The 72,089-nt window shown below is 36.3% G+C and overlaps 2 protein-coding genes across 4 annotated transcripts; one reads left to right on the forward strand and one right to left on the reverse strand.

Annotated features, from left to right (window-relative positions):
- Positions 1 to 22,849: 22,849 nt before the first annotated feature.
- Positions 22,850 to 26,721, reverse strand: LOC125649759 (uncharacterized). 2 transcript variants are annotated; one of them, XM_056166336.1, is made up of 3 exons: positions 26,369 to 26,721; positions 25,443 to 25,595; positions 22,850 to 25,277 (listed from the first exon to the last, which is right to left on the reverse strand). In XM_056166336.1, the coding sequence occupies exon 3, from the start codon at positions 24,445 to 24,447 to the stop codon at positions 23,242 to 23,244; it is 1,206 nt and encodes a 401-aa protein (XP_056022311.1). In that variant the 5' UTR covers positions 24,448 to 25,277; positions 25,443 to 25,595; positions 26,369 to 26,721; the 3' UTR covers positions 22,850 to 23,241. The 2 variants fall into 2 exon arrangements, 1 of the variants encoding a protein (XP_056022311.1); XR_008803293.1 differs by having other exon boundaries at positions 25,171 to 25,277; positions 25,438 to 25,595.
- Positions 26,722 to 28,950: 2,229 nt separating this feature from the next.
- On the forward strand, positions 28,951 to 56,647 carry LOC125649884 (mesenchyme-specific cell surface glycoprotein-like). Of its 2 annotated transcripts, XM_056166337.1 has the most exons (13): positions 28,953 to 29,041; positions 36,102 to 36,189; positions 36,319 to 36,440; positions 39,557 to 39,760; positions 41,434 to 41,676; positions 42,022 to 42,214; positions 45,958 to 46,102; positions 46,184 to 46,298; positions 46,507 to 46,686; positions 47,458 to 47,526; positions 50,139 to 50,377; positions 50,881 to 51,089; positions 56,507 to 56,647. In XM_056166337.1, exons 4-13 carry the CDS (start codon positions 39,565 to 39,567, stop codon positions 56,607 to 56,609), a joined length of 1,692 nt encoding a protein of 563 aa, XP_056022312.1. In that variant the 5' UTR covers positions 28,953 to 29,041; positions 36,102 to 36,189; positions 36,319 to 36,440; positions 39,557 to 39,564; the 3' UTR covers positions 56,610 to 56,647. The 2 variants fall into 2 exon arrangements, with proteins under 2 accessions (XP_048733678.2, XP_056022312.1); XM_048877721.2 differs by lacking the exon at positions 36,102 to 36,189 and having other exon boundaries at positions 28,951 to 29,041.
- The last annotated feature ends 15,442 nt before the right edge of the window (positions 56,648 to 72,089 follow it).

A 72,089-nucleotide genomic window follows, 5' to 3' on the forward strand; every position in this document is an offset into this window, starting at 1 on the left:
TCATTATCCATTTATGGATGTAAACATTTACATTATTTCTTTTCACTATATAAGCAGTACCTAGCATGCCTGATTGTAATTCAAACAGTGAACGGGTCAAGATCACTTCATTCCTTTTTATTTATACGAGACATCTCCTTTCTTCATTTTGCGCCTTGAATACTGTGATACACCTTGAATACTGCTACTCCTCGAATACTGTGCTACACCTTGAATACTGCTACTCCTTGAATACTGTGCTACACCTTGAATACTGCTACTCCTTGAATACTGTGCTACACCTTGAATACTGCTACTCCTTGAATACTGTGCTACACCTTGAATACTGCTACTCCTTGAATACTGTGCTACTCCTTGAATACTGTGCTACACCTTGAATACTGTGCTACATACCATACCAGATGGTGACTGCTAAAAAATTGAGATATTCATGTATATTTAGTTGATTTGTTGGCTTGAGAATTTTTCACTCCTATGAAGACATCGTCATTGCCGGTGAAGGGCTGCAAACTTAAGGTCTATGCTCGGCACTTACGGCCTTTGAGCAGGGAAAGATCTTTATCGTGCCACAACTGTCGTGACACGGGGCTTCGGTTTTTGGCGGTCTCATCCGAAGGACCGTTCAATTTATTGGCCTCTTACGACAGCAAGGGGTACTGAGGACCTATTCTAACCCACATCTCCACGGGACTATATATTTAGAGCAGCATAAATTTCCTATTGGTCAGGCGAATATTTGTTGCCGCAACCATGTTGGGAAGTAGACAACAACAATTCTACAGTACGGTGGATATCAACCTCTCTGTATGTGACCCCACCTCCGGTGTTTCCAAGGGTATATTTAGCTCTTCTGAGCCGAAGACTCAAAGAGCTAATCACATGGCCATATGTCTGGCGTGCGGTGTGCGTCAACTTTTTGGGAAAAGGGCTATATCTCAAGAACCCCTTGACCAATTTTTGTTAAATTTGTCACAGGGTATCCTTGGCCCAAGGGCTTTCATTTCATTCATAATTAGGAAAATGCAAACAAAAGTAGTGGTTGTTAAAAAATCTTCTCAAGAACCACTGGGCAAATTATCACCAAACTTATGCATAAGGATGAGGATAGGTTGTAGATTAAAAAATGTTCAAGGCATCATCCTTGGGCAAAGGGTGTGGTCTCGAGGTCACTTCAAAGTTGACCTTCAATTTTGTTTTGTTAAAACTTTGATATTTTGCTTAGTATAAGGACTAGGATCATCAAATTTTGTTAGTTGATGCATCTTAGGACCCAATATCATGTTGTCTCAAAAGTAGCTCATGGTGACGTACTTTTTGAATTTCGCAGGTAATTATTATTAAATGGATTTTGATGCATATTTTGAACACTTTTGAGCCTATGATCATCAAAAGTTGTCAGTTGATGGATCATGGAACCTTGAACTGCATCTTGTGAAAAGTATGTCACCATGACCTACTTTCTAAATTTTATGGCTAATCATTTATGAATATATTTTAGGTAGTTACTTCAGATACCGAGAGGTTTAGAATCATCAAACCTTGTAAGTTGATGCGTCTAGAGGCCTCAAAATATATTTATAAAAAAGTAGGTCACAGTGACCTACTTTTTGAATTTTGCAGACCATTCAAATTTCACATTTTCAAATTTAGATGCATATTTTGGACACTATGAAAGCTAGGATCATCAAACTTTGTCAGTTGATGCATTTTGAGTCTTCATAGTTTTTTAACTAAAAAGTAGGTCACCGTGACCTACTTTTGGAATTTGACGGCTATATTTTAATATTTCAGATACTATTTGACTTACAATTATCAAACTTTGTCAGATGATGCATGTTGAGTCTTCAGAGTGTGTTGACTAAAAAGTAGGTCACCGTGACCTATTTTTGGATTTTGACGGCTATATTTGAATATTTCAGATACTATTTGACTTGCAATCATCAAACTTTGTCAGTTGATGGGTCTTCAGTCTTCAGAGTGCAAGGTGAAGATAACGAACAGTGATCAATCTCGTAACTCCTACAAGCAATACAAAATAGATAGTTGGGCAAACACGGACCCCTGGACACACCAGAGGTGGGATCAGGTGCCTAGGAGGAGTAAGCATCCCCTGTTGACCGGTCACACCCGCCGTGAGCCCTATATCCTGATCAGGTAAACGGAGTTATCCGCAGTCAAATCAGTGTGCAAAGAACGGCTTAACAATCGGTATGAAACACGTCAGACAGCATTTGACCCAATGCGAGGTTGTATTGACGAACTAGATCGTTATAACGACCATAGAATTTGCTAAATGCTGACTTCAATCGAGACTGTTGAAATCCCTGTACCATCAACTTGTTTGTCAGTAGCTTACCTCGATTTAAAAACTGACTATACCCAGAACAAGCTCTTACATATCGAATCAGTTGAGATATATAAACACCATATGCAGTGTGTCGACCAAAAAGTAGGTCACTGTGACCTACTTTTGGAATTTGACGTTTATATCTGAATATTTCAGATACTATTTGACTTCAATTATCAAACTTTGTCAGTTGATGCATCTTGAGTCTTTGGAGTGTGTCGACCAAAAAGTAGGTCACTGTGCCCTTCTTTTGGAATTTGACGGCTATATTTGAATACTATTTGACTTGTCAATTGATTCATCTTGAGTCTTCAGTGTGGCGACCAAAAGTAGGTCACCATGACCTACTTTTGGACAGTTACATTTAAATTTTCAGGTACTATTTGACTTAACATCATCAAACTTTGTTAATTGATGAATCTTGGTTAGTGATAATTTTTTGCCTGTTCTACAATGTATCCAAAGAGCGATTCTAGGCCCATGGGCCTCTTGTTTCTCTACATAGCATCTTTTATTGGATTTACGAGATTGATCATGATCACTGTTTATAACCTTCATATTTTACTACATGTATATTTAAAATCCACCAATGACGTCATTCTTTGGTTCGAACACTCCATTATTTTTCAGGAATGGAGTGTTCGGAAAGTAGGTCAACCTTTATACAAGTAGATATAAATGCATGCAACAAAAGAATGAAAAACGTAAAACATGATTAAAATGCACAAAGTTTAGTTTTTATTAATGTTTACAATGGATTTTAAGTGGGTCAATGTACTCGTATCACTTCATTCCTTAAAAGCAATGGACCTCGGCCCCTTCGGGGCTTCGGTCCATTACTTTTAAGGAATGGAGCGATACTCGTACATTAACCCTTACGTATTTATCTATCTATGCGGTAGCTCAGTAGTAGAGCGTTCGCTTCATAACTGGGAGGTCGTGAGTCTGAGCGCCTCTCGTGCCATGACCGCGTCAAACCTAAGACGGAAACATAGACAATGACCTCTCAATGTCAAGCGTTTGGTGAAAAGAGCAATATCACTAACTATATTTACGTCCTAGGTTTGGCGCGACCAAGGCACGAGCTGGCCTACAACTCACAACCTCCCAGTTACGATACCAACACTCGAGCACTAAGTTACTGCTCTCTCTCTCTCTCTCTCTCTCTCTCTCTCTCTCTCTCTCTCTCAAAAATTGAAAAGGGTGAAACAAGCAATAACCAATCTCAAATATTGTAAAGAAATTAAGAATTCAAGAATTAAGGTTCTTTTGTACTTCCACTTAATAAAAACAAACATCAACTAGTAAAACAATATTTTATTTTTTGCTTTTGTGTTCATTGTACAGCAGAAAGTCACTCCAATACATGTACAAGCTTCAAAATCAAACACACCGTTTTGAAAACTTCTGAAGTTTCCAATCTGAGAAGCAGCTTGTCATACTGGCTCACCAGCCTACCATTACCTGACTCGATAAGCAGCTTATCAAGTACTGAATTAACACGACTTACAACTTGACTGTAAAATAAACTTTCCCGTGCAAAGTTTGAACGCCAGAATGAATACCATTCGAACCTCGCTTCCCTTCAAAACCTTCAAGCCCCGCCCCTAAATATCATTGGCGTTTCCACAAAAGAAATTAATTTTATTCTAATTCACCTAGTTCAACCGAAATAAATTATATTTCTTTTGTTCTTCCACTTAATAAAAACAAACACCAAATAGCAAAACAATATTTTATTTTTTGCTTTTTCGTTCATTGTATATAGCAGAATGAAAGAAAGGAATTTAATGAAAAATTAGGCACTTATAAACCTAATTTTAGTGAAACTAGTAATCTAGTGTCAAGCATATATCTTTGATGTAACCATCCTTAACGGACTCCGACCTCCGTGTCCCATGTCTCTTAAATAATCTGTCTGAAACACCAGAATTAGCACAAACTGTGGCGCCCCTGCTCTTAAACTGTGTAATCCAAATTTTGATATATCTGGAACTAATGATTGGAAAGCTTCAATAAACAATTCCCTCATTCTTGAATACGTCAAAGGTTTATTTACTTTTCTTAGCCGATAACCCGACTTTGTTTTGCTCAAGTTTCGAAACTATCATTGGAAAATCCACACCATGCAAAGTACATTTCCAAATTTCTGACAGGACATAAGTCACTATTAGTCCTAGCTATAACAACATACTGACCATCCCTATAAATATCAGTCTTACTTTTCTCAATGAATATAGCCATATAAGTTTGTTCAAAACAAACATCTGAACATCTGATGTTCAGTAACTCACTACTACGTAAAAAACCTGCATATGCAATCAAGCATGCACTAATCGTTCTTTGATTATATATATTTTCACTTTTGAAAAACTTGAAAAACATTTTTCTCAACAAAACTGTATTTATAGGTTCTTTCTTAGTGACAGGGACTGATAAACGTCTTTTCCCTGCCTCAAAAACATTTTTTACTAGCTCCGAATCTGTCGGAGAAGAAATTCCAATTACAGAATGTGCCCATCGAATTCCATATAAAGCTGAGCATAACACACTAACAGACACTCGTTCCTGAATTAAACTTGCGAAATAAACTCAAATCATCAAGGGTTTCGCAGCAGATTTTTTTATCATGAATGCCATTCTTCTCTAACCAAGTCGCCCACTTCATATAGCTACGGTGGTAATAGCCTTTAATTGTCGAACTTGCGCGACACTGCTCATAATTCTGGAATGCTTTCTATGTTTTATTTTATAGTTTCCGGAAGAATGGCTATATCATTTTCACATGCCTGCAAAAATATATGTAAAATAGAACACTTTATAAGCATACATGTATGCATTTAACTGAAATCAATTTTCAAACACAACATAGGAAAATCTAGATCAACATTACCAAACAGACTCATAACTTTGCCGCAAACATAAAAGTCTTTAAGTGTTGGTAGATAAACAACACCTTTGACAAAACAATTAGAATTAGATCCATCTGAACACAACATTGGCCAAAAACTTGCAGATTTCCACATAGGAACTACCAAAGCGCCTTTAATCTCATCTTCTGACATTTTGGCCAAAACTCTACAGACTAGATAAATAGGCGGAGAAAGCCAGCCACACACATTTTGCCAACTCTCCGTAAAGGCGTCAATTCCTGAGCATTTCATATTCCAATACCTTGAATAAAACTTATATAATTTATGATTGCTATCACTGGCAAACCAGTCAACTTTATATGGGCCCCATAATTCACTTATAGAATTGAAAATGCTAACAGACACATCCCAGTCGTCAGTATCTCTAAGGTTACTGATAAAATCTGCTTTTTCATTAAGAGACCTTGGAATCCAATCCATCTCCAAATGAATGCCATTAACTAAACAATGCCTGTAAATATTCAAGGCAACCTTTTGCAAATCTTCTTTCATGCTACCTTTACAGATAATGCTAACTACGTTTTTGTTATCAGTGAACCATTTGACTCTATTCCCTCCAACTTCGTGATTTAAAGAAATCAAAACTCTCTGAACCGTAACCAACTCTCGCCAAGTTGAACTTTTTGTCATCTCAGCCAAACTCCACATTCCATGAGAAATTCCATGCTTAGAATCAACAACATATCCCCCAAAAGCATGACCACTAGCATCAGAGTATACCAGCTTAACACAAGAAGGCTGAAAGGTTAACTTTCTAACGTTGATAGCTTCGATGTTATTTAACCAAAACTGAATTTGTCTACAACTTTCGTCTGACAAAACTATAAAATCATTCCATGAAGTTGAACTTATGATATCAATGCTCAAACTCCTGGTCATCAGCTGACTAACAGATCCCACTACAGTAGACATAGAAATTATCTGTCCTACAAAACTGGCTACTTTTCTGACAAACACTTTCCTAAGTTTAACAATATCGGATATGATTTCTATACCCGTGTCCCGAACTTTCTTAATCTATTTTCAGGAACTTTTAAAATAGATCTCACAGTATCAATATAAAATCCTAACCACACTAAATTCTGCACAGGTAACCAAACAGATTTACGTTCATTGATGACAAACCCACTCAACCGTAAATCTTCCCGAACACTCTCCGAGATTGACCTAGTTGACTGAAAATCATTCCCAATGCCGATACCGTCATCCAAATACATAGTAACACACGTGCCCTCTCCCCTCCACTTCTTAATTAATGGTTTCATAACCTTGGTAAAAACATAAGGAGCCGATTTTAAACCAAAAGGAAGCTCCAAAAAATGAAAAGAAAAAAATTGTCGTTCACCGTTTATAATCCACTAAAATCCCAAAAAATCTGTGTGGCGATAAAACATTTCAATATGGTGATAAGCGGAATGCAAATCAAATTTGAACATGAAAGAATTTGATTTTAGATATACTAATGCCGTTCTGATATCCTCATACTTCACACTTTGTCTAAGTACATGGAGATTAACACATCTCAAATCTAAAATCAGTCTCTTTTTGCTATCTGACTGCACAGAGACTGTAAGCGGATTTACAATATATGGAGCCTTAGAACATTGTTCAATAAGACCTTGATTCAACAATTCTGAGATTGCACTGTCAACAAATTCCTTGTGTAATAATGAAGAATGATTATTTTTATGAAAATTCCTGCTAGGCATACTATAAAAAGGAATTTTATACCCAGTTTTAATGATATCTAGAACAATATCATAAGCGCCAATTTTCCCCTAGAATTGTACATTTGATTTAAATATACCTTTAATTCTATTAGCACTAAAACTTTGACTATCAATTTCGAAATTGTCAAGGATATTACAGTCATCTTTAACAAATCTAAAAGCATCAGGCTGTACTCTGCTTTCTCTCTGACTGTCCTCCAGTTGAACCAGGAGCTGATCTTGTCCTGGTATTGAGCGGGCATTCTCGTTGTACGTGAGTAAAATCCCCGCAGACATAGCACCCACCGAATCGAAAGGGATAAGTTCCTGGCTGTTGTTTTGATTGTGCAGCGACACGTGGAACGTAAGGAACAACAGGAGCGGGTGCAGCATAGCCCGAAAACGGATTTGATGACGTGACAGCTGGTCTGGATTTTGAATCCTTCCCTGTCCCCGGACGACTGTCTGTCTTGTGCTTCTTAAGAGCCCGGTTTTCAGCTTTGTAAATCTTGCTTTCGTCATCTGAATCGCTCGCTACCGGATTTGTCACGTACTGGTTAACTGTCTCCCACCCTCCAGATGAAGAATCAGCTATTCTAATGTGTTTGTTACGCTCCTTAATTTTTTGACCTGCTTCCTTGATAACTTCTTTAGCATACTCTAATTTCCCGTTATCATTGGCCCAGTTTATTGAGTCCAAAGACTCCTGAATATCCGAGTTGAAATTGTACTGAATTTTATGTCCTTTTGATTTTCAGCTAATTTCGCTCTGTCCTTTGAATTTTTTCAACTCTGAAGTCGCAGAAGTACTTGCACCTTGAATTTCGTCTTTTAAACTAGAAACTTTTGAATTTACAAATTCCTTAATTTCTTCTTTTTGCAACTTTAACTCAACAAGTAAATCAGAAATCGAGGGTTCCTCCATGCCTAAGTCAGCACAATTGATTGGAGCAACTTTCCCGTGCAAAGTTTGAACGCCAGAATGAATACCATTCGAACCTTGCTTCCATTCAAAACCTTCAAGCCCCGCCCCTAAATATCATTGCGTTTCCACAAAAGAAATTAATTTTATTCTAATTCACCTAGTTCAACCGAAATAAATTATATTTAATCAAACACGGATCCCACGTCTGGATTTCTCGAAGAAAAAATTATGTGAAAACTTGGATTTACTCAAAGTTTGACTGCTCAAATAAAAGAAAACTTAAACTTAAATCCAAGCCTGGTGATTCACCAAAAATTGGGACAGATACCGAGTAGGAGTAAGCACCTTTCTTTTTTTTTTTTTTTTTTTTTTACAAATGTAACATTTCCATGCAATTTCAAACTAAATCAATATCTGTTTCCATCGTTTTTCTCCGTTGTCTTGTTTAGTCATAGAAATGGATGTATACCTTACATGCTAGTAATCCTATCACATAGAAATGGATGTATACCTTACATGCTAGTAATCCTATCACATGAGATTGATCTCTGTTCGTTATCTTCACCTTTCATGGCTTCATCAATATGTTATTAATCCTTCCAGATTTAGTATGGATAGTCCAGATCTAGTATAGATAAAGTCAAGAGGTCTGAGATTACACAAGACTATCTATCAGGGGGTATGAAAATGGTAGATATAAACAACTTTATTACATCTCTGAAATGTTCATGGATTAAGAGACTTACAAAATCTTGTAAACCGTGGATGAATATCTTTTTTGCCGTCCATGGAAAAGATATCTTAAAGAAATTATACGACTTTGGTGATAGTTTTAATTTAGAATGCTTACTTAAAGAAAACAATACATTTTGGAAGGATGTTTTGAATTCTTGGCTTTCATATGTGAAAATTAGACAGAATCCTCCAAATATAAAAAGCAATTTCCAAAATATTCCAGTGTGGTACAATTCTAATATAAAAATAGCTGGCAAACCAGTTTTTATCAAAGACTGGTATGAGAAAGGAGTTAAAGTTATTCAAGATTTTTTTGACGGTGATTGTAATTTCTTAACCTTAGCTAAATTTCAAACCACTTACAATCTCAAAAAAGTATGTGTAATGAAATATAACTAGAACTGTCCTACCCCCCCCCCCCCCCGCGGGGCATATAAAATGATGGGAAATATTTAATGCAAGCACATTGAATATTTTCACATTATCTACAGGGCAATCAATGTGAATGCAGAAGTGTATATTCTACAGTACAGCAGTACATGAAATATTAAAAATATGCTTAATATAAACAATGAATACTATTTGGCACATTTTAGGCTGTATGATTGCAAATCCCTGGTCAACTCTTCTCGTCTTTAGTTTATATTCACTTTGTTAAAGATCATTATGTTATGCCAACTTTACTTTGTCAAGTACAACCAAACCAGAAAATGTCCGTAACTTCCATAACTGTTAAAATATTTCAATGAAAATAGAAGATGCACAACTACATTAAATATATAAGATGAGAATAAAGTTTGAATCAAATCTGTTCAACGGTATTAGAATTAAACTCTGGACAAAGTGCGCAACCCCCAAAATGAAAAGAAAATGTGCGTAACTTCTATAACTGTTAAAATATTTCAATGAAAATAGGAGATGCACAACTACATAATATATAGAAGATGTGCATAAAGTTTGAATGAAATATGTCCAGCGGTATTAGAAATAAACTTCGGACAAATTGCGTCTACGGACAAACGGAGGGACAGACGGACAAAGTGATTCCAGTATACCCCCCAAACTTCGTTTGCGGGGGGTATAATAACAATATGACAGTAATTTCAAAAATAATTTTAAAAAACTTTGTCTATTGATAGACATTCAACCAAAAGAACTCTTAATCCATGTATGCCAATACTTTTTTAATGTTTTGTTGCATGAAAAATGCTCCAAAATCATTTACAATCTTTTGAATGAAATAGAGGATATCCCAACTTCTATAGGCAACTGGAAGGCTGAATTAACTCCACATGGAGTAAATGAGTTTTCTGTGCAAAGTGTGTTTAAGATTTGTTTCAAAACAAAAGCTGATTCTTCAGCTCAATGGCTACAGTTTAGAATTTTACATAGAATCCTTCCTGTTGGGCATTATTTTTTTTAAAAAATTAATGTTAAAACAAATGACTGCTGTAGATTTTGTACAAAAAGTGTAGAAACAATGATACATATTTTTACTTCATGTGATATAATCCAAACATTGTGCAGTGAGTTGAGTCTTCATATATACAGAAAGAGTTGGTTTTAATGTGTTCAATACCATATTAGGTGAATTTCCATTGTCTTTTAATAGCAAAGTTATTAATTTTATAATCCTACATGTCAAACAATACATATTTACTTGTTTAATGCAGAATAAAGAACCAAACCTGGTTGGGTTATTATGTCATTCAAGGTTAAAGTACCATGTGGAAAATATGCTGCAATCCAAAAGTTTAAAATGTACAGCTTTGATGAAATGTGGACGAGATGGAAGTTAATTTTTGATTGATTTGTTTTTAGTAGCTACTTTTCACTTGTGTTTGTTGGTGTTTTTTTAAAATTGTTTTCTTTCTCTCTCTTCCAGACTTTGAGATCATACCTCACAGAGTGAATCACCTGAATTATCTAGCGAGGTGTCTGTAAAGTAGTTTGTTCAGTTTCGTTACTCAAACTGATAATACAGGGATTCCAAATATCACACAATGGATAATTCTTAGCATTTCAAATTGTCTTTCCTGTTCTAATTGGGTGATGACCTTATGGTGTTCCTTTGTTATATAAATCCCGCTTAGAGCACTGACCTCTCAATGTGGCACACAGTATTCCCTAATATAAAAATTAGGGCACTATGTAAAGGATTTTTTGTATCAAAAAGACTAGATCTGTTTGATTTACTTTAATTATCATGCTCTATCTTTTTTTTCATGCATACCTATGTAGTACAATCATATATATGAATTATTTTAGTCATTTTACTGTCAGTTCGTCATTTTACTCTTTCTACCATTATAAATGTTGTTCATACACAGGAGACACGGGAGTGATTGCTTTTCACGCCAAAATGTCCGTTTCTCAGAGGAACCTCAACAAACTCGCCCCGGTTGTTTTTGGGAAAACATATCTAAACTCGGAATTTGCCTAGGACGCTAGCATGGGCATATTCACAGCACCTAAAGATGGTGTCTATTACTTCACATGGACAATTGTAACGGGTTTAAAGAAAATGTTCAGCACAGTGATCGTTCGCAATGATGAGATGTTTGGTTTCAATCGTGTTGATGGGAAATCAGGGAATTTGAACAATACGTCTGGATACTATGCGTTTGGATCTTCATCGTCCGTTATTGGAATGAAGAAGAACGACAGGGTTTGGATAATAGCAATTCCAGGGCAAGCAGATGTTGCACAACCCTCCTGGTCTTCATTCTCAGGGTTTAAGTTGTAATTTAAACTAAGATCTTGAAATGAAAGAAATAAAATAATTTGGAAACAATACATCTGGTTTTGATGAATAAAGAAATTCAAATCGTTGTCATTCAATTTTCAATGCATTCACTGGATTACGATTGTATGAAATATATAAGTTTATTTCGTTCTGCCATTGAAGTGAATGACCTATCCTCATCGATCTTCTCAGGATATATTTAGTAAACATGCAGACTATAATTAACTTGTACAGGTGAATGAAAACTGTATGCTGTGAATGTTCTGAGGGTTTTCTCAGTAAGGTTTCCTTCTCTTCAGTAAAACTTATCTTAGTTGCCACTCCATTTAACAGGATGTACTATATAAAAGGCGGAATCTTATGTGGATAGTGTGTTTATATATTTCATTTCCCCTGTAAACGGGAGTAATCTTTTCTGTCTGTCCATATACATAATTTGTCCCAAGTATTTGAACAGATTTTATTAAAACTTTGTGAATATCTTAAATGAATAATGAAGATTTTCATTGAGAAGTTCTGCCATTCAAGGACGTTGATTTTTTTTTCATTTTAAAACGGGGAGGTTATGTCGTTATTCTCCAGAGGTATCTTAAAAACCATGTATTCTTCAATGAGCACGTTCACTACTTCCCACCATCAACGTGACTGGCGGGAGGTATTTGTCCCCTTAGGATACTTCGAGGCTAAACTTAAAATTATCAGAAACTTTCATTTACGGTCCCTGAAGAGGTTTCGTACTGATAACAAGATAATTCGCTAAATCCAATTTCAAACAGACCCACTCCATCGACACAGCATTTAGCATAAAAATGTTTCGCCACTTATTAACAACAGAAGACAACGAATGTTGATCAATCTCATAAATAATGCAAATTAAGGAAGGGTGAACACGGACCCCTTGACATACCATAGGTTGGATCAAGAGGCTAGAAAGAGTAAATATCCCCTGTTCGTCGGTCACAGAAGACACGAGCTCTATATCTCAATCAGGTAAACGGAACAATCCGGAGTCAACATCAGAAAATACAAAGAACGACCTAACAATTGGCATAAAGCACGTCAAACAACATTCGCTCTAAAGGCAACTTGTGTTTGAAAATCTCTTGATAGAGGGGACAAATGCCACAAACCAAACCAGTCCTTCAACCGGATGTAGGTCAAATGACCAACGTTACCTCAACAACGCCGATATTGCAATGTTTACAACCTTGTTCCGATGCTGCGTTACCATTGCATGCATTGTTTTTACATGTGGGCAACAAAACATCATCGATAAGCTATGTCATATTGTATTTTAAAGCATCGTGTTTTCAAAGTTTCTCGATATAGTTATATCTACTGACATCATTTGCTATCGTACTAACATCGTGAATACTGCATAAATAAATGTCAGACAAGTTTGAATAGATGTCCCTACACAATGTCCTCGGAGAGATCCCGTTCCTGCTGAACTGAAGACTGAATTCAGGCGGAGAATAGGCAGCATATGTAAATAAGCATACATGTAGGAGTTCCCGGTGTTTTATTCTCATTTTCTTTACTAAATTTCAGCTCATTTATTACTCATATTACTAGAAAAAATAGATAAATGGCACATAAAATATATTATATACATGTATGTGAAAATTCTTACGAATTTTTACAAAACTCAACTTCCCCTTTTTATCGACTCTAATATATAGCGTGACCATGCTGAACTATAAAATACACGTGGGGATTCCAAAATGTTTTCCAAAGAGTTGATGCATCTTCAAATATCAGAATATGCCATGACGACACCATTTTAGAGTTTGCAAGCAGTAATACCATCGATTTCAAAACGAGAACGATGACACACCAATAGTCGTTCCAATTTTAAGCCTAGTTTCCTTGCGTAAAACGTCTATGAAACACTATCTAGGTATACAGAGAAATGAATTTCTTTATCAATTCTTCCCAACCATTCGTTATTTTCAGAGAACCGATCGAGGCCAATACGATGGGGCTGTTTCAAACGTTAATGGACATGGTTATTCACACAGCCTTTTCGTTGTATGAAAGGTGACAATAACGAGCAGTGAAAAATCTCATAACTCCTATAAGCAATACAAAATAGAAAGTTGGGCAAACACGGGCCCCTGGATATACCAGAGGTGGGGTGAGGTGCCTAGGAGGAGTAAGCATCCCCTGTCGACCGGTGACACCCACCATGAACCCTAAATCTTGATCAGGTAAACGGAGGTATCCGTTGTCAAATTCAGTGTGTTATACTCATCGACAATATCTTCGTGGTCTTTGGTGATCAGGTCTTCCAACAGTCTGTTGGAATTCCCATGGGCACGAATTGTGCTCCTTTGTTAGCTGACCTGTTTCTATATTCATATGAAGCAGAATTTATTCAAAAACTTCTACGAGAGAAGAAAAAATCTCTCGCTGTGGCCTTCAATTCGACATTTAGATATATCGACGACGTTTTGTCTATTAACAATAATAGCTTTCATTCATATGTCGATTTGATATATCCCTGTGAGCTCGAAATAAAGGACACCACAGAGTCGTCCACTTCAGCTTCATACTTAGATATTTTATTGAAAGTAGACATTAACGACAAACTAACAACCCAACTGTATGACAAACGGGATGATTTCAGCTTCTTCATCGTCAATATTCCATTATCACCTGCATATGGTGTTTATATATCTCAACTGATTCGATATGCAAGAGTTTGTTCTGCATATAGTTAGTTTTTAAATCGAGGTAAGCTACTGACAAACAAGTTGATGGTACAGGGGTTTCAACAGTCTCGATTGAAGTCAGCATTTCGCAAATTCTATGGTCGTTATAACGATGTAGTTCGTCAATACAACCTCGCATTTGGGTCAAATGCTGTCTGACGTGTTTCATATCGATTGTTAAGCCGTTCTTGGCACACTGATTTTGACTGCGGATAACTCCGTTTACCTGATCAAGATATAGGGCTCATGGCGGGTGTGACCGGTCAACAGGGAATGCTTACTCCTCCTAGGCACCTGCTCCCACCTCTGGTGTGTCCAGGGGTCCGTGTTTGCCCAACTACCTATTCTGTATTGCTTATAGGAGTTATGAGATTGATCACTGTTTGTTATCTTCACCTTGCACTCATGAAAGACCATATATTGAGCAATAAGTATCGTTGGGGACAGACCGTCCACCAGCAGAGATACAAGCCCGATGGTTAAATATGTATATATTGGTCTTCACTTCTACATAGCTACATGTATGTTACCACGGAGTGACTTATTTCTTGATATTTTCCCTTCCTGATCATCTATTTCTCACAAAAAGAAGACATTTGCCCATACACTACATGCATCTAGTTTTCTAAGTTATACAACCAGAAAATCATTCGTGATGCAATAATGAAGTTAAATAGAAATTTAATTTGGGAGATGGTCTTCTGTGAGCTTCATATTGCCATAATTTTTCGGGCGTAAGTATTTTACAGTCAATTAATTTAGTCATTCTACTAAGACAGTTTTATTTTCTCATTACATTTGAACCGTTTTCACAATAAATTTCAAATTCCCTTGACCGACGTTCTCATTTCTTCCCGTTTTGATGTTGTTGAATTCGCACCACAACATCCTCTGACAAATTACGATTCTAATAGTGAATTTGCTCTTTTATTGTGTTTACAACTGTACAAGATAAATAAATGAAGTAGTCTCACTCGACATCATCCAAGCTTTTTATGACAGCAATCAGTTCCATTTTGACGATGTATATTTTTCGTCTTTTATGATCTTTATCTCAGTTAAGTTATAAAACGCAATATAGCTTTTAATATGGCATCCAAGTCGATTGCCATTTGAAGACCAAGAGCAAACTATCCATGAAGCTTTGAGACAGCAAATCATATTTCACCCTTGAACTGAAAGCGGAGTAGTGACCTTCATTGTTGGTATGACCACTGTTGTGTACTACTTACACTCAGTTGACACCTGTGACCTAGATTGTTCTAGAACATGTATTCTTTCTTTAGTTGAAAGATGGTGTAATGGTTGTCTTTCAAGATTGTACTTGAAAATTCTTTCTGTACCAAAACATTTGATAATTTGACTTGTAAATCTTCTAACATTGTCTACGCTATTGAGTGTAACCTACAATGTATGTGGCTTAATTTATGTGGGAGAAACTAAGGGTTCATTTAATAAAAGAATATCGGGACACAGATTTCAAATAAATTATGGTGGCAACCAACTTCTTTACAAGCATTTCAATTTACCGGACCTCTCCATCTTGTCCACGAAGGAAAGGATTTTGGAGGTAAAAAAATACAATCTAACATTAAGTACAACTTTTCGTAGACAACGAGAAGATTGCTGGATCAGGACCCTAAGTACTGCATTTCCATATGGATGCAATGATAATGTACATGTATATGATGTGGGGAATTTGACTAGTCCACAAGGAAATAACGTGGATGTGATGAGACTCTTTGCCAATGCTCAAAAACGGAAAAACAGTCATGAACATCGTTCATATAAAAGAGCAAGTATAAATGAAGTCACGTTTGATTCACTTCTACCTTACGTCAACAGACAATTTGGTCCATATCTTGGATTTTTCAACACCTGAATATAGACTGAACTCTATGATTGTGGATGCTGCCAATCACAGGCTCTTTAAACCACCACGGGTCATGGATGATATTCCTTCCATATGAAAGGTGAAGATAACGAACAGTGATCAATCTCATGACTCCTATAAGCAATACAAAATATATAGTTAGGCAAACACGGACCCCTGGACACACCAGAGCTGGAATCAGGTGCCTAGGAGGAGTATGCATCCCCTGTCGACCGGTGACACCCGCCGTGAGCCCTATATCCTGATCAGGTAAACGGAGTTATCCGTAGTCAAAATCAATGTGCCAAGAACGGCTTAGCTATCGGTATGAAACAAGTCAAACAGCATTTGACCCAATGATAGGTTGTAAATTTTATTAGAATCGGATCTAAAATAGGATTTTTTTTAAATGTATATAAAAGTCATTTATCATGAATTACATAGTATTCAGGAGGCCAAAGTCAGAAGTGTGCAAGTCGTTGCCATCTGCGTGTTAGAATGGTCCAACAAGTGAAAATTGGTAGCCCAGATATACAGAAATACGAATCCACTTGTTGGACATTCTGGATATGGATAGTGTGGCCGCCATGACAGTTTTCAAAATGGCCGCCGGGTTTTATACTTCTTATCATGTCTCAGCTTCTAATTGGGATAAAATTAAAAGTTTAGCATCAATTCGTATGTATTTGATGATGCTTAAGTCGATTTTAGCATTATTATAAACCATAGTTTACAAATGCCCCCCCCCCTCATTTTTTTGGATGGGTGGGGGGGGGGGTAGTCGAATTTCTTGTTGTGCTCATGTTACAAATGTCCAATTGTATTTTAGTTCACCTGAGCTGAAAGCTCAAGTGAGCTTTTCTGATTGCCTGTTGTCCGTTGTCTGTCTGCGCGTCCATCCGTCTGTCCGTCTGTAAACTTTTACATTTTCGACTTCCTCTCCAAAACCACTGTGCCAATTTCAACCAAACTTAACAAAAGCATCCTTGGGTAAAGAATTTTCAAGTACGTTCAAATGAAGGGACTTGCCCCTTTCAAAGGGGAGATAATTGCAAAAATAGGGTTGGGTCAATTTGCAAATATTCTCAAGAAACACTAGCCAGAAGAACTGAAATTTACATAAAGCTTTCTGACATAGTGCATATTCAAGTTTGTTGCAATCATGCCCCCCCCCCCCCCCCCTGGACCACAATAGGGGATCAAAGTTTTACGTACAAATATATAGAAAAAATCTTCTTCTCAAGAACCATTAGGTCAGAGAAGTTTAAATTTACATGAAAGCATTCTGACATAGTGCAGATTGAAGATTGCAAAAAATCATGGCCTACGGGAGTAGGTTGGGGCTACAATAGGTATCAAAGTTTTACATGCAAATATACAGGGGAAATCTGTAAATATGGGCAAGGTGACTCATGTGAGCAATGTGGCGTATGGACCTCTTTTTATAATGTGTCTAGGCATAAGTAAATCTTATTCAAGTGGTGTGTGCGTGCGTACGTACGTGTGTGTGTGTGTTGTATGCAGAATTTCAGCTGTGTGTAGGTTTTTTTTTTTTTTTTTTTTTTTTTGTTTTTGTTTTTTTTTTTACAAATTATTCAACAGCAAGGATGACAGAGGAATCAGTTCATCTATTGAAAACCTTCTGTCAGAAACTGAAGAGGTACAAGTCCTGTTTGATGAGTTCGTAGCTTTCTCGGAGAATGCCATTTTCTCCTACTGGAGGACCTACATGAAGTTGATCTCCATACTCTTGAGATTCACGCTCGCTTTTCGTCAGGGAACTGGGGCCTGTTAACATCATTCGCTGAAAAGCTGTCTTGATTTGCAGTATTTGATCATTTACACTACTTACGCTAGGGAACTGTCTTCCTCGCTGATATGCGCATGTTGCCCCTGACTGTTCCAGAAGTGTACAGAGGCTTTCTTGCAGAACACTTTGTCACAAAAGAAACAAAACAGAAGTTCAATAAGGTACCTGATGACCAGGCTGTTGATCATGTCAACAAGGCCGGTAAAATAGCTGGAGGAGGACTTGTAGGGATTACAAAAACAGACACAGCACGTGACAGATGGGGCCTAACTTTCAACGAGAGCTCAGCTATCCAGAAACACCAAGAACATGTACAAGGTAGCCGACAATGCAGACGACGATGATGATGAACATGAATGTGCACACATAGATTTCGGTCACAAGAGATTGATGGATGACCAAGAGTATGTGCGAAAGCTTATCAATCTGTTCAACCCATTTGATCTTACTTTCTCAGAACTAGTTTCGATTACCACAAGGGATATTGCCAGTGAAGTAATAACGAATGACCTATTGCATGCTGAAGCCATTGGGATGCAGATTGTGTTGGGTTTGTGGAGACGAGGCTGATCAAGAAGACTACAGGTATTTATCACAGAATCAAGTCAAAGAACCTGCAAACGTTCGACAGTATGTACATTGTTAAAGTCAAAGTTGGAAAGGAAAAAAACTGTTGCAATAAAGGCAGACAGAAAGCTTCTTGCACGTGTGGTCACAGCTATGAAAGCAGACAGATGTTGACCTGATCAAAATGTTGGAGCAAGAGATTTGTGCAGTTCCACTTATATTGGCAATGCCTGATGATACACTGCGTCTACCCCATACCAAAGCTGACTTCGGTAAGATTCTCCAGCAAGGTTTAACACAATGATTTGCCGAGATCAATGCCAACATGCACTGTCATTGATGGAATGGCCATGATCCAGACATTAGGGAACAGGGTGAACGCTAAAACTCTCGGCGAATAGGTTGATGCTGTTGCTGACCATGTCAGTCATATGTTCTCAAACCATTGTTCCTGGGTTGATATTGCCTTTGACCAGTACCCGAAGAAAACAATCAAATTAACAGCTCGCAGTCAGAGGGTTTGGTTGGGGGAAAAGGCAGTCAGACGAGACATGCATACAAGAAACGAGTCCATGGGGGCAGTGGGAGAGATTCATCTTCTCAGATGAAAACAAAGCTAGCTTGGCAACCTTTCTATGCACAAAGTTAGCGCACAAGTTCAAGAATCAACAATGACGAGGGTTGGTGCTGAATGAAGGATTCACATACCCTGCAAAAGTGTGGACCTCGTCAGGAAGAGATGTCTCAAAGCTGTCATCCCTTGAGCATGAAGAGGCTGATATGAGAATTATTCTTCATGCGAAGGATGCAAGTGAGCAGGGATACCCGCAAACAGTGGTCGTGAGTCGAGACACCGATGTCCTCATTTTTCTTCTTGCTTATCAGCCGCAGCTCAGCCTCTTGGTGTGGATAAAAGCTGGAACGCCTAAGAAGCAACACTTTGTTCCTCTTCACTCCTTCAACGTTACAAATTAGCAAAAGGCAACACCTCTCGCATTTAATGCTGCAAAAGTACAAGCCAGTTTGTTGGATTTGGGAAGCATTCTGCATGGTCTGTCTTCCAGAAGTACTCTCAGCTTCTGCAGAATTTAGGCAGGGAAGATTTTCCAGATGGCAATGTGCTTGCTGATGCAGAGTCCTTTGTCTGCAAGCTTTATGCTCCCAACAGCCAATCCTATTCCATTCAAGACGTAAGGAGTGATCTATTCTTTGGCTTGACCAAAACAATTGAGAATCTGCCTCCAACTCTTGATGCTCTGATCCTTCACATCAGACCCTTATGTGGAGAAGAGCCTTGGAAAATGAACCACATCGGCCGCCTGCACCTGAGGATAGTGGGTAGGAACTGGGGGAAATGAAGGTATTGAGGTGCTTCAGCCACGACTGGTGACTGGCAGGCTAATCGCTGCAATGTGTTTGGAACTTACAACATGCAAATGCGGTGTGTCTTGTGCAGCTGAACGTTGCAAATATACACAGAATGAACTTGAATGCACACAAGCATGTGGATGATTTCAGAACTCCTTTTACTGTTGAAAATCAGTAGACAAATATGAGGTGTGTTTGCGGTTTCTATGTAAGATTTGTGTAAGGCCGTCTTCTATGTTATGAAGAATCTGACACAAATTACACACTGACATAAAATGAATTCATTACCTTTATGAACATTATCATGACAATTAGAATTATTGTATCAGTAATAATCCTGACAATAGAATTAAACTGAGAAATGTATCTGTTTTGCCAAATTTGTTCTATAAATGTCGCGTCGATGTGTGCATGTACACATCTGACAAACAAATAATACCAATTGTTTGTGAAGATAAATACAGATAGTACACATTGTTTTAATTCTTTCATAGCACAAGTTGTGATGATACGTTTTAAAGTTAAACCAAATGAAGATTGCTGCTGTAAAGTACTCTTTGTCTTCAGTTTTGCCTGTTTTTCCTTATCTTTGAAAAATAAAATCGGCGATAACATAACTTTTTGTGATCCAATGCAAACATAAAACGCATAAATGACCTCCTGGTATTGGATTATGATATAATTGATGTAAACATCAATCAATTCTAGTCATGACAACCTATGATAGGGTTAAAACAAATTCCGGTGGCGGCCATCTTGAAAACTGTCATGGCGGCCATACCATCCAGATTCAGAATGTCCAACAAGTGGATCCAGACTCCTGGATGCCTGGACATTTTAAAAAAAAACCAGTTGGACTATTCTAACATGAAATTGGCATCGGACCCCTTTTTTATGATAGCTACAGATTTTGGAATCCTGACTATAGGTTAATATCTATATGTGAGCATGACGTCACGAACACGTAACTGTATATGGTTTCATTGATTTTAATCCTTTCACTTTAAAATGGTAATATTTCCAAATGAATTATTTAAACAACAAATCCCATTTCTCTCTCTCTCTCTCTCTCTCTTTATTGCATGTATATGTACGCATTGAAGGTGCCGAAAGAGTCCGAATATCGAGGTCAAACCGTTCGTTTCCATTTTGACCTACATGTAAGCCGTTCGTCTCCATCTTTAATCGTTCCATTCTCAATGATAATTGTTCCGTCATCCCCGAGAACTCTCCCTTTGAAATCGTTCAGCATTTGTTTCAAAATCAAAACCATTCGTTCCTAAATCGTTCAGCTTTCGTTTCAAAATAAAAAAAAACAAAACAATCGTTCTTAAATCGTTCAGCATTTGTTTCCAAATCAAAACCATCCGTACCTAAATCGTTCAGCGTTCGTTTCCAAATCAAAACAATTCGTTGCTAAATCGTTCAACGTTCGTTTTCAAATTAAATTAAACTATTCGTTCCTAAATCGTTCAGCGTTCGTTTCCAAATCAAAAACATTCGTTCCTAAATCTTTCAGCAATTGTACACCATTGTACTCAATCGGAACAACTCGCCATTTACTCCGTTACTTCATAAAAGGTTTATGTAGTAAAGGGCGAGAGGTTCCGATTGCATTTCACTGTGTAGTAGTACGCATCCGAGTGAACGTTATAACAAAAGGAATAAATATCAATAATATCATTAAAGGGAATACATGTGTATACCGTGCTTGAAATATGAACGATAACATACAACTACAGATCAATACAAATAATAATGATAATAATAAATTTATATTGTAAAGCGTAAAATCCATATTGCTCTAAACGCTATTTAAATAACAATAAAATAAGTAAAACAAGTTGTATAAGAACAAATGACTAGTAGGTGAAGATAAGGAGTCCGATATGATTGCATAACATAGTAATCTTGACTTAGATTTCATCTGCACAGACTAGTTATAATAAATTGTAAACAGATGAGTCTTTAGTGTAGATTTAAAGATACAGAGACTAACAGCAGTTCTGATATCATATGGTAGAGCATTCCACAGTTTAGGGCCAGCCACACTAAAAGCTCGAGTTTGAATAACAGATGAAATGGTAAATGGCACTTTGTAGTAGGCTCTGATCACTGGACCGCAGAGTTCTGGAGGGAGCATACTTTTATTAGGGTGTTAAGAGTTCCTGCAGATAGGATGGAGCCATGATATTGACTGTTTCAGCATTGCTTCGTCCATTCAATGTAGGAAGGTCTGTTACACCCCAAATCGTCGTCCCTTTGCTGCAACTATTTGGAAACATCATTTACATACAAACTGGTCCTGTTTGTTGACTCCTTCTCCTCTCCTCCTTCTCTTTATTCTTCTTCTGCTGTGGTCCAGCTATGACAAAAAAGGTTCTCTTGACCTTACAAACATTTTAATCTTCTACTTCGTCTTCTACTTGTTCTGTTGTATAATTTCAAAAAGATTTATTATGATTACATTATTTGTTATTGTTGTTTTGGTTGGTAGTGGTTTTGTTACTATTGAAAGAATTGTATTTGTTGGTGGTAGTGGTATTGGTGTCAATGTTGTCTATATATTTTTTTTTCGTCCAGTCCTCGAGAGAGAGAGAGAGAGAGAGAGAGAGAGAGAGAGAGAGATGTCCGACAATACATCGTTTTGCATTTTGTTAGAGGGTCATTCTGCTGAACATAGAGTTGTTAGGTCTTGAGCACCGCAGATTTGTTAGTGACCTCAGATTATATTAGATTATGCCTATCTCCCGCCGTTTGGACACTCTCCCGCCGTTCGGACACTCGTGAAAACCTCGAGATACACCCACTCTTCCTTTCTCAATATTTTTTGTTTGTTTAACTCGTTGCGCCTTCCCCCTCTCTCTATCTCCCTCTCTCTATAAATAATTAACGTATCGCGAAACCACGCCCACTGTGCAAGGGGCGATAATTCCGCTGATGCTCCGACAAACATGGCGAGTAAGGAATCAACACCGGTTGATTCCGGTACATATAATCAATTATTAATATCACATGTAATCACATTTTCAGTTTATATAAACACTGGTTAATACATGCACATAGTATCACTCTGTAAAGGGTGAGGGGGCAGAGAAGTAGGCTTAATAAGAAAAACAACATTTATTTTATGTGTTCAATTCAAACTTCATTTCCAAAGCCATTGAATACTCCCGTAAAATAAATCCTGAACTTTTCATATGAAAATAACAGGAACAATATAATGTTCAGGGTGGGGGTGTTGTGTTGTTATGTGTCTTTAGTAAATGACTAATTGAACAAGACAAACATTTCATAAAAAATGTATATACACATGATATTTCAATTTGGTATAAAAATATTGATTTGTAGAAAAATTAACCTGGAAGAGTCTCACATTGCCATATTGAAAAATCATGTCTCTGCACCAATATCATACATTGTATCAGCACCAAGCCAAATGGTTGATGCTGGTCAATCACAACAGCCACTTGGATCAGCATTATCATATCATTAAAGGAAACCAACAAATTATTCAATCCTGGATAAGGAAAGGCATGAAATTTGTTAAAAAGCAACAAACAAACCAGATTTGATTTATCGCACTAAATAAACTAAGGTCGATTCTGTTGTCCATTATTTTAAATTTCTTTACTCTAGCAATAGCTCTTTCTACATGCACCCTATGAATAGCAACTTTTTCTGTCATTTTTACTTCAGATGTTTTCATCTGGCCTGAAGCAGGAGCAAAGGGTGGCATATTTAACTTAAGCCCTATCTTTTCAAGGTCATTTTCTATACGAAAACCTTTTTCAGCCATTACCCCATCTCCTTCATGTATTCTACCTTCTTTAATCATTTCTTTCAAAATCTTGAAAAATCCACTCTGATGGGTAATGTCATTGTCAGAAATTGAGCCTGAAAATAGCATTGAGGCAAATATAATAGATCCTCTAGGATCAATTCCAACTAAACCCTTGAGATTTGTACTGAATTTATAGTCAGAGTAAAACTGACTCTGTTTTGTTAATGAACTAGGCTTTTGAATTTTCACCTCAGCACCATCAATGATGACAAGAGTAGTAGGAAATTCTTCTTTAAATTTTTGTGGCATTTTGTCTATAATAATACTTCTGTCTGGCCAAATAGGTACTGATCCAAAGTGGTAAAACATGAAATTTATCCAGTTACTAAAAATAACACTGCAGTCTTGAGGTGAAATTCCAAACAGCCGAGACATTTGTTTAAAGTCAAAATTTTGTCGTAATTTGATTAAAACAAATAACAGTTGATCCTTCATACTAAGAATTCTTAGACTACTGACATTTTTCGAGTACTCAAATGGCTCATCCACGGGAACTAAAAACTGGTATATAACATTAAATGTTGCTGATGAAAATCCTGTATAATACTTAAATTCCTCTGTTTTTAAGTTATCATATCTCATACTCGACTTATTGCTTAAACTGCCTTGTAAATGCATTTGTTCACATTTTAATTTGTTGTTTTCTTCTCGGAGAGATATTATGACTTCTTCCAACTTCCTCTTCTCAGCAGCCATAGCTAATACATCAAGACTGTTTATATCTGCAATAAAAGAAATGAGTTTACAAAATATTGAACAATATTTGTAGTGGTTCATGTGTTTACATATATAGGCTCCCTTGATAACACCTATTGAACAACCTCGTCCCAAAGGAGCAGATGTTTGTTGGCAGACAAATTTTCCAAAGCCATACATGATGCTTAACCTTGAGAGTACTGGACTTTGTGACAAACAACACAACTGGCAAGACCTTAATGTATCATTTGAAAATTGTGTAGAGATTGAACAAAGCACCAAAGGTCAGAGCAGCAGTGTAAGATGGTTTGCAGAAAGGAAGGGACGAATTACCGCCTCTAATTTTGGTTCTATCATGAATAGAAAAAAGGAAATTAATGACACATTTGTTAGAAATATTTTTGACAAGAAGTCTTTTACATCAGCACCAACTTCATATGGGCAGGCCAATGAAAAAACTGCAAAACAAATGTACATAAAAAGTTCTGGAAACCATATACATGATGTTGGATTAGTTGTAAATCCCCTTTTCCCCTTTTTAGGTGCAACACCAGATGCCAAAATCTGTGAAAAATCTTTGACAGGTATTCTTGAAATTAAATGCCCCTATTCAATAAGAGATTCTACTTTGCTGGAAGCTTGTGAAAATCAAACATTTTTTCTAGAAATTTCAGGTTCAAAGTATGTATTAAAAAGATCACATTCTCATTGGTTCCAAGTTCAAGGTCAGCTCTTGATAACTGGAGCACCTTTTTGTGAATTTGTTACATTTACTAGACAAGAAATTAATGTTGAACGAATTTATCCATGTATTGATACCATGCTTTCACTTTAAAAAAAAAATGAGTGATGTGTATGTCAATCACTTTAAACCATATTTTGCATTGAAAAAATGAACTACTGATTCTTTTCCAGGTTGACAATCTTCTGACACAACACTGTTATCTGTTGGCACTACTGTCGAATCCTCCCGTGTCTGTTGAAGTTCAGTCTGTCCATTTTCGTAAACCCTATACAGTATACAAGTTCTATTAATAATTTAAGTATTTAGTATATTGTAACGTGTAATGTGTGCATCTAATTTCTGCATAAATATTTAACATTTTGTTAATTCCTACGCCATAGAAACATTTCACAGTTAACATGAATCAATATAATTTAAATCAGTACCTTACTTGAACTGAAAGCTTCTTTGGCTCTGGTGTGTTGTCTGAACAATCAGGTGATTGTCGTTTCTGTGGTGCTGGTCTGCTCATAGTAACTCGATCATGTCCTAAAGCTGACTTCGGGTCAGGTTACTTTTCTGATGGCCCTCCATCAACAAAATGCTGTAATGATTTTTATAAAAATCCAGTTTTAAAAATCAAATGCTTGTTTTATCACTTTAATAGCGAGCACAGCTAATACAGGACTTAAATAATGATTTATATAAAACCCTGGGAGAAAACCAAAATTTCTGCAATCTGATTAAAATCAGCTCCTCGATCCGCTCCTTTATTTCTTTTGTTTTGTCGCTACTCGAGTAACAACAAAACAAAAGAAATAAAGGAGCGGATTGCTACTTGAGTAGCGACAAAACAAAAGAAATAAAGGAGCGGATCGAGGAGCTGATTTTAATCAGATTGAAATTTCTGCTGCCTAAATTCTATGTACTGAGTATTTGACAAATATATATCGATTTAAATTGAATCTGATCAAAGTCTGAACATTACAAAATATGTACATACATCCTAGAATCTACATGTAGTTGCGCTCACTCGAACGGTAGGCCTAGTACCGTCAACATATTATTGAAGTGTTTTTGAAATGCACATAATTCATACAAATCTAATAGAAAGCTACGATTGCAATTTTTATTTCATTTTTTCATTTCAGTGTAAACAGGGGGCGTCACTAATTTTGTAGTTCGTGATTGTTTACAAAACACTCTAGTATCATTAGACCTAGACTGTCCACACGACTGGTGTACTGTATGTATGTGTATTCTTGACAAACAGGACGAGAAACGCGAGTCTTAATCAGTCTAGTGAATCAATCTATTGGTGTATACATATAATAATAACTATCAAATAAATGCATTCATTCATCATTATTATCATACCTTTGTGCATATATAAAAGTGCTTTGATTTATTTCGATCTCTCAAAAGATCCTCGTTAAGTTGGTAGGTAGGCCTGCCGCAAAGTTTAATCCACCGCTTGCATTTCTTAAGATTTGTTGCCGGTTTGGGAAAAGGGATGAATTTAACTCCCCCCTCCAGCCTCTCAGGATACCTGTCGTCGGTGTTGCACGTCCCCCAACTGCATCTCTTCACCATGTTTGTCTTCGTTCACTGGATTTGCTAATAGATCTCTTTTGTTCGTTCTGCGATTGTTTGTCGGAGCATATGGCGGAGCATGAATATACTGCAACGCGCTAAATAAATGCAATTATTTCATTGGTTGAAAATTTACTTTGATTGACGGCCCGTGATACGTTAATTAAATGAACAAACAAAAAAACAACAACAAATAAATGAAACCTATGTGCTTTGTCCTATGTAACCTACATACAAAATATTAGCTCAATCGGTTCACAAACACCAGAGTGACAGTCGAAAAAAGTTCGCTATGATTACAGCTCGCGGTGCTATGAGCTCGAGATCAAGATATTTCATGTGACAGGAAGCACATGCCAGAATACATGTAACCCACATATCGGTTTACAAACACCAGAGATATTGCAGAGTTGCTGAAAATTGTGCACAGCTCGCGGCACTTTAAGCTCTCATTCCAGAATTCTCATTTTTTGGGGGAGGCATGTCAGAGGGTCACTTGTAATATACATACAAAATTGCAATCCAATAGGTCGATAAACACCAGAGATATGGGTGTGGACAGACAGACAAACATACCAAGTGAAACTTATGTACCCCCATATAAAAGGGGGTACAATAAAATAACGTCTGTGTAATCTATCCTAAAAACGTCAATAAAATGTTAGCGGGCGACGATTTAGGACGGGCGACGATTTGGGGTGTACAGTAGTACATCCCAAATCGTCACCACTAATGATAATGCAATCTTGTCCCAAATCGTCACCGGAACGACGATTTGGGATGCCGGTGGTCGACGATTTGGGGTGTAATAAGGTCAATGTGTTCATTCTTCGTCAGAATTCCCACGTCATTTCAATTTTTTATAACCAATTCTACTTAAGATTGCCATGCATACATTCACTATAGTTACTTTCAAACTCTTGTTTTGTTGAAAAAAAACCCTCTATCCGTAGTATCCGAATATCAATTTGAGCCCTCAAGACCATGAAAGCGTGATTGTGTGCTAAATTTGACTTGGTTGAGGTAGGTTGAAGGTATATATTAATTATTGTCACTGGTATGGTTATTCAATCGGCCTAAAATTTGACCAAAAAGCTCATTCCTAGATGTTATACCTACATGTGTTTGTTATACAAATAAAAATGACTGCCATTTTGTACTACACTGACACATATATATGACCTCTGACCTTATTGATTAAATACTCGCGTCTTATAAATGTTTGGACACACACTAAAGAGAGGCTAGTGGGAAAAGGTGAGACATTATTTTTTATTTTTCTGATGAATGTATATTTCTAGTTTTGATATTATTTGTAATCAGTTTTTTTTTTATCATATTGACATCATATTGGGGTGGGGGGTGGGAGTGGGGAGTCCTATATATGTGGTTTTGTCAAAAAGTATAATTTCGTCAGTTGATACAAAAAATAATAATAATAAAATGGAAATATATATTTAGTCGAAATCTGATGTGCCAATGCACTTTTTTTAGTAGAATGAAACACTCCAGAAATTTCACAATATTTCTTACCACATTACTTAAACTGGAGGTAAAAAAAATATCACTAATATTTCATTATTGATATTACAAATTCAGAGTTTTTGGTGCCCCAAACGCCTTGTGTGCTGGAGAATCCTTATCTTTGTTCTATCAAGGTATGATGTCCACAAATCCTGATCGTGAATTTCGTGATCGCAATGGGAACTTACATGTGGCCAAATCTCAAAGACATCAAAAGAACAGATAATCTTTCCGAAACATGTCGTCTTTAAACTAAAACAAAGGAATAAATGCCGTCAACACAAGCACCAAAGGCCGTAAGTGCCGAGCATAGGCCTAAATTTTGCAGCCCTTCACCGGCAATGGTGACGCCTCCATATGAGTGAAATATACTCGAGAGGGACGTTAAACAACATACAATCAATCAATCAAAGTTAGTTATACCACAGCCAAGTTCGTGCAACCAACTTCTAATATAGGTATTTTCGTGTAAGATACGGGTTTTTGTATGAAACTATACGTTTTTATGCACGGTAGGCTTTTGTTCTGTGCATTTATTAATTGAAATATGCAAATACAGTATTATACTGCTTTTTATTGTTACACAACTATGTAGCAAAAGTCCACTTACATAAAAACATTTGTGTTAAAATACATGAAAATGTCACACATCGGTAACTTCTGTATACACAAACCTTTTTATACAGAAGGCTAACAATCCATCCAAAAATGTCTGACTAGGAACGAGTTGTCCGAGGAGGAAATACAATTTGTTGTCGAAAAGGTAACAATAGGACGTCATTCTGTTGACAGTCTGTAGTTAGCATTAAGATATAAATGGGTGAGCCTTTGTTTTCCATGACAGGTGCTGGAAGAGACCGATCTGGATGATGATGGAAAGCTATCCTACATTGAATTTGAACACGTCATCTTTAGATCACCTGACTTTATGACGTAAGTGTTACTGAATTACAAGCTGTCGTTTCCGGTGGGGATCCGGATTAGAATAGGTCCTTGTCGCAAGACGCGACTAAATGGGACAATCCTTCATTTAAGACCGCAAAAACTGAGGACCCGTGTTACAGCAGGTATGACACGACGAAAAGCCTTTCTTGCTCAAAGGCCGTAAATGCCGAGCATAGGCCTAAATTTTGCAGCCCTTCACCGGCAATGTTGATGTCTCAATATGAGTGAAAAAATTTCTAGCGGGACGTTTAACAATATACAATCAATCAACACGCTGTCGTATAACCTTGGTGTTTGTGACAGTAGTTTCAGATTCAGTATGCCAAAGATTGATTGGATATTGTTCAACGTCCATTTTGAGAATTTTTCACGTTTATTGAGATGTCACCATTGGAGGTGTAGGGCTGCAAAATTTAGACCTATGCTCGGCACTTACGGCCTTTGTGCAGGAAGGGTTCTTTATCATGCCACATCTGTTGTGACATGGGAACTCGGTTTTTGTGGTCTCCGAAGGACCGCCCCATTTAGTCGTCTCTTACGACAAGCAAGGGGTACTGAGGACCTATTCTAACCCGGATCCCCACGGGATACCACGCCAAAGAACATTAAACAATTACTTTGGGTAGAAATACCAAATTGAAAATACTAGATTTTAAATTGAAAGTCCTTTGATTTACAGAATATAGATGAAAGGTGAAGATAACGAACAGTGATAAATCTCATATAAATTTTGACAAACACGGACCCCTGGATACACTAGAGGTTGGATCATGTGCCTAGGAGGAGTAAGCATCCCCTGTCGACCAGTCATACCCGCCGTGAGCCCTATATCTTGATCAGGTAAACGGAGTTGTCCGTAGTCAAAATCATTGTGTCAAGAACGGCCTAACAATCGGTATGAAACAAGTCAGACAGCATTTGACCGAATGATAGATTGTATTGGCAAACTAGATCGTTACAACGACCTTAGAATTTGCGAAATGCTGACTTTAAACGAGACTGTTCTAGCCCCTACACCATGACTTTGTCAGTGGCCTTCATCGATTTAAAAACTGACCATACGAAAAACAAGCTCTTGGGTATCGAATCAGTTGAGAGATATAAACACCATATGCAGGTGATAATGGAATATTGCTACGTAAAGATGGGAAGTTGACAAAGGAGAAGCTGAAATTTACCCCATTTGTCATAAACTTGAGTTTTAATACGAATATACATTCAATTATGGTTTTCAGAATATGTTAATTTTGTAAAATCGAACACGGTGTACTATAAATATGAATGCTTTCTCTGTCAAAAATTCAGGAAATCAGAAATAATGATTCGTAATTTTCCATAAAATGTATATTTGTAAAACAATCAAGATTTTCTCTAAATCATGCGAATAGAAACATAATAAGAATACAAGGTACTATATATTGTATCTATAATGGAATATATTGACATATCGAGTTGAGGTCACAATAGCTATTCAGGATTTTTACAGATGTATGCTAGTATCTATGAATCCTTGAGATTTTTTCCCAGAAACACAAAGTTTTCCATTTATCATAGTATTTAAACTTTTTACGTTGAGTACATTAAAGTTTGTTCGAATTATGATCGCCATTGCCACATAGTGCCTACATTGGAGGTTCAGAGATTTATTGAGAAGACTTTATCAGAATTTTTTTTACCAGATAAATTAGATACGTACTCTTTCTTACAGTAGAATTAGTAGTGTCGTGTTCATTTATCAATAATGTGTGTTTGATTAGCGTTGAGACCGCAGTTAGGTGTACAAGGCTTAAGTGGGCTATAGAAGTGACACAGGTGCTCGTTATGACACATTCTTATCGATGGCCTCAAGGATCATTTGATAAGTGTTAATTTTTAGTGTTCTGTTAATATAATTTGTTTTATTCTTAGATGTATTAAAGTTGTTTTAAAAACATCGTTATATGATTTCTCATTGTATTCCAAGAGTAGACTTGACTTTGCCCAGGTAGTATTACATCACACACACACACACACACACACACACACACACACACACACACACACACACACACTCTCTCTCTCTCTCTCTCTCTCTCTCTCTCTCTCTCTCACCATTTTCTAGCCCGTGTTGTAGGTCATCTGATATTCTATTACCTTGTATCATTAGTTATTATATTATCAATTTATTACATGAATTGGAAAATAAAACGGCAGACGCTCAAATCCCTTATTCCGATTAGTACTTACAAACCAACGTCTTGTATCGCATAAGTTTTGAAACTTTCTGAAACAATCTTGAAATCGTTAGCATAAAGTTTGAACATAGATCAAAATGATTGCATAGCTTTAAATGGTATGATATTCCAGCAACATATAATTTTGCTGTCTTTTGTGCAAGATTTCTAACTGACATAAAAGCTATAAACTGGACAGTGTAATCTAATGTTGGTGGCCATATCTTTTCTAGCTCAAAATAAGAAAGAAAATCTTCAAAACACTTCATTCCCTGACTATATGAAGCTTGAGTACTTTGAGCAGTGGCACATTTTAGCAAAAGATCTACTTCATTCCTAACATCGCTATTTGAAATTCTACGAGTATAAGCTCTGGGCCCTGGTCTGCTTGTGGTGCCAAGGTGCGGAATTTCTGAAATTGTTTCGGAGATAAAGCATCAGCTATGCTGTTTACTTTACCAAAATGTGTTTTGCTTTGCACATGATATTATTCTCCAACAACAGAAGAACATTTTTCTGACCAACATCATTATCCTCTTGGATTTTGAAGTTTGTTTATTAATGATAGACACTAAAGCACGATTGTCAGTATGCATAATTATTTTTTGGTTTTAAAACAACTTGTGACCCCACAAAGAAATGGACAGCAAAATAGACACCAATTCCAAGAATGACATTTCTTTAAATATTTCCTCTCCCCAATCTGTGGGCCATGGCCAAAAACACCAATGACCTTTACAATAAGCCCCACAACCTAGACAACTATTTCCTGAACTATCTGTATACAAATTTATGTTCTGATCGCTTTTCCATTCTTTGTCATGTATCAGTCTGACCCCATTGAAATTTTCTAAGAAATAAAGCCCCATTCTAACATCTTCCTTAAATTCCTCAGTAATCTTAATATGATGGTGGGACTTTTTAATGCCGCTTCTTGCATCATAAAACCTCCTATGAAACAATTAAGACTACCTTCCAAGCTCTGAATTTCCTTAAGCTGAAGAGACCTTTTCAACATGGTAAAATTTAATAAACTTTTTAATTGTACAACCTTGTCTGAAGGAATCCTAACCACCATATCAACAGTATCTATTTCCAAACCTAAAACTACAATTTTTGTTGCTGGGCCTACAGTTTTGTCATGTGCAAGTGGTAGACCAATGTCATCACTCAAGTTTGAAAAGCCCTCCATTAACCTTAAACATTCATCTGAACCTACATGACCCAAAAATAGAAAATCATCTAAATAATGAAATAGTGTGTCAAGCCCAGTACGCCTTTTCAACTCCCAATGGAGGAAAGTAGAAAACTTTTCAAATAAACAACATGAAATAGCACAGCCAAACACTTGTCGATGTAATACTTTTCCTCAAACTTAAACTCTGACAAATCAAAGTCTCCAGGGTGAATGATTAATAATCTAAATGCTGACTTTATATCCATTTTTGCCAACTGTGTTCCTTTCTCCATTTTAACTACTACCTCTAGGGCCTGATCTAATGATGCATACGCTACAGAACACCTATTCGGGTCAATAAAATGATTAACACCTTGATTTTCTGGAAAAGACAAATGAGCGATCAGTCTCCATTTCCATCTGCTTTTGGTAGTAGCCCAATAGGTGAAACTCTTAAATTAGTAATATGTTTACTGTCAATGGTCCAGATATTCGACCTAGCCCTACTTCACTTTGTATTTTATTTTTCGTTTCCTCAAAATGATCGCCGACAGACTTGAGATTTCTTGATTCTCGCCCTATTCGGGGAGCCTCATAACCTAATCGAAAATCAAACTGAAAACCATCAGTCAACTCTTTTGCAATATTTGGTCAGCACAGTTTTTCAACAAACCAATTAATTTGCCAACTTTGATAGGTGTTTTACCTAAACTCCAAACATTAGAAGGATCCCTTATTTCCCCTACTTTGATATATCCCCCTTCTTCTCGAGCTGTAATGATGGGCTGTGTTTGATCTCCCTTGGGCACGGAAATTCTGAGGGCCTCCAAATCCCCTTTGAGAAGGACCCCATTCCTTATTAGAACAGAGTGCATAAGGATGACTACCATTGCATTTGATGCAAGAATGAATATAACCACAGGGAGTTTTGAAACAGGACCCCTGATAATTGTATGTGTAACACTTTCTAAACTGACCCTGGTTAGTTGGAACAGCAGTCATGTCCTTTGTGTTAATATTCACAACATACAAAAGCCAGGGTTCAGATTCCACTTCACTCCAAGAACCTGTAGGATGCCTAGCCATTTTCAGCCTAAACTGTTGGTCATAATCCTTAAAACCCTGATTTGAACACCTACTAGCTGCCAATCTAACATTTCTCATATATTTCAACAGTTCCAAATTTTTTGCTGGGTGTGCTTCCAAATAAACACTAGAGAAAATGAGAAAGGCATCAGTCCATTGCTCAATATTATTGATCTTCCTACTAGATTTTTCAGCTGCCTGTAATTCGCCATTAACAAGTACTAGGGTTTGTTTCTGAGGCTCATTGTAATTTATGAGCATCTTGTCTAACTCAACGTATTCCCCCTTATAATTTTATTTTTCAATTGTTGGGACATATTGAGGCCTAAACTATTCTTATAGCTGACAATTGAGCTTGTAAAGATAGCCCCACCAGAGCCTAGAGTGGGTAGACTATCCGACACAGAACACATACCTATCACCTCTCTATCACCTCCTTAATGACCAACTTGTGTTCTTTTTTTTTATAAATGTGGGACCCTTTTGTTGAACTGATGGCTCAGCGAAAACAACTTCAGAAATTTCTGTTACTTCCGAATGGGATTCTGTGTCGTTTTTCTTTGCCCGCACTGGTTCCCTTTTTCTCTTCTTTCCTCTCCTGCGAGTTGCCACTCTTCCCGTTGAGACTTGTTTTGATTTCGGCATTTCCCCCGTTTTGCTTAGCCTACAACTTAGGATTTAAAACTGACTTTCTTATTATTTTTCGAGCATGTGGTAACCCCATCAATGGTGCATCACGTACCCTGTATGCATGTAGGATAAAATTAAAATCCGTCAACATCGAATAATATTAACGATTAATCGACAAAATATTAAGCAAAATATTATGCAATAAAACCTAAAGGCTTAAATTTCACTACATCAATATATCCATATTAATCTGATTAACTACATTAACGCAAAAATTATTTGTCCAGAATTTCAAACCTTCCCTTCTACCCAAAAATATTGAAAAGGAAGTAGAAGTTTGAAACAGTAAAAACAAAGCCTCGCTGTCACCACAAATTCTCCGGAATAAACATCTGTCAATATTTATTCTGGCTTAAATAACCTAATTTATTGTACAGCAATAAATTGTATTACTTTGTATCATTAGTTATTATATTATCAATTTATTACATGAATTGGAAAATAAAACGGCAGACGCTCAAATCCCTTATTCGGATTAGTACTTACAAACCAACGTCTTGTATCACATAAGTTTTGAAACTTTCTGAAACAATCTTGAAATCGTTAATTAACATAAAGTTTGAACATAGGCGGCGGGAAAAAAAATAATGGGAGGAGGTCAGGAAAAGAAGGTGCCGCCGTGGGGATTCAGCGTATACAGTGCTTGGCTGACATATACTGTAAATCATATTATTCGAAAGTACATTATTTATGCGTAATTTTGTGAGACCAACCATTCACTAAAATTTACTTCTCGCGAATAAACACAAAAAGTCGATACTAAAAGCAATAAATAATGATTCGCGAAAGTCATGTCCCACGCATAATTACATCATTGTATGGTCGCGAAAATAAGGTCTCGCGAAGTAAAAATGATTTACGGCAATTCAAATCGAATGTTCAAAATGATATGTCAAGTGCAAGGCGATATGCCAAGGGCTTGAAACATTTAGCCTAACTAGCGAAATGATTTCATTCAATATGAATTTTCAGCTACTCAAAATTAATACAAATAATGGACGCAAATGGGAAAACCCTTGGAAGCCCCTGGGTTATACATAGGGAAAAATATTTTATGCTGGATAACTCCGTTTACCTGATCAAGATATAAGGCTCACGGCGGGTGTGACCGATCGACAGGGGATGCTTACTCCTCCAAGGCACCTGATCCCACCCTTGGTGTGTCCAGGGGTCTGTGTTTGTCCAACTATCTATTTTTGTATTGCTTATGGGATTTATGAGATTGATGACTGTTCGTTATCTTCACCTTTTGTTTAGAGATATATCGCAGTCAATTTTCGGTGATACAAATTACGTTCGAAACTGCGTGACCCAACGGGGTCAAAAAAGTGAAGCGTCTGGGTTTCATTACATATGAATTTCTGACATCTATAATGTACAGATGAATTCATTATTATATGGATATTGATGATAATAGAGGAATACACAACACAATGCTAATGATTGATTGATTGAATATTGTTAACTTCCCGCTCAAGAATATTTCACTCATATGGAGACGTCAACATCGCCGGTGAAGGGCTACAAAATGTAGGCCTATGATAGGCACCCACGGCCTTTGAGCAGGGAGGGATTTTTATCATGCCACACCTGTTGTGACACGGGACCTCAGTATTTGCGGTCTCATCCGAAGGACCGCCCCATTTAGTCGCCTCTTACGACAAGCAAGGGGGTACTGGGGACATATTCTTACCCGGATTCCTACGGGATGACGATAATTGTAAAAAAAATCAAAAAAAAAAATCATTAAATAACAGGAAAATTAACCTTCAAATCAAAGAATTCTCTGAAACATGTATTCGTCCGTGTAAAAATCTTGAATGATGCTCGACGAGTTTTGAAATTATCAAAACAATTTTCTGATTGGCTAATGTAATTTTAGAGGGAACCCGGGAACCCGGAGATGATTGAAACTGATAAACGTGTCCATATAAAAATAGATACTAAGTTATAGTCTCAAGCAAATTCATGTAAGTACATAAAAATTATCATTTTCTGTAATGCACTTTTCAATGTCGATGTTTTTCTTTATTTGATTTCTTTAGACTTGTAACCGATGGTAGTGCAATTATGTTTTTTTTTAAAATGTAAATCTTTAGAAAAATTGCTGACAGCGTTAACAACTGAAAACACGCAGCTGTACATGCCTGACCTTTGCACTTTCGTCTTGATATACTGACGTCCAGAGAACCGTGCACAGATAGAGAGAACTGGGGAGATAGTGAGTACATACAATTTATATAGTCGTACTTTTTTAGCTTTAAAACATTTACCAAAGGGTATACACATACTACTTCCATAGTTCTAGCTTTTAGCGAAATAGGGAATTTATGAAAGGATCCACTCGCTACTGATGTCCAATGACGCTATTTTCATACAGATCTACATTAAGTTATGTTTACAAAATCATGGAGGTTTAAGAATATGTACCATTGTTTTAATAATGAAAATAACCTTTTTCTATTTCACAACCGGTAATATCAAACTAATTTATCAACTGGTAACTCCACGCATACCATCGTATTTAAACAATTATATCCGAAAATCTTTTGAATGTGAATCGTATTGTACAGTGTTTTGTGATTTCTTAAAGCATTTAACCGCGTTTGACATAAGGGTTTTTACACTTTAAGGTAAGCGTATAGTATGAGAGGATATTATCTATATCATAGTTTCAAAATAATTAGTAATTATTATACATAATTTTTTTTTCGAATGTTAACCGTATTAGTTTTCCACAGGAAATCAATTAGTGTTTTTGCTCATGCACAGCTAATCAGATTTAAAAAAAAGATTAATCTTAAGCCCTATGGGCGAAAGCGATTTATATATATATATATATATATATATATATATATATATATATATATATATATATATATATATATTATAGTTAGAATATTTTTCGAATATGACCTATAAAACGGAAGTCCCGTGTCGTGACAGGAGTTGGTACGTTACAGAACACCCTGAACGCTAAGCATAGGTCTAAACATCTGGTACCTCACCTGCAGCTGGCATCTCGAAGTGACGTAAAACAAAATACTTCAACAGTATAGAAAGTGTCATTATCAACTAGAATTAATTAAAATTTATAAACATACAGAGGCATTGTTTGCTGGATCTAAGTTGATTAAGTTTCATGTACACAGCTGAAATGTCAACTCAAACGTCAGTTAAAGTACATTTCTCAAAAAAGTCTATTCAATGCGGCGAGAATTGCTACAAAGTTATCCGCACTTCTTTAAGCAGTAAACGAAAATCAGTTCTTCAAAAGATAAGCGCACGTTTTCACCGGTTCTATTTTTCCAAACACCAAGTTGTTCCACAAGAAATGTAATGAATTACCAATAAAATGTAAATTACTTAAAGAATTGATAATCAATTTAAAAATCCCAATGGGACATAAATTGGGGTGGTCATGAGAACAAATTCTGTAAATAATTTTAAATGGTTTATTTATTACTTATATATGCACCTGAAAAGAACAGGGAATTTTAGAACATCACACTAACCACTAGCAGTAGACATGGACAACCGACGCGGTGACCCACAAATAGACTGAGTTCATTGTGTGTAATATCAATATATATGTGGTTCATTGTGTGTGCAATATCATTAGATATGTAGTTCAGCGTGTGTAATATCATTAGATATATAGTTCATTGTGTGTGTAATATCATTAGATATGTAGTTTAGTGTGTGTAATATCATTAGATATATAGTTCATTGTGTGTGCAATATCATTAGATATGTAGTTCAGCGTGTGTAATATCATTAGATATATAGTTCATTGTGTGTGTAATATCATTAGATATGTAGTTCAGCGTGCGTAATATCATTAAATATATAGTTCATTGTGTGTGTAATATCATTAGATATGTAGTTTAGTGTGTGTAATATCATTAGATATATAGTTCATTGTGTGTGCAATATCATTAGATATGTAGTTCAGCGTGTGTAATATCATTAGATATTAGTTCAGTGTGTAATATCATTAAATATATAGTTCATTGTGTGTGTAATATCATTAGATATGTAGTTCAGTGTGTGTGTAATATCATTAGATATGTAGTTCAGCGTGTGTACTATCATTAGATATGTAGTTCAGCGTGTGTAATATATATATATATATATAGTTTAGTGTGTGTAATATCATTAGATATGTAGTTGTGTGTAATATCATTAGATATATAGTTCATTGTGTGTGTAATATCATTAGATATGTAGTTTAGTGTGTGTAATATCATTAAATATATAGTTCATTGTGTGTAATATCATTACGGCGGGTGTGACCGGTCAACAGGGGATGCTTACTCCTCCTAGGCACCTGATCGCACCTCTGGTGTGTCCAGGGGTCCGTGTTTGCCCAACTATCTATTTTGTATTGCTTGTAGGAGTTATGAGATTGATCACTGTTCGTTATCTTCACCTTGCATACATAGTTCAGTGTGTGTATATATCAATAGATATATAGTTTATTGTGTGTAATATCATTAGATATGTAGTTTAGTGTGTGTAATATCATTAGATATATAGTTCAGTGTGTGTATAATATCAATAGATATGTAGTTTAGTGTGTAATATCATTAGATATATAGTTCATTGTGTGTAATATCATTAGATATGTAGTTCATATCACGGCGGGTGTGACCGGTCGATAGGGGATGGTTACTCCTACTAAGCACCTGTGTTAAGGGACAACTAGTATATTATTGTGATTGCAATACCCTGGATAGAACAAGACACGATTGTCAGTACTGAAGAAATTCTGTATAGAACTAGACACGATTGTCAGTAATGAAGATCTACTGACATGGCTGCTACTACTAGATATAGCCTGGATAGCGCTTGACGTGATTGGTCAGTATTGGAGATACCCTGGATAGAAATAGACGCTATTGCTAGTACTGAAAATTTCCTGGATATAACTAGACATGATTTCGATTGCAAGTTTAAAGTCACTAAAACAGTCCAACTGTCTGATGCAGATACTTAGTATCCCTTGTCTAAGAAATTGGGACATTCTGCAAAATATATGGATGACAGAGCTCCATATCTGTTTATAAAGACATGATCAGATTGTATGTCATGGAAATAAACTCGAGTGATTTTTACCATTTTAATAAAACAGAAGCTATTGTGTAATATTTTGAAGAAGAAATGTTACGTATTTTTATCATGATATCGATATAATACGACATGATGATTTCCTGAACTATCATACCAAGGATGACTGAAAATGTCGGTATTGATTCTAGTTTCTTTGATTCATATTCAATGAGGAATTAGGTCACAACAGACATATCATGTAATCCAGCGATGTGCTTTATTTAGAATTGACGATGAGGTTACTCACCTTCTTTATTGCGGTCCTCTACACATACTGTGATGCCACAATTCAGCTAACAAAGCAGTCCTACATGAGATTCCCCTACCAGTTCGCCAATGGTGATCCATCCAATCCGAGATACGGACTTTTCCAAAATGCTGCTCACAAGGCCACCTACCACACTGTTGATAAAATTCTATATGTTGCTTGTAAGTTACTTATTTTCATAGAATTAATATGACTTGCATTACAAATAATCTTGCTAATATATATCAATAACTTCAATTCCTTAAGGTGGCTCGTTACACCAACATTGTATTTAATGGCTCGTTTAATCACCTCGTATGAAACATGCTTTCACCATCAAAAGAGTGATTGATCATTGTTCGTTGTCTTCGCCTTTCATATAAGCTCTGAATAGAGTGATTGATCATTGTTCGTTGTCTTCGCCTTTCATATAAGCTCTGAATTGAGTGATTGATCATTGTTCGTTGTCTTCGCCTTTCATGTAAGCTCTGAATAGAGTGATTGATCATTGTTCGTTGTCTTCGCCTTTCATATAAGCTCTGAATAGAGTAATTGATCATTGTTCGTTGTCTTCGCCTTTCATATAAGCTCTGAATAGAGTGATTGATCATTGTTCGTTGTCTTCGCCTTTCATATAAGCTCTGAATAGAGTGATTGATCATTGTTCGTTGTCTTCGCCTTTCATGTAAGCTCTGAATAGAGTGATTGATCATTGTTCGTTGTCTTCGCCTTTCATGTAAGCTCTTAATAGAGTGATTGATCATTGTTCGTTGTCTCTGAATTATTTTCTATGTATTTGTGTGCTTTTTTCCGGAGTGATAAAAAGATGTGTTGTTTGCAAATAAGATATTTTAAAATCCAAACATGGCTTTCATTTGATGCATGATGTCAGTATCTAATAAAACATAAAGAAGACTCAGTAAATGTTCTAATAGTTTTTAAATAGAAAATAATTATGAAAATCATAACGGTTTTTTTTTTCTTATTCTTTAAATCTACGACTAAAATTTTCAAAAAAACATGTTATTTAGAGAAAAAAAAGGTATATTAGCAAATAAATTTTAAACAGAAATTGAAATGAAATTACCAAATTTTTCAAATTTGAATCTAACCAGAAAAAAGTACAGATCCGATCAAAATTGATAAAAATAGCTAAAATAATCGTATTTTGCTAAGATTATGCACTTTTCATCAAGAAATTAGTTTCCTTTATGAATTCATTTAATTTTCTCACAACTTTACATCAAAGGACTTAAGTTTTTTTTTTTATTACAGTGTTCTCTATGACCTCTTTCTATATAATTCCGATCGGGCTTGGTTATAATGTCGCAATGTTTCTTAATTTTGGTCATTTCATTTCAATTTCTTGTTTAAATACATATAGATAAGATAAGATAAGATATGTCAGATATATCGTTTTCTAAATGACATGTTTTTTGAAAATCTTAAGCGAAGGTTTAAAAAGTTATCAACCAATAGCGTTTCCAATTTTTATAAATACTTTTATATCTAAAAAAGAATTATAACGTCTAACTGAGTCCTTTAGGTATTTTTCTTTGAAATTCAAATCATGAATCAAATCACACTGATTTTTGACTCTGAAATATCTTATTTGCAAACAAAAAACCTCTTTTTTATCACTCCGGAAACAAATTCATAAAGGTCCTATAAAGTGATTGATAGTTTGTATCACTCTTTCGATGGTGAAATCATATTTCAAACGAAGTCTATAAACGAGCCATTAGATAAAATGTTGGTGTAATGAGCCACCTTAAACTAAGAATCATTCGATTCCAATTAAGAATATAGAATACTTAATGACACTATTTATCTGCATTTTCTGTTTACAAACTAGCTGCACGATCAACGGAAAAGTATCTACACATCATTGACATGAACAATCCGGCCAGTCCAACTATCCTGATGACCCACGTGTTCAGTGACGCTGTAGACGGTATGATCACTGCAGTGGAGGCGTGTCCAGACACAATTGCAGTGGCACTGTCCGCCGCGGACCCAGTATCCGAAGGCCACGTGGAGCTTTTCACTCCATATAATAGAGCAGATCGTGTCTTTTCTAGAATTGGTCGAATAACTGGTAAGGGAGATCGACGAAAAAATAATCCCTAATTCCTAGACAAAATATTGTGGCTACAGGAAAGAACGACAAGGTGCCTGTCTATCGAAATTATACATTGAATTGGAAAAAGGCTTTAAAGAAAATGTTTTATACAGAATATCATATTTTAAAAGTTGGGGGGAAAAATTTCCGGACGTATACCTACTTACTTATTTTTTTTCAAAAACTCGTTTTCTGCAAATATTCCAGATATTTCATTATTGTATAATAGGGTCGAATGATGAAATATTTGTGATGTTTTAATGAAGTTCTATTTCATGTGAACGATTTCTAAGTTATATAGGCTATGTGTTTTTCAAATAGTTGGAGTTCATCCAAAAGATTTGTCTTACACTTCGGATTGTACTCGACTGGTTGTGGCCAATGCTGGTCCTGCTACAATCGTTCCATCAACAAGTAAATTCTCAGATCCCGAGGGTACGGTAACGATAATTTTCAGAAATGATCAGGGATTTCCCGTAGAGGTCAGCATGGATTTCACTCAGTTGAATGGCAGGTATGTTTTGGTTTTCTATCCTAAAAGCATCATTATGTCATACGAACTCCGATAGACGCTGGGAAATGAAAATTTGGAAATCTTCGAAATATTGATAAGACTACATTTACTCAATTAAAGTATAACCAATATGCAAGTATCCCTTATATTGATGTATAATGTAGATTCAAGACCAATCAGGTCTTTACCCGGAGAAAAGATGGTGATCAAAGTTATACAGGGGAGTACATAGGGAAACTTTAATGTTTTTTTAAATTTCAAAACTTCTTGAGAAAACTGATTTTTCTACGAGAATTATACCTTAGAAACAAACATCCTTTATATGTAGGAGGGACACCGATTGTGTTCGTGAAGACACTACGGAAGCCCATTAGTGCAAATCAAAATCAAATTTAAAAAAATGAAATTCTTAAATAAAAAACGAAATTAATATATGAAAACCAAAGCTAAATAAAAAACAAAATTATTAAATAAAAAATGAAATTAATAAATAACAAAATAATTAGATATAAAACGAAATTATTAAATAAAAAACGAAATTATCAAATAAAAACGAAATTTATAAATAAAAACGAAAATATCAAACAAAAACGAAATTAATATATAAAAACAAAAAGCAAAATTTTAAGAAAAAAACCCCGGAATTATTGAATAAAAAATGAAAACTGAATTAAACACAAAATTATCAGATAAAAAATGAAATTAAGAACAGTTTTTGAGAATAAAATGTGTGTGTGAGTTAAGCTTATCAAAGAAGGAAACATGGCTTTCAATTCTTTGATTTACGGCGATTTCATAATCGCCACTGGAGTGTTACAGAAATCTAACTACATTACAAAAACAGCCAACTTATCCATTCACTACACGTCTATGTACTATGTTCGCTGAAAGGTCCCAGACCTCGTGTATCAGATTACAGAATTTTTCCAAAATTACTTCAATGCTAGCCCCCATATATCTATTAGAAAATATGACTCCCGTCAGCCACATACCTCAACAATCACATGACTCTACACTAATTAAGTGTTTCGGCGGTGCGATACGAGGTTATGATCTGATTGATCGATAGATTGAATTTTCGCTGCATGCAAATCCGTCTTATCCAGATTCTTATTTGCACTTCACAATTATCATGCAGTTAGATTATTCTAAAATAGAGGATATGAACATATCCCCTAAATTTTTTATTGCGTTGGTATAAACCTCCCGATAGATACAATGAAAATGAAGATCAATCTCATAAATCCTAAAAGCAATACAAAATACAGAGCTGGACAAACACGGACCCTGGACACACCAGAGGTGGGATCAGGTGTCTAGGAGGAGTAAGCATCCCCTGTCGACCGTTCACACCTACCGTGAGTCCTATATCTTGATCGGGTAAACGGAGTTATCCGTAGTCAAAGTCAGTGTGCCAAGAACGGCCTAACAATCGGCATCAAACACGCCGGACAGCATTTGATCGAATGATAGGTTGTATTGGCAAACTAGATCGTTATAACGACCCTAGAATTGGCGAAATACTTACTTTAAACGAGGCTGTTGGAACCCCTACACGATCAACTTGTTTGCCAGTAGCCTGTTGCGATATACGAACTGACCATAAGCAAAACAAGCTCTTGCGCATCGAATCAGTTGAGAGATATAAACACCATATGCAAATGATAATGGGATATTGCTGCATAAATAGATAATGGAATATTGCTACATAAATATGGAAGTTGATGGTGGAGAAGCTGAAATCATCCAGTTTGTCATAAAGTTGAGTTGTTAGTTTGCCGTTAATATCTACTTTCAATAAAATATCAAGTATGAAGCAGAAGTGGACGACTCTGTACTGTGTGTTATTTCGAGTTCACTGGGTTATATCGAATCGACATATGAATGAAAATTATTGTTCATAGATAATACGTCGTCGATATATCTAAATGTCGAATTGAAGGTCACAGCAAGATATTTTTTCTTCTCACATAGAAGTTTTGGAATAAATTCTGCTTCAAAGGAATATAAAAACAGGCTAGCTAACAAAGGAGCACAATTCCTGCCCATGGGAATTCCATCCGATTGTTGGAAGACCTGATCACCAAAGACCACGAAAATATTGTCAATGAGGAATATTTTTTATTTCAACTTCAGAGTACTTGTGCGTGGAATCAGAGTGACATTTAACAAAGTAATTTTTAGGATGACTGATAACTAGATAGGAATATTTGCGTTTTCCATTTTTGTTGAAGAAGCAACTGTCTATGCTATCAAAAAGTCTAGTCTTTAATTTATCGGGAGGAATGGTCGTGTAAAGTGTTGAAAAGTCATAAGTTTTGATGTTGTTGATTTGAAAAAAGTTTTGCGATTTCAAGTTTACTAAAAGTGGTTTTGAATTTTTTAGAATCCACATTTGATTTACACCACTTCTGGTAAATGTAATCGCACAGTACATTTGAAGTTTCTCCTTCACAGATGTTAATATTTTTGTGAGAGCGAAGACAGGAGCTTGGTAGAACATTTACTGGATCAAGCAATGTGCCTTTGTTTGTAAGGATTTTTTAAACATCTTTGGAACAGGGGGGGGGGGGGCATAAATTTTAAAATTCAGGATTCCTGCACCTCTAGGGCCTTAGGGAAAAAAACTGCCCAAAATTGACCAATTTTCAAACATCTTTTGTAGAACCGCACATGTGTAAGAAACACTAAATAGATAATGATGTAGAGCAGAAAGGCCTCTACCGAAATTGTAAATTTCATTGTAGGTGTTCTGACCCGCAGGGTGGGGCTAAACTTAGTATATGGTGTTTGTGTAAGTTTGTTGGTACTGTATAAAATTTGAATGCATACTTAGGAATAGTAGAAAAGAATTTACCAAAAATTGTTAATTTCTCAACCCAGGGTTTTGACTCTAGGATTGGTCCAAATTAGTAATATCTTTTAATGTTTTAATGTTAATACACGCATTATATTATGTGAAATATTTCATCATTGTATGCGCATTTGAAGGCATTGAAGTTTTAAGAACACATCTTGTTCTATACTATTGCTTAACTTTAGAATTTAGCTTAGATATTCAGAACAGGAATTTTTTTTTCTAGATTTCATAGCCCTTGGGATTATTGATTCTTTTTCACTAGTACTCAGGTAACCGATAAGGCCTGTGGGCTTCTTGGTGACTGAATATTTTCGTTTTTACTTAATGATTTTGTGTTTTATATAATAATTTTGATTTTTATTCAGTTTGGGTTTGAACTAATGGGCTTCCGTGAAACACACTCTATATTTGTGGAACAAAAATGAAATGGTACAAAAATTTGAACTTCTTCATTAAAATTCAGAAATTCCAACAAAAGAGCATCATGAGTATTACTTTTTTTCTTCCCCAAAATACATATAATTAGCAACTTTTAAAATGACGTATTCCCAATGTGTTTTTCTAGTGTGTAGCATGTTTAACGCTTGCATGATTGCAATTCTTATGTACGTATATCTTTTGAGATTTTAAAGTAAAGATAATCAGATCTTTTTTAGTTTTTAAAACTGGGGGGAGGGTGTCAAGTTTTTCCTTAATGCCATATATGTCTGCATGATTTACCAGAATCTTCTTTGATCATTCTTTACCGCGCTAATCGTTATATATGCAATGAGGAGAGTTATATGAGGTATTGATAAACATGTATAAGTATCAACTAAAAATTGAATATTAAGGAAAATCAATAATGTATTTAATCTCCCGTTATTTAATACTTCCTGCCTAGAGCTGAAGATTACATGAGGAACGGCGTCCGATATGTCTTCCGTGGAGATCATAATCAAGAAGTAGTTAACACTTTTTCACAGGATCTCGAGCCCGAGTCAATAACCATCAGCAACGATGACAGATTCGCTTTTATTTCATGCCAGGTAACACGGACTCTTATATTTAGAAATGAAAGGGTTTTTCCTAAGCATATTGATATTTTTAAGAGTCTATTTTTTTCACAGAGAAATAATGCAATAATGAAAATCGACTTGACTAATCAGAGAATCATAGAACTTTATGCTTTGGGAGTCAAGAACTGGACACTTTATATGCTGGATGCCAGTGATCGAAATACAGGTAACAACAATTTCCTTTACGTGCTTATTCCATTCCTTTTTTGAGGTCCACCATTTTCTTTATATTAAAATGGTGGGTTTTTTTTTTATATGAAAAGGGGTTCGAAATGAAGACCTGAATGTTTATACAGTCTCAAATATTTTCATTTTCTTGGACTTTGAATCATCGTTTTTTATAACTACTTGATAAAAAATCTTTTCACTCATAGCTGCACACCTGCGTCATCACACGGTCTACTCATTCTACCAACCTGGAAAACTTGCGTTTGGGTTAGTCGATGGTAAAGGATATGTCCTGTCCGCCGACACTGGAAAAATCACAACTTATACGTCATCGTCACAAGGTTATGACTTCAGCGATGCCCTTAGAGGAAGAGCAGCTTGGAATAGTAAGTTTGTTTCACAGTAATCTCCAGGACGTGCATTTCTCTTTAGATGTTACATTGTACAGTCTATTTCCCCCATGAGAAATTCACACTACATAGTATTTCGCAAATTATATGGTCATTATAACGATCTAGTTCGTCAATACAACCTCGAATTAGGTCAAATGCTGTCTGACGTGTTTCATACCGATTGTTAAGCCGTTGTTAAGCCGTTCTTGGCACACTGATTTTGACTGCGGATAACTCTGTTTACCTGATCAGGATATAGGGCTCACGGCGGGTGTGACCGGTCAACAGAGGATGCTTACTCCTCCTAGGCACCTGATGTGTCCAGGGGTCCGTGTTTGCCCAACTGTCTATTTTGTATTGCTTATAGGAGTTATGAGATTGATCACTGTTCGTTATCTTCACCTTGCATAGGTGTCGGTTAGACAGATTTTTGACTGTATCAGTAACTCTAAGACGCGCGTGAAGTCTGACATTTCTCTTTGGATGTTACAAATGATGAATACCCTCGTACCTACGGGCTTGAGCACCTTACATAGGTCAAATGTTATGACAGTTCATCTAAAGCTGATTTTGTCTTCAATTCATTGGATGAATCTCGATTGTGGCATAAAACAATATACAAAGAAAAAGGCAACTGATACGTATACACCACAGTCACATACCACGATTCACATTGATTCCCTAAATATTCGATTTGATATCTTGAATATTCAATTTGATAACTTACGTAGCGATATGAAATACAAGCAGTGATATTCTTTGCAGACGGAATATTTGATCAGACCACGATGGATTCCACACTCCAAGCGGAAATCCAGGATGTTCAACAGCTGGGTACGCTAGCATTATCTGTGTTCTGCATAAACAATTTCTTTAATCAACCAGTAATGTAGCCCTTCAAAATTAATTCAAATATTGCAGATGAATGATTAAAAAATTGAAAATGTGTAGTTTGGCAAATCTATTTAATAGTAAGTGGACAATCGAAATGATGAAAACAAACTTTTGGTTCGACATCGCTTGTTAATATTCTATCGACTTTATTGTATACCCATCAATATTCCGTGTTTTGATACTGTAAAACTCACAGAGTGTGTTTCGACTTTCCGAATCACCACATTTATCAAACAATATATTTATCAGCATAAAATTGTGTAGGTTTTCAGTTATAGTTATACCCCATGGGTATGAATTATGCTCCTTTGTTAGCTGACATGTTTTTATATTCCTAATGAAACAGAATTCATTTAAAAAAAACTTCAACGTGAGAAGAAAAAATTTCTTGCTGTGGCCTTCAATTCAACATTTAGATATATCGACGGTGTATTATCCATTAACAATAATAATTTTCATTCATATCTCGGTTCAATATATCCCAGCAGGGTTTGACATTTACTTTTTTGATCACTAGACCAGTCGGGCTACTTCAAATGATTATTACTAGACCTGACCTTACATCCACTAGCCCTGACCAACTTTTCAGAAAGAAATTGATTAATAGTTTCCCATATTTAAATACATGTACTTGATTCAAATGACAAACATTAACTTTGAACTAAAACGTATTTCATTGTCTGAAAAAAATATTTAGTATCCTTATTCAATTTGATGCTATTTATATTTTCAAACATATTTTCCGTTTTCTTAAATTCTATATGGCACATAAATTCTTTAGTCCAATTAGAATAAGATGCTCTGAACCGGTTTTTTTAAAAGTTCTATTTCATAAGCCCTACTTTGTTTCTTTCCAACCTTTTCTTTTTTCTCCACTTGGGACATCTTTCCTTGAGGACGAGATCGCGAAAAGTCGTATTTGAATACAGATGGAGACATTCCCACACACATGTCAACACCGAAAAATGTCTGTTTACGACGTAATTTATTAATTCCATAAACAGTTTTGCAAATTATTATTTTTTTTAATGAAAATGAATTCAATTTACATATGTATATCTATTTATCTGAAACAAAACTTTACACACATTAACATCGAGTAGATGTCGTAAAAGATCACTTCCGACCGCGACTTATTTATTAGAACTAAAAATAGAGATTATGTGATCACGCGGTTCAACTCTTTAAAGTTATTATATAAATATCTTTTTTTTCAAAGTTACGAATAAGATATCTTATGGTTTTAAACTAAAGTTTATTGTTGATTTTTTCAACACGACCAGTCGGACTAGTAAATGGACATTTTAACCGACCCGACCTATTATTTAGTAGACTCGGTCGGTCGGACGTGCATTAGTGTCAAACCTCTGCTTCATATCAACGGCAAACTAACAACTCGACTTTGTGACAAACGGGATGATTTCAACTTCTCCATCGTCAAATTCTCATATTTATGTAGCAATATTCCGTTATCACCTGCATATAGTGTTTATGTCTCTCAACTGATTCGATACGCAAGAGCTTGTTCTGCGTATGGTCAGTTTTTAATTTGAAGCAGGCTACTGACAAACAAGTTGATGATGCAGGGGTTCCAACAGTCTCGTTTAAAATCAGGATTTTGCAAATTCTACGCATGGTCGTTATAACGATAACCTATCATTGGGTCAAATGCTGTCTGACGTGTTTAATGCCGATTTTTAGACCGTTCTTGGCACACTGTATTTGGCTAAGGATAACTCCGTTTACCTGATCAAGATTTAGATCTCACGGCGGGTATGACCGGTCGACAGGGGATGCTTACTCCTCTTAGGTACTTAATCCCACCTCTAGTATATCCAGGGGTCCGTGTTTGCCCAATTCTATTTCTTATTTCTTATAGGAGTTATGAGGTTGATCACTGTTAGCTATCTTTACTTTTCACTTATAATAGTTTTGAAATAGAAGATATTATTTATATTACATAAATAACATTGAATTTGGAGCTTCGAGTGGCTTCCTGATATTCAAGTTTTATTTACTGTATATGATATCAATAAATATAACATAATTAATACACACAATTATTCAAATATTTTTCTTAAATTCATTTGAATTAAAGATATTAATGTGCGCAACAATTCAAATACGCATTAAAAAGTCCTTCTTCTATGCAATATTATTTAATTCTGATTTTCCGCATACTGGTCTTTACAATTCTAATCGGTGGCAATAGTGTAATAGTTAATGCGTTTGCTTCTCAGCCTGGCACAGCGTCAAACCTGTTCCTTCGTCAAGCACCCGGCATTGAAAGTGAAAGTCACGTGTCGTTGGGGGTTATGACATTCAAAACAGAGGTCTTGTAACAGTAGGCATTGACAGGATGAAGAACCCTCACTGCTACGGCAATGAGCACCATACATAGGTCAAACTTTGTCGCACATCACATAGAGCTGGTTATGTGTATAATTGAGTGAAAAATTCTTGAATGGACCTTAAAACAATGTGCAAACAAACACATCTTCACAGTTATCTTCATTTCAATTAGCTTATTTTTGTTTTGAACACGTAAACAGGACAGGTATACACGAGTGTAAATGATGGAATCAACATCTATAATAAAATTGAAGACATTTTCCTCTTTGGTGGGCGTGGTATTTCTTTGTGGGACTCTACAACGATGGCCCACGTCTTTGACAGTGGGGACGACCTAGAGATGAGGGCCTCCCAGAGCTACGCATCCACATTTAATGGGGATTGTAACAATGCTAATATATTGCCGAATCAGCAGGTTGATCAGAGGTCCGATGATATGGTAAGCTCACAGAATCTGGTGTCCCACTTTTAAAAAAGCTTCCTATAGTACTTTTATCGATTTTTGAAAAGAGTCAATATTTTATGGCAGATGTGAACAAACTATGGATGATATTTAGTGATTACTAGTCTTGTCTTCAAATTGAATGACATTAATGCTGGTTTAACGGTCGAGTTCATGTTTGTGACCGTTTTAACTGACATAAACTCCCGCTACAACAATAACAAAATAACAACCTGAGAATTTATGCTAGCTATTGTTAGACTCTGTTTGGTTTGTTTACTTCCCTTTGGAATGCAACGCGTCACTAGCTGGTGTAATGCAACGCTTTGATGTAATTTTGCGTCATTCAACTGCTAATCAAAGATCTGCTTCTCCTTATCGCTCACCTAACAAAACAGTTCTATTAGAAAGACATTTTGTATTAAATATAAATTTCGTATAAATAAGTCAATGTATGTGACCAGTTATGCGATTGATAACCTATACATGTATTTGTTCAGGGCCCTGAGCCCAGTGCTATGGCTGTGGGTACCGTGGGGACCACGTCTGTTCTTGTCGTTGGCTCCAGGATGGGTGTCTTGTACGTCTTCAACATGAGAGGCATCAGTGCTAATTTTGAGAGCATTCACCGTGAGGGTAGAACAGACGACACATGGAACAACCTGTACAATGCCGATGCAGCTGGAGATCAAGGTGTCTCCGATATTGGGTACGTTTACTGTTATCATGACTTCATTCTTCTCACGTTAAAAATTATGGGCGACGAACGCTTTTGTTTATGAATGGAAGCAGCATGAAGTAGCTGGGGCATAATTCGCGTCGCATCGTCAGACTGTTCGTCCATCTGTGATAGTTATTTTCTAGATTGTTTAAGCTTTTGTCCTTTAGAAATTCTCAAAAACAACACATCAAATTCAATTATGAATGAACCTTGTGTGAAGGGGATTCAAGTATGTTTGAATTACGGACGTAGTCAGAATAAGATGGGTCGATCTAAAATTCTTCTCTAGAATCATAAATGCCTATTTAGAACCTTTCACGAGATCTTCATTAAATGATAAGGAGGTTTTCAATAGGTGTGAGAAGTTTCATGTAGATACATATATCTTACAGAACTTATATGATCCTTTTTGGTAAAGGGTCCCGAACCTTCTCATTTGGGAATTTTACGTCAAAAAACTGTTATTTTGGAGATTATAATTAGCCAAATATAATGCATTGTAGGTAGAAAAACAATATGCAGTCATTTATATATCGTGATTAAGGTACATATTCTGTTGGATATAAACGTTATGGTATTCTGTAGATAAAATGAAACAAAAAAAAACTATTACTATGTGTTTATATTTCATTTAAATAAGCGAACTTTATACATCTTATTAGACAACTCATTCCCAAGATGTTGCAGATTTTACGTAACAACACATGCAAATACCATTTTGGCCGATTTGCTCAACGTGCATCTAGCTTATGGTATGATGAATGGCGGGCGGGCGTCCCTGTAATAGGGTACCTACTGTGTGTTATCAACTCTTGTCATACCGCTAAATTCCTCAAACTTTGTACATTTGTTATGGACACATTGAAGATGTGCATGTGTCTTTCTGAAAACGATCAGACATTTTTCGAAAAATTACGTGTAGTTGAACAGATGTGTTTTTAAATTGACTTAAATAGATCTAGGTTCCTATTTTTGTAATCAACTCCTGTAAAACATTTAATTGACTTTGTACAACTGTTATGGAAGCATTGAAGATGTGAATGTGTCGTTTTGGAAGTTATTAGACATTCTTCGTAAAATTTACATGTAGTTCAACTTTCTTATGTTGTAAGCACGGTATCTACATTGTGTAATGTAAAACTTATACGGTTCCAATTTTGATGCACCAGATGCGCATTTCGACAAATAATGTCTCTTCAGTGATGCTCAACCGAAATGTTTGAAATCCGAAATAACTATGAAGTTTTAGATCTAAATATAGCCAAAAACAGCGTGACAAACAAGTGGAGCCAAATTCGTCCAAGGATAAGAGCTGTGCATGAGGGAGATAATCCTTAATTTTGAAATGAGAAATAACTATGAAGTTTTAGATCTAAATATAGCCAAAAACAGCGTGCCAAACAAGTGGAGCCAAATTCGTCCAAGGATAAGAGCTATGCATGAGGGAGATAATCCTTAATTTTGAAATGAATTTCTAAATTTTATAACAGCAATTAAATATACATCCGTATCTTCAAGCTAGTAGCTTTTACTTGATTTTTTCAGACCTTGTAGTTGTTATAAAAACATTGAAGATATACATATAGCATTTTAAAACTGCTTCTGGTTTGTTTGGGTTTTTTTTGGAAAAATTCTAAATTTAATTGATGTTTCCAATATATTTTGTAAATAGGTTATCTACATCATCTGGTTATATCTTAAAAATGCATACGAAAATCTGATGCATCTCTAGGGTAGACTTCTGAAAAGCATTAAATAATCGATTCTCTACCACACATACTTCAGTTTATTTTTATTTCATCTAGATCCATGTACTGCTGTCTCAATGATAGATAACATTTTAAGGCAACCCGGCCATTTTTGCACTAAGATCGATTCTTACTATGCTTGTGAGCTGATAATTTGGGAAACTTTCAATCAGAATTAAGGAAAAACAGTCAATTTTCAATTGTGACTGGGTCCTTATAGCACTAAAACTTCATTGTTATTTTGGATTTCAAACATTTCGGTTGAGCATCACTGAAGAGACATTATTTGTCGAAATGCGCATCTGGTGCATCAAAATTGGTACCGTATCAGTTTTACATGATGACCCCTGGGTCGAGGCCTCTGCTGGTAGACTGGTAGTCCCCGAGGGTCTCTACAGACCAGTAGCTAAGTACTTCGTTACTAGCTTGAAAATACGGATGTATTTTTAATTGCTGTTATAAAATTTAGAAATTCATTTCAAAATTAAGGATTATCTCCCTCACGCATAGCTCTTATCCTTAGACGAATTTCTCCACGTTTTTGACACACTGACTTTCCCTGTAATAGCTCTAAAACTGCATTGTTATTTCGGATTTCAAACATTTCGGTTGAGCATCACTGAAGAGACATGATTTGTCGAAATGCGCATCTGGTGGATCAAAATTGGTACCGTATAAGTTTTACATTACAAGTATATTAAGCCCTGTCTTAGAATTCTTTTAAAGATCATTAGGGTTCATTGTATCAAGTGAATATTCAAGAACCATTTTGTGTAGATTCAATTTGTTGACACTGTGACTACGGGTTCATACGTTAATTTTGAGTGTGTGGGAACATTCTATGAAAATCTTCTCAAGAACCACAAAGGTATAATTTGTTTGATTGATACACAAGCATTGTCCCATAGTGTATATTAATGTTAATTGGACATGAAGATCTCCAGGGCTTGGGCAAAGCCACAATGGGGTATCAAATTTTAACATAGGAATACACAGGAACATAATTTTTCAAAATCTCGAAAAACACAAATATGATATTCTGAAATCAATGTACAGACCTCCTCATGTCACTTATTCACACAACGACACGTATTTCCTTACCTGAAACAAACATGCTGACGTTGCTGGTGACCAAAGCGTCTCTCTATTGGGTAAGCTTATGATATGAAGATAACTTGAATGCAAAAACCACATCAGAAGGCATTAAGAGAATGAATTCGAAGATGTTTTAAGTTAGTATCACAGGAACAAATTCTGAACTATCAGAAATAGCACTTCCCATCATTGGGGAAAATAACATCACCACATATGAAAAACTGTTCATCGCTCAAAATAATTTTACAACAGCAATAACAATATTACAGTTCCTCAACAATGATGATATAAGTATTCTATAAGCAATATAAAATAGATAGTTGGGCACACACGGACCCCTGGACACACCAGAGGTGGGATCAGGTGCCTATGAGAAGTAAGCATCCCCTGTCGACAGGTCACACCCGCCGTGAGCCCTATAGCTTGATCAGGTAAACGGAGTTATCCGTTTGGTATTTGGTGATCAGGTCTTCCAACATCTCTCAATTAATTCGATACGCAAGAGCTTCTTCTGCGTATGGTCAGTTTTTAAATCGAGGCAAGCTACTGACAAACAACTTGATGGTACAGGGGTTTCAACAGTCTCGATTAAAGTCAGCATTTCGCAAATTCTATGGTCGTTATAATGATCTAGTTCGTCAATACAACCTATCATTGGGTCAAATGCTGTCTGACGTGTTTCATACCGATTGTTAGGCCGTTCTTGGCACACTGATTTTGCCTACGGATAACTCCGTTTACCTCATCAAGATATAGGGCTCACGGCGGATGTGACCGGTCGACAGGGGGATGCTTACTCCTCCTAGGCACCTGATACCACCTCTGGTGTGTCCAGGGATCCGTATTAGCCCAACTATCTATTTTGTAATACTTATAAGAGTTATGAGATTGATCACTGTTCGTTATCTTCACCTTTCATAGAACACGTCAGACAGCATTTCACCCAACGACGGGTTGTATTGGCTAACTAGGTCATTATAATGAACATATGATTTGTGAAATACTGGCTATAAACGAGATTGTTAAAACCTTTGTAACATCAACTTGTTTGTCAGTAGCCTGTCTCGATTTTATAGCTGATCATACTCGGAACACGCTCTTGCGTATCGAATATGGAAGTGATAATCGAATATTGATACTCGGATGCTGGCGTGTTATGCCGTTCTTTACATATTGATTACTTATGTACCTGAATAAGATATAGAGGATTTAGGCCTATGCTCGGCGCTTACGGCCACTGAGCTATGAGGGTTCTTTAGCGTGCCACACCTACTGTGACACGGGACATCCGTTTTTAATGTCATTTACGAGGACCCTTGACATTCACACCTGTTGTCGAGCGTTTGGCGATGGAAATATCACTACCTGTTATAACAACGTAGGTCTTTTGTGGCAGGGATTCGAACCCCGGCCTTCCGCATCCGGGGCGAACGCTCTAGCCACCGTGACGGTCTATAAAAAATAGAAAATAAAGGGTTGGGCAGAAACGCCCTCCTGGACATACCAATGATGGGATCAGCTGCCGAGTAAGCAACCTCTGTCGACCTTTCACATCCGCTGTGAGTTCTATGTCTTGACTAGATAAACGGAATAATCTGAAGTCAAAATGAGTGTGCCAAGAACCGCTTAACAATTTGTGTGAAACACGTCAAACAGCATTTGACTTAATTGTAGGCTATATAACCAAACCAGATCATTATAACGACCATAGAATTTATGAAATTCTGACTGTAAACGAAAGTGTTGAAACCGCTGTAACATCAACTTGTTTGTCAGTAGTCAGCCTCAATTTAAAAGCAGAATAAGCTCTTGCACATCGAATCAATAAGATATATAATACCCATATATAGGTGATTATGGAATAATGCTGAATAAATGTAGGAAGTTGGCGATTGAGAATCATCCCGTTTGTCATAAAGTAGAGTTGTTAGTTTGCCATTAACATATGGTTTTGATTCCATCGAACTGGTTGAATAGATATGGCAAAAGTTACATGGATGTTGGCAAATCTAAAGCTATGTTCAAACTATGACAGTATACAATCATAAGACAGAATAACATTCTAGTTTGCCTAATTCCATAGTGGAAGTTGCTTTGTTGACTATTCTTAAGAAGTTAGCAATGGTTGTTGAGTCGCACAAATATATACCATGCTCGACTTAGAAAATACATGGAGAGTCTATCGCTATCAGTGACAATAACATACTCTGAACTGCCGTTTATTCGCGTGTGGAAAATTTTGCGAGGGTTGCGAGAAACAGTTCATCGCTAATATATCTCATCACGAACTACACCTTTAATGAAATTGTACGTTTAAGATGATCTTGGTCGCGAAAATTAGTCACTGAGAACCAGTACATCGCCAGTAAATCGCGAAATAAAATCGTCGGGAATAAAAGTCTGTTTACAGTAGAGTGCATACTGTTTTAGACTAGGATCTCCTCTCAGCTGATACTGATAATATTAAAACTGATTCTAATAACTTTACATTGATTCGAATGAAGGCATAATCAATTGTCGGACACACGGGTAAATATCATGCTTATATATTTGGTTTTACAGATTTGTTAATGCACAGGACAGTTCCTCTGGAGTTCCTTTTATTTACGTCATCGGACAAGCTACCGGTTCACTCTCCATTTACTCTGTGGAAGACGTATCCTGAAGTTTGATATTAAATGTTAGCCTCATGGCAAATGTTTATCCTCAAGTTGTTGTTTCATTATCATCATATTTAAAGTGATTGCATAAATAGGCTGCTTTTCTCCAAAATTACCACTAATTTGACGTGGACTAAACCGGTCAATCAGTGAAAATGTCTTCCTCAACAATATTGAATACATTTATTGTGTATATACGAGTATCTACGTCAGTGTAGCATCGAATAATGATACCAACTAGTTACGGTGAATGTTAGGGGTAACTTAAAATGTATTATTTAGAATGCAAAGTATCGTTTTTCTGTCGAAATAGGCAGATAGCTTAATAAACAAGGAAGTGTTTGGAGCTGTAGTTTATGTAATTGTTTTGAAATTGGAGACAATTGACATTATATTTTATGATTGATTGATTGATAGTATCTTGCTTAACGTCTCGCTCGAGAATTTTTCACTCATATGGAGACGTCACCATGACCGGTGAAGGGTTTCAAATTTAGGCCTATGCTCGGGGCTTATGGCCATTGAGCAGTGAGGGTTCCTTAGCGTGTCACACCTATTGTGACACGGGACATCCGTTTTTAAGGTAATCTCCGAGGACCCGTGACATTCACACCTGTAGTCGAACGTTTGGCAATGGAACTGCCACTACCTGTTTTAACGACTTAGGTCTATCGCGGCCGGGATTCGAACCCCGGCCTTTCGAATGCTACATTATATTTTAACATACAAGGGAAGTTGTAAAATACGTAGAGAATTTGAATGAAAATTGTTCTGCTCCAAACACCATTCTGTGTTTTAAAGAAAGCTCACCTGTGTTAGTTAGCGTTTATTTTGAACATCAATGATATTGTCCGTTGCTTTCTGTTTGACCCAGATCTAGTTATTGTATGAAAGGTGAAGACAACGAACAGTGATCAATCCCACAAGCAATACAAAATAGATAGTTGGACAAACACGGACCTCTGGACACACCAGAGGTGGGATCAGGCGCCCAGGAGGAGCAAGCATTCCCTGTTGACCGGTCACACCCGCCGTGAGCCCTATATCCTGATCAGGTAAACGGAATTATCCGCAGTCAAAAGCAGTGTGCCAAGAACGGCTTAATCAATCTCATAACTCTTATAAGCAATACAAAATAGATAGTTGGGCAAAAACGGACCCCTGGACACACCAAAGGTGGGATCAGGTGCCCAGGATGAGTAAGCATTCGCTGTCGACCGGTCACACCCGCCGTGAGCCTTATATCCTGATCAGGTAAACGGAGTTATTCGTAGTGAAAATCAGTGTACCAAGAAAGGCCTAACACGCACACAGATATTGTCAAATTTTCGGGATGACCCGTCCCTTCTTCAGGACATACGAAAAGAATAATAACAAAATTTGTATTTGACCTTGTATCCATGTTGTGGATCCGACACTTTTAGGTATCGGGTGTTGTTGGAACTTAGTGCTTTTATATATATATATATATATATATATAGATATATATTATGGGGTTATATATATATATATATATAACCCCATGTGTCATTCTATGGCTCACTGAGTGAATAATCTGAACTTTATTAATTACTTAAAACATTATATTATACCGTAGCTGCAGAAAAAATATTGGAACAGATTAGAGAGCTACAGATCCACCCCTTATAAAAATCCTTCGAAGGCGCACAAAAAAAAAAAAAAAACAACAATGCACGGTTGGTCCCTCATATCGTTGTATTCTTGTATTGCCGTCTCATAAATTCCTAACATATTTACCCACCATACTTGTGTACAAGCATACCTTCAAATATTCATTAAAGCCCCATACAAACCGAAAACTCTCAGCTTTTAATGATTTCGTTCGTTGACGTAGCCATGTTAGGTAGCCAGTCAGTTCGAATCCATACTTACACATTGAATTAATTTCCCCATCAATGGTTTTAGCTAATATTTTAGACAATAAATCACCCCAGTTTGGATAAATGATAATTATTAATCATATAGATATCGCTACTAGAAAAAGTTTATACTCTTGCCTTTTGCTATCCTACTAATTGCATTACAGTATGTTGACACTATCATATCAAATAAAACCTCAACACGAACTTTACTGATTTATGAATACTAACACCTCATCGAATACATCTGAATTTAAAATTTCGACGTACAGCGGTATGTCTATTTTCAGTATATATCCATTGCGCCAGATCTACGAAATGAAAATATTTATGAATAAATTACACTCAAGCCTGAAAGTCATCATTATGGCATGTTACAGAAACGTTAAAACACACATATGCTACAGTCCTGCAATGCATGCATGCGAATTTTTTTTAATACATGTATTTATGTATTCGTGAATAAAGTTCCTACGCTAAAAAATATCTTGGTCTTTATGCATTTTGTTTTGTGATTTTGGTTTACCATTCCTTACACTGTGTAAATGAAAGAAAACTTGGTAAAGGATGCAATTCTACACTTGCAAAGCAAATTGTACATGTAATAACCAGAGATGTATCGTCATTTTTCGGGGGTGGGGGTGGGTGGAAAATTGGATTCTTCAAATTTTCTTGCCATTCAAAACAATAATTTAAAAAAAAGATGAACGAAAACAGCAATAAAATAAAACCAAAAACCTAAACAAACCAAGATGTTTTGTTCGATGTTCAAAGTCCTAATGTGGAGGTGAAAGGTTAAAGAGTCTTTAACTTTGACAGCCTCAATAATTTCCCCCTACACTTCATTTTCTTCAATCGTTGGGGATGGGATGTTATATCAAAACTTTCATGCTGGGGTCAAGTGCGGAGGGGGGGGGGGGTGTCACCCAATATATCTATTATTTGCATTACAAAATAACAAATAATGAATATTGTTGATAAAGGTGAAGGACATACACTCTTGTCCCCTCCCATTGATTCTATGTGCTTGATAACGACGCATAATATGATAAACTCAATTATTCCATTTTGCACTAGTACAATTTGCGTATAGTTTAACGTAGAATGTAATAACGCAAAATGGCATAGATATATAAGATCTATTGAATGCCAAAATAGCATAAAATGAAGTAATTGAAAATAAGATTTTTAAAGATATGTTTAATTTTTAATTATTGCGTGCTTTAAATGAATCAAATAAATCTGTATTATCAATTAATGAGAGCAATATTGAGTTACTGTTCTCGTATATTGAATTAACGATATAATTTGTCTTAATAATAGTGCGATTATTACAAGAGCACCGTTTGAATATCTCTCTCTCTCTCTCTCTCTCTCTCTCTCTCTCTCTCTCTCTCTCTCTCATCCCATACACTGGTACAGTGTTGTATTTGCAAATTATCTATGCACAAACAATTTATGTACCTAAATGATTTCCTGATTTATAAATCTGCAATCCTCTGACCAGTAAATCATACGGTATAAGGATTCATGCACAATACAGGGTAAATATTATACTCTGATACTTTCCTTGATTGAAGATAGCTGATCTACACGGGCTGAGTGTGTCGCAGTTTGTACGATGGACAATGGTATTTACTGTTGGAATACAAATGGAGTGTATCGTTTTGTTTCATGGATTATGCTAGTTTTACTACCACTTAGAGTATTTTCGACAAGTATACTGCCGTCCTTTACAGATATTACAACTAGACCCAGGTAAACAGTCGTCCGCATTCGATGCTTTTTCATGGCGAGCATACATGACCATGTCATCTTTAAAAATACAGTAGCATTTATGTATTTGCATTTTGCTTGAAGTAAGTGTGAATGGTATAGATTTTATACCCTTTGCTTATTCGAGTTTATCAATAGATAATAGATGAAGTCTTTCTCCGCGTTTTTGTATAGTTTTGACATATTTATTGCAAATGTACGCACATTCACGTAAAGAAAAGGCTTTCTATATTTATTTATCCAAAGCTTTTAGAATGATTTACTACTGTATGATATGTTTATTGTAATTTTGAGCACTGCGTGGTGTTCCAAAACGTGGTTTCATTTCTTCTTGATGTCCTATAGGAGTTTTGCGACGACTGCGGATTCGGAATGTTGACAGCGGACTTGGACATTTTAAGGGAAATGTTCAAAGCATGTTTTTGGTTTATGAAAGATAACAGTGCAGTAGAACAGCTCTTTAGCACAGCACTTTATAGGATTTACAGATGCTGTCTGAGTGCTGCAAGTTTGCAAAATTCTTGTAATGGGACATTGAACATTAAGGAAATGGAATGGTATAAAACATTATATTTTGAATAGCGCTAAGCACTTTTATTCAGTTTATGAGTAAAATGTCCGGAGTTTACACATCGATAAATTCTTCAAAAAGAATGTTTAATCCTATAATAACTATACCATTTCAAAACGAAGCATTACAGATGTATAATTCCAATGTTAGTTATTACAATTGTTTTGATTGGACAAAAATAAAGCTGAACAAGAGTTTACACATCAATAAATCAGAAAACGCGATGTATTCATACACGCCTGAAAACAAATAACATAGTGCGGGGAAACTATTAAAAATTTTGCAATTGTTAATAAAGTGAATGAATTGGAATTATAAGAATCAAACATTCTTTTTGAAGAATTTATCTATGTGTAAAGTCCGGATATTTTACTCACAAACTTAACATAAAAGTGCTTCGCACTTTTATTTAGTTTGTGAGTAAAATGTCCGGAGTTTACACATCGATAAATTCTTCAAAAAGAATGTTTAATCCTATAGTGTGGTGTGGAATCATATATTTCACCCCACAGTGAATATTCATTCATCTTGCCTGGAAACAAGGCCTGCTATGATGAAAATCATTCGTCGCAGTTTTCGCCTTTGTTGCCTCCACACGCTGCTTAGAATTCTGTAGGACTTCATGTTACCGATATGGCGTACAATGATAGATCTATATTTCGTTATAATTCGGTTTACTTTTCGGCGCTTCCTTCTGTCATGCGCATCTCTTCGTCGTATCTGTTGCTCTTTGTAAGGGGTCATAACATGATTCTTGTTGGGATAAATCTTATCTCCAAGTAAAAGACAATCCTCAAGGAAGGGAAGATCTGCACCACCAGGGAGACGTGCAACTTGTTGAGCATCATTAAGGTGTCCTGGAAAACCACATTCAATAAATCGTATATGCCCTTGATTATGAACGATAACTTAAGCATGGATTGAATGATATCGACGGTGGCCTGAAAAATAAAGTTGTTGAGGTTCTGTTTGTGATTTATATATAGAAGTTCCATTTATTGTATAATGTTTCAATAAAGTGTCAATCAAATAAGCTGAAGATCTGTGGCTATCTTGGTTGTCCAAATATTTTCCTATGGAGATACATGTCTGCACCAAGACTGTCCATATGATGTTAGCTTACTTAGAATATGCATTTCATTACACGGAGAGGACAGTTATTAACAGAGCATCTATAGTTTGTGGGGGAAACATATGGTACTTAGGAAAATATAATGAGAATACATTGTGAGTAAACACACACGTTGTTTACATTGCAATATCTAAAAATGTTCTCGTGCTAGAAATGTTAAGATTAAAACCTTTGCATTACAGATATATTTCTCAAAAATCATATTATACAGATTTTGAAACGTCCCCTAGCAAAGTCCGAGTCCGCTGTCCGAATCCGATGTAGCCGCAAATCTCCATAAATTAGTATCGGAGATGTACGTGTTATCTGTCAAAGCTACCCGCACAGGTACATGTAAATCGAAGACACTGATGTGAAGTGAAGCGTAGAAAAACTCGTCCCCTTATATACCATGCGAACCCTGATACATATAACAATATAATATCCAACTAAAATGGCAGATTAGCAGGGAAATATGGCGGACATATAGAATTATACTATTTTTATTAATTTATGTCAGCTTTAAGCACACCGATGGCATCCTTCAGACGCCCCAGAAACCTGAAGGACATGATAGTAAGGACGATACTGGATAACCCTTTACCCAATGGAGGTTTCAAAACATGTTCATACCACAGATGTCAATTATGCAAATATACATGTAGCTCAGACATTGAGGGTGTAGCAGTCCTGTCACAGGTCGCAGTATTCTTTTGTAATGGAGGTACGTTCAGTATTCTTTTGAACACTTGGGTGGGTACAAGATGTATACATATATTATAGACTAGCTATGTAAATAAGATTAAAAGTTATGAAAACGTAAATTTTGTTTATATCAGCCGTTGGTATACATTAAACTGACCATATGATGAATAATATTGATTTAATTGGCCATTAAATTATATATGAAATTTCCTCTTTGTATGAGTAATACTTTAATCAAAGAAAGATGGTGATTAGCTATTTTTGTTTGAGTTATTTTATTATCAAATACTCATAACCTTACTAAAATTGTGTGGACCAGCCATTTGGGTGATTGCTTGATGTCTGATAATCATCCTTTAGACAATATATGAAGACAGTGATAAGCATTTGTACCCAACGCGTGTGGACAAAAATATGTTTTGCGTCTCACTGAGCGTGATAATTCCACAAAGGGAAAGGACTATTGGGCAACTCGGAAATTGGATATTCGCTCCACACTTAACATTTATTGACAAGCATAACTCCAAATACATGTAGTCTGTGCGTAGGCGCCTGGATATAGGATATTGCACCTATTTCAAGGTAAACCGATCCTGATTGATAGTGAAATAAAGCAGAGGGTCAAGGACCAGTTTCAAGAAAATTTAGGGTCGGGTGCAAGGCCTGTATGGTTTCAAGTCAAAGGCAGCTTTGCTGGGATTTCCCATAGAAAGGTGAAAAACATTCTTGACTCTTCGAAGACCAACCAAGAACAGAATGCACGATTTACAAATGCTGTTCCACCAAAGCCTGTGAATGAACGTTGGCAGCTTGATTTAATTGAGATGATGCATGAAGAGGTCATGCACAATGACCAACCACAAAAGTACATCCTCTCTATCCTCGATGTGTTCTCCTGTTTCAACATATTGCGCCCTTTAGAAATTAAGAAAAGTGCGACTGTCACAAGAAAGCTCAAATGCATTTTTGCGGAACATGGGAAACCGAAGATCGTTCAAACCGATCAGGGTTCCGAGTTTAAGGGGAAGACGGAAGAACTGTTGCGTTCAAAGAACGTGATAATAAAGAGAAGCAGGCCCTACAACCCTTGTGTGAGCGTTCCCATAGGGAGGATAGAATGAAAATTTCTTATATGACAGGGAGAAAGAGGGGATTCAATTGGGCCAAAACATGTATTCATGTTTTCGTTCAGCAATCGATCAAACCGCAAACCGTGCGGGAGTATGGAAGACAAGTGGATTTCGGTGACGGATGTCACAAGCACAGCAGCGATGAAAGAACACGAAAGAAGAAGAAATGCCCGGAAAAACATGCAACGGGCTATGAAGTAAGAGGAGCACAAAAAGAAATTTGCAATTCCTTTGAGTCACAGTGAAAGAATATTCAATTTACAGGAAATAAATGTCAGAGTGGTTCTAGACCCTACGGACAGTCCAGGCAACTGCCAGTTTGAATCCGTTGCTCAATATGGCATCCACAGATCGGCGAAAACCCTCCGCGAGGAAGTCGTAGGTTACATTCAGCACAATATACACGAATATATACCATTCATCCAAGGGAATGTAGGCGAGTATGTGTCCGAAATGAAAAAGGACGGCACATACGGGGACCAGCTGACATTATTTGCCATTTCCGATGTGTACTACGTGCAGATTCTGGTCATTTCAGCGCAAGGACCTGAGTACTCGACACTCATTACACCCATTAAGATGACTTACAGCTCTTGAGTATTCACAATCACACTTGGGTATCACCCAGAGCACTTTACCCGCATTTCGGTGCCCAAAAAACCTTCCGACGCATGATTTCGAGAATCGCCCCAGATCACGTTATCGCCTCTGCCGAATCCGTCGATGACATTTCTCAGCCGGAGGACAGTGGTGGCGAGACCAGTGGTCTACCTGGGGATGACAGGGACCTACCTGAGGGGACAGTGACCTTCCTGGGAGTAACACTGACTTACCTGAGAGTGTCAATGGTGGCAAGGCCAGTGACCAATCTGGAGGTAACAGTGATGGTCATTTTGAGGCCGAAGACCCTTCCAGTCTAAATGGGCATGAGTGTTTGCCGCGGGAAATACAAGAAATCATCATTCATCACGCCATCCAAAGTGACCCCAGTAGTCGTTATACATTGCAAAATGTGAACAGTTTTTTCCGACAAGTTGTTTCAAACATACTATTGCCAAGAATTTACATAAACTTTGGTGTACTTTCCGATGTGCCAAATCCTGTGAATGTCAGAAGGCTGATCAGAGTTGCAGGTAGAGCAAGTGGTCTGGCCCTGGAACTAAGACGCTTGCTAAACTATCCTCAACGGATAAACACTTGGTGTGGCACAGACAAGACGAATTCCGAAAGTTTTTCATTGTTGCCATTTGGAGAAACCGTAGGAATTGAATCAGATCTAATCTCTGATTACCTAAAAGTTGACATTCACAGGATTTGGAATTTGGGGAGCAACAATACCATGCTTGTAAATTAACTAAATTCATAGGGTCCTTGTTTTATTTTTTACCCCTAACTCCTCTGACCAGAATTGTAGGGGTCCATTGGAAAGACACTGTGATTCCTTTGGCTTCCTGGGTCATATCCTGGCGATTGGGACTGGAATTACATCTCCGAATCAATGGGTAATCTCGGATAAAGATTCATAACTGCAACAAATATTCGGATTTCAGTGTTCAGACATATGTGGTCATACAAAGAAGAAATTTGTTTGTGCATTTTGAGCTTTTGGTGAATATTTTCAGATGATTTTCACTTATGGATTTGATTTCGTATATTTTACTTTCATGCTTACCGCTGATACAGTAATTGACCTAAATTTTTAAAATTAATAATATTAGAGGGGAAGCCGTGTGTGACTGATTCAGATGGAATTACTTCTGAAAACCGTCCAAAGCAAAGAGCTGCCGAGAAAGCAAAGGAAAAAATCAAGGACTGGTTGGATGCGTAACTACTCTTTGGTTGTGGGAGTGTTGCGAATCCGCAATTATATTAACATTTTAAAATTATTTCCTGCATTTCTAGTTATTCTGATTTATTATCTGTTTCATTTTATTTGTTATATGGAGAATTTTGATTATTCAGTTTTTGTCTTAGTATGACTTGTCATTAGTTTTTAGTCTGTGTCCGTTTTTATCCGATTGTTTACATTTTAACATTATTATGATAGGAAGTGAATTGAGCAGAAGATAGCTGGACCAACTTGATGAGTAGATACGTAGTGTTGATGATAATTGTAAAGAATAAATAGAGAAGTGAGAGTAGCAGGAAGTATATAGTAAAGTAGTACATCAGTTGAATTTTACATAAGTGTATTACTGATAGAAACTGGTTTGTGTTTTGATTTTGTCTATTACCTAGCATTTATCCGTAGTAGATAGTTGAAGATTATATTATTCTGTATCCAATGTGGCGATTTTAGGTTTGTATGATTTAGATATATATTGATCTATATTATTTAATTACATATTCATTTACATATTTCATAATTATTGAATGTGATATATTTGTTTTATAATGTATCTGTATATGTGTATCGCAGTATGTAAAACTTATACGGTACCAATTTTGTTGCACCAGATGCGTATTTCGACAAATGTCTCTTCAGTGATGCTCAACCGAAATCTTTGAAATCCGAAATAACTATGAAGTATTAGAGCTAAATATAGCCAAAAACAGCGTGTCAAAAAAGTGAAGCCAAATTCGTCCAAGGATAAGAGCTATGCATGAGGGAGATAATCCTTAATTTTGAAATGAATTTCTAAATTTTATAACAGCAATTAAATATACATCCGTATTTTCAAGCTAGTAACGAAGTACTTAGCTACTGGGCTGTAGAGACCCTCGGGGACTAACAGTCCTCCAGCAGAGGCCTCGACCCAGGGGTCATAATGTAAAACTTATATGTGTGTCAGTATGTGTTTTAATGTTTATTGAATGTGTGAACTTTGAATTTGTGATCCGTGTGTGAATTCAAGGAACAAAGCAGCCTTCGCCACAGCATCAGGCAGAGAGTTCCAGAGTGTAACTGCTGCCACATCCAAGCGCCTGTTTTCATATGTGAAGGTTCGACATCTAGGTCTAACTAATGTCAGTGAATTTTCAGATCTTGGGGAACGATTTGGTTGGTAAACAGTGATCACCTCCTCCAAGTATGTTGGTGCCATCTTATGAATCACCTTTATTCTTTTTATCAATTTTGTTCATCATAGTTTTGATGTTTTTTATTGTTTATTTTTGTCGTAGGTTTTTTTTTTTGTTCGTTTGTTGTTTCTTTTTTTGTTTTTTGTTTTTTTTATTGCATTTGATTGACATGTTGAGTGGTAAATTGCTGTTCATGAATATATGTTCATTAAAATTAAACTTGTGCACGCAGCGTTGTTTATGCCGAATTTAAATATTTTATTTTCTAGTCAAGCCATGACAAATGGTAGTACTTGCTTTGAATTTCACTCGGTGTGCTCATGTGTATTTGTATGTGTGTTTGCGATACTTATCACTGAAGAGACATTATTTGTCGAAATCCGCATCTGGTGCATCAAAATTGGTACCGTATAAGTTTTACATTATGACCCCTGGGTCAAGGCCTCTGCTGCTGGACTGTTAGTCCCCGAGGGTCTCTACAGCCCAGTAGCTAAGTACTTCGTTACTTTTTTGGCACGCTGGTTTTGGCTATATTTAGCTCTAAAACTTCATAGTTATTTCGGATTTCAAACATTTCGGTTGAGCATCACTGAAGAGACATTATTTGTCGAAATGCGCATCTGGTGCATCAAAATTGGTACCGTATAAGTTTTACATTATCATGATGTATGACACGCCATATTTATATGCACTCCTCTACAAAGGTATCTTATATAATTTTTGAGATATCTTTTATTTTCAATAAGATATCTAATAAATGTTATAAGATGTCTCATAATTTACAGTTGATAGTATACCTCATAAAATATATAGGATATCTTTTGAACTATATAATATATCTCATAAACTTTATAAAATATCTTGTATATTATACAAGTTATCTTATAAAGTTTATTAGATATCTTATAAAACATATCAGATATATATTTATGAAATATCGTATAATAGTTTATGAGATATCTTAAATCAAAAACGTTAATAAGACATCTTATAAAATTTATGAGATATATTATATACTATATAAGATATTTGATACATCAAATGAGATATCTTATAAAACATATTTCATTAAGATATTTCATATCTTTTATAAGATGTCTGATAAAATTGATGAGATATTTTTTATGAAGAATAAATGTAAAAATGGCGTGCCATAAGGATGGTATGTACGATTAGTGTGTTGCTAAAATGTGCGACTCGTGTGTTTGCAAAATAAATTCACATCAAATTCCATCAAGAAATGCTCAGGTTTATTGTTTATTAGCTAAGCATCGCACTTGACTTGTGTCACAAATGTCTGCACGCTTATGGGTGTGTAATGCAAAACAAACTTTATTACACATGAATGCACACACATGCGAACGCGCGCACACACTCACACCGTCCCTCAAATACACACAGACACGCACGAACGAACACACACATAAGCACACAACTTTTCTGCAAAACAAAAGCAAAGTTGGGGTTTAGGACAGGGGGCTTGGGTGACGACCATTCGTGCTCGGGTATGTCCTAATATTGACGACCATTCGTGTCCACCCTCACGGCACGTTCGGTCGCCGGGCGACGATACGTGCGGCATGTTAAGTCGCTGGCGACGAAACGTGCGCACGAATGGTCGTTGGCGGCGAAACGTGCCACACGTATCGTCGCCGGGCGACCAAACGTGCCGTAACAAGGCAGTCATGGGATTGTTATGGGACTGTTAAAACCAATGGTCATTTTGCTTTTGAGGAACAACATCATGTTTAATGACCCAAAAATAACACCGTACAGTTTCTTCTCGGATCACTGGGTGTGTGCGGAGCTCATCTATGGTCATTGTAATTTACCTGGCCAAAAGATCAGAGTGTTATGTATAATTTTGATATACACAGGACATGTCTCAGGGGTGTCTTGAACAATGGTTGTATATCTAGATAACGGGAGCTGACACACAGTCTACACCCATCTCTCTCTCTCTCTCTCTCTCTCTCTCTCTCTCTCTCTCTCATTTACTCTCATTCATTGGCTGAATTAATTATTTCTTTTAAAAATAAAGAGCTATCATAAATTGATGATATAAATTATTTCAGTAAGTTACAAGTTTTAGAAATTAATGTGCAAAGATTGTTTGATTTCTGATTGTGTAATTTGTATTACATATATATAGAGGAGAAAAGATTACAATTATATTAAAATTGCATTGTTAAAAATTTAATTACGAGAAAATAGCAGTTGTGGACAAGTCAATGCTATCAAAACTCAAGTATACTGGGGTTCCTCAAAATCGAAAGAATGCCTGTACTAATTGACTGTTATTGTTATCAAAACACCTCTCTGGGGTCTCTCCAGACAACAGTCTCTGCAGATGTCACTCCACCTAGGATTCATTATTAAATGTTTGAACGACAGGCGACTTACCATTTGGGGGTGTTAACTTGAAATTGGGTCTTTAAAGCACAGCACATAATAAGGAAACAGAATAACATAGCATATTCTTTATCTCGTAAACAGTTTCATCGGTTCAGACAACTAGTGCCAGGGTAGACGAACAACCAGAGATCATACCACAACAATTTCTAGTATTGATGTCAGAGATGAAGTAAACAATTTACTCCAGATTGCAACAGCACAAAATACACAAGATACTTACAGACAAGCGTCAACAGCACAAAATACACAAGATACTTACAGACAAGGGTCAACAGCACAAAATACACAAGATACTTACAGACAAACGTCAACAGCATAGAATAAACAAGATACTTACAGACAAGGGTCAACAGCACAAAATACACAAGATATTTACAGACAAGGGTCAACAGCACAAAATACACAAGATACTTACAGACAAGGGTCAACAGCACAAAATACACAAGATACTTACAGACAAGGGTCAACAGCACAAAATACACAAGATACTTACAGACAAGGGTCAACAGCACAAAATACACAAGATACTTACAAACAAAGGTCAACAGCACAAAATACACAAGATACTTACAGACAAGCGTCAACAGCATACAATAAACAAGATACTTACAGACAAGGGTCAACAGCACAAAATACACAAGATACTTACAGACAAGGGTAAACAGCACAAATTACACAAGATACTTTCAGACAAGGGTCAACAGCACAAAATACACAAGATACTTACAAACAAAAGTTGACTTGTTTTGATGAATTTTGAGTTGATTGCAACTTGGAAAAGCTTTGGCCTCCTCTTTGGGTTAAAGAAACCACACCATCACATAAGAGTAAGTAATGAATTCAAGAAAAATGTGGTTGAGCTGTTTGTACAACTTTAAAGGGGTAATGCTGATCTTCGAAGGTGAAGGTTAATTGGTGATAATATTGAGCTGTTCACAGACAGCACTGGAACTTCAAAGTTAGGATGCGGTGCATACTGTCAGGGTCACTGGAGTTAGTGGCCATGGTCACATGATTGGAAAAGTTCAGTTTTCCAGGAAATGTCATTTCTAGAAATAGTGCCGTATTGACAATTTATTTGTGGGGGGTGTGAATAAAAAAAATCATAATGTATGTTGACAACAGTGCTTTGGTATCAATTATTAACAGGCAGTTATCAAAATCCAAGAGAGTTATGGGATTGAAAAGACCAATAGTTTTCTTGCTTTTGAGGAACATCATCATGTTCAAAGCACAACACATAATAGTGAAACAAAATAACATAGCAGATTCTTTATCTCATAAACAGTTTCATCAGTTCAGACAACTAGTGCCAGGGGTAGACGAACAACCAGAGATCATACCACAACAATTTCTAGTATTGATGTCAGAGATGAAGTAAACAAATTACTCCATATTGCAACAGCACAAAATACACAATATACTTATAGACAAAGGTCAACAGCACAAAATACACAAGATACTTACAGACAAGCGTCAACAGCATACAATAAACAAGATACTTACAGACAAGGGTCAACAGCACAAAATACACAAGATACTTACAGACAAGCGTCAACAGCACAAAATACACAAGCTACTTATAGACAAGGGTCAACAGCATAAAATACACAAGATACTTACAGACAAGCGTCAACAGCACAAAATACACAAGATACTTACAAACAAAGGTCAACAGCACAAAATACACAAGATACTTACAGACAAGCGTCAACAGCATAAAATAAACAAGATACTTACAGACAAGGGTCAACAGCACAAAATACACAAGATACTTACAGACAAGGGTCAACAGCACAAAATACACAAGATACTTACAGACAGGCGTCAACAGCATACAATAAACAAGATACTTACAGACAAGGGTCAACAGCACAAAATACACAAGATACTTACAGACAAGGGTCAACAGCACAAAATACACAAGATACTTACAGACAAGGGTCAACAGCATAAAATACACAAGATACTTACAGACAAGGGTCAACAGCACAAAATAAACAAGATACTTACAGACAAGGGTCAACAGCACAAAATACACAAGATACTTACAGACAAGGGTCAGCAGCACAAAATACACAAGATACTTACAGACAAGCGTCAACAGCACAAAATATACAAGATATTTACAGACAAGGGTCAACAGCACAAAATACACAAGATACTTACAAACAAAGGTCAACAGCACAAAATACACAAGATACTTACAAACAAAAGTTGATTTGTTTTGATGAATTTTGAGTTGATTTCATCCTGGAAAAGCTTTGGCCTCCTCCATTGGAGCAAATTGTACAATTCATAGGCTAAATGTCAGTGAAGGGTTTGGGGGAATCAACAGCAAGGACTTATATGTCAGGACTTATATATTAACTTAAGTTTAACAATTACACAGATGTAACTCAAAACTTCATATTCAAAAAGTTATTAAAAGGTTATAGAAGAAAACCTAAGATCAATGATATTAGATTACCAATAACAACAAAACATCTTGGAAAATATTTTGAAAGTATTACCAATTGTATGTACTAATAATTATGAAGCAAAATTATTTGCAGCTGCTTATAGCGTGGCATTTTTTGATATTTTGGAGTAGGTGAAATCACTGAAAGGAAAAAAAAAACAATCAGTAGGTCGTGCAGTCCAGTTCCAAAACCTGGAAATATCCATTGACCAAAGTTTATGAAAATCCATCTCCAGCATTCAAAAGCTGACCAAATGGGAAAGGTGAAACAGATGTGATAGAAAACAGCCAAGCATTGACTAGCAGTAAACCTGTTGAAATTATGGCTGACTATTTGGGAGTAAGACCCAGTAAGCAAGGGAATTTATTTTGTCACTTTGGGGGTCAGGTGCTTACACATATTCAATTCTCATCA

Source organism: Ostrea edulis, chromosome 5 (assembly GCF_947568905.1).
Source record: "Ostrea edulis chromosome 5, xbOstEdul1.1, whole genome shotgun sequence".
NCBI lineage: Eukaryota > Metazoa > Mollusca > Bivalvia > Ostreida > Ostreidae > Ostrea > Ostrea edulis.

What these genes read in the sequence shown, in the direction of transcription:
- LOC125649759 (XM_056166336.1), bottom strand. Translation starts at nt 24,447, where the DNA reads ATGTATGGCTTTGGAAAATTTGTCTGCCAACAAACATCTGCTCCTTTG.
- LOC125649884 (XM_048877721.2), top strand. Translation starts at nt 39,565, where the DNA reads ATGAGGTTACTCACCTTCTTTATTGCGGTCCTCTACACATACTGTGAT. An exon ending in TGCCAGTGATCGAAATACAG is followed by an intron (nt 46,299 to 46,506) that starts GTAACAACAATT and finishes TTTCACTCATAG; the next exon opens with CTGCACACCTGCGTCATCAC. An exon ending in CCAGGATGTTCAACAGCTGG is followed by an intron (nt 47,527 to 50,138) that starts GTACGCTAGCAT and finishes ACACGTAAACAG; the next exon opens with GACAGGTATACACGAGTGTA.